The 72,089-nt window shown below is 34.7% G+C and overlaps 2 protein-coding genes across 2 annotated transcripts; one reads left to right on the top strand and one right to left on the bottom strand.

Annotated features, from left to right (window-relative positions):
• Positions 1–28,255: 28,255 nt before the first annotated feature.
• Positions 28,256–29,475, top strand: LOC133299558 (uncharacterized). The gene is made up of 2 exons (XM_061499026.1): positions 28,256–28,467; positions 29,058–29,475. Exons 1-2 carry the CDS (start codon positions 28,256–28,258, stop codon positions 29,473–29,475), a joined length of 630 nt encoding a protein of 209 aa, XP_061355010.1.
• Positions 29,476–32,165: 2,690 nt separating this feature from the next.
• On the bottom strand, positions 32,166–67,052 carry LOC133299559 (alpha-glucan water dikinase, chloroplastic). Its single transcript, XM_061499027.1, has 34 exons — positions 66,920–67,052; positions 66,445–66,727; positions 66,074–66,115; positions 65,865–65,974; positions 65,647–65,725; positions 65,429–65,520; positions 65,178–65,331; positions 60,035–60,271; positions 59,571–59,909; positions 59,353–59,463; positions 59,130–59,228; positions 58,892–59,032; positions 58,701–58,789; positions 56,610–56,744; positions 56,202–56,364; positions 56,007–56,096; positions 55,739–55,924; positions 55,163–55,225; positions 55,004–55,066; positions 54,854–54,913; positions 51,980–52,132; positions 51,723–51,806; positions 49,231–49,407; positions 49,053–49,159; positions 48,716–48,929; positions 47,768–47,871; positions 47,431–47,569; positions 47,143–47,268; positions 46,101–46,211; positions 44,369–44,467; positions 40,242–40,415; positions 39,838–39,930; positions 39,537–39,652; positions 32,166–32,641 (listed from the first exon to the last, which is right to left on the bottom strand). The coding sequence occupies exons 2-34, from the start codon at positions 66,703–66,705 to the stop codon at positions 32,437–32,439; spliced, it is 4,416 nt and encodes a 1,471-aa protein (XP_061355011.1). The 5' UTR covers positions 66,706–66,727; positions 66,920–67,052; the 3' UTR covers positions 32,166–32,436.
• Between the last annotated feature and the right edge of the window lie 5,037 nt (positions 67,053–72,089).

Here is a 72,089-nt window from a genome sequence, read left to right as displayed (position 1 = left end):
TTGTTGAGTGAGGCTTAACACATCTAGAAATGCATGATTAGGTGTTTAAAATCGGTAAAAGGGAACCTTTTAGGGATATCTTCACGAAAATGCAGAAACTGCATTCTGTCGTGAGATATCCGGATATCTGTCGAACTGATATCCGGATATTGGATATCCGAATACGTGGTTTTGGGATATCCGGATATTGGATATCCGGATATGTGAATCTGTATATCCGGATATTGCATATCCAGATATGGACAATGAGATATCCGGATATTCTGGGATTTCGCAGAACAGCAGCTGTGCTGTGTGTACAGTAGGCTATTGTGGGTTTGTGGACCCTAGTTTGATGAAGTTGAACTTCTGTATTTAATGGATTAAGCCAGAATCATGGGATTTAAGGCTTGTGGCTTTGTTAGAAGCTTTAAGACTTGAAAACGTAATGAAAATGCGTTGTCTTTAATTTGTATGCATGTGGTACATGTTATTGATTTATGTTTGGTCCATATCAGATTGTGATCTGCTGTGATTGGACTTTAAGCTTGTGGTATTGGATAGTTAGCTTTGAGGTAAGCTTTCGTGTCCTCGGTTTAGCCATGTTGTGGTTCCACCATGTTCCATGGAGGTATGGTTATATGCATGCTGTGTTACATGCTTTTGATGTTTTGGAAATGCTGTTGAGCTATTGTATGTTAGTGCCTTGTTGATATGCATCGAGGTGTTCCACTTATACGGTAAGCCTGAGTATGTAGAACATACAAGAGGGTGAGGCTGTGGGTGAGGTGCAAGCGGTGTTCCTTGTACTACATGTAGGGAATAGACGTATTCCTACATTTCTCTGGCCAGTAGAATAGTGATAACACACATGACATGAATATCTGTTGCACTACATAGTTTTTGGAACTGATAATGATATAAATGCTTTTGAACTTATATTGCACATGTAAGTGAGCTTGGGGTGGAAGATCCTTGAGGACCCCTTGTCTTACTGAGATTTCTAGTTTAGAGATCTCACCCCACGTTTGGGGAATGCTTATTTCAGGGTCAGGTAATGTTGAGACCTTAGGCGGCAGGAGGCCGGAGCTGAGTTAGATTGCTGATATATTATGCTACCTTGATTGGATGCTGGATTTGCATGCTGCTTATGCTTATAGCTTTTGTTTATGTTTATGGAGTTTTATGTTGAGACTTGTTGTTTACTATGTTTATTGGTGAGCATGGAGATTGTCCATGACACAGTATTATTATGTCTTGTTATGTCTTGAGTCTTTTGGAGTTGTAATAATGTATCAGGATGTTGTCCGGATTACTTGATGTAATGCCGTGATTTAGATACACACTTTATCTATATATTGAGGTATTTCAGTAGATGTCTTAATGTAATTTACATACAGGCGTTATTTTATGAAATTGATTAAGTAATCAAGTTGGTAATTGATAATGACGTCATAATTGAAAAGAAAAAGAATATTCCTTTTTTTTTAATTAAGCACCGCTTAATACGATGTAATGTTAATATTCCGGGTATACACGGGGTGTTACAGAACCACTATGGTCACTTCATCTGAATCAAATAGTTGAACATCGTTTTGTCAAAATTAAAAGAATTAAAAATACCTTCTACCCGATTTTGTGCTCTTAAGCTTGATCAATCTTGAAAACTTAGATAAATTGACTTAAAATTATCATACAATTGTGTGTTTTTTTAAAATAAAATAAAAAATAAGTGGTTTGTATAATAACCCTAATGTTATAATTTTGAAATTAGAGGATTATTATGAAGACATTAGGGTCATAAATGGAATGAGGGTGAAATTCTAAGAAGTTTGATATCCATATTGATAGTATTTTATATAGGTAGATCTTTATCTGTTATTTTTGCACTCTGACGCATTAACAGTCAGTAGAATAGCTCCAATTAAGCAAATGAGAATTAGAGAGCTATTTTAATGATATGATTAGCATAGATGAGATTAGTATATAATTTTATGAATTTTGATACCCATATTGGGGTATTTTGGAAAAGTCACTTCTGTTGGATATTTTGTACTGCTGTAAGAGCAGCCGGTAGAATCCCGAAATGAAAAAAAGATGAGAAAATAGAAAGAAAGACTAATATATGCCTAACAATTCATAATTAAACCAATAATGTTAAAGTTAAGAAGATTATGAAATTCGGGTACAGTTAAGAACACCGGTAAAGACTATAGTGCAATTAAACAACTGTAAGTGGATCTGTGATCTACTAATCAAATTTTTAAGTTATGATCATGATAATTAAAAAAAATTAATATTAATTACTTAAAGTTAGAGTCTTCAGTGTTTCCAGGTAGAAATTTAATAACAGTTCAGTTAAAAATTACACAAGGTGTCACTAAATGACAGAAAGTCACTTAAGTGACTAGTCAAAACCCTAGAATGACTAGGACACCTCCCATTCAGCCCCATCAGCAGCCCAACACCTTCTCTCTCTACCCTTTGGATATTCAAAAAATTTTCTCCTTCTCTCTAGATTTTCACCTCCAAAACCCCATCAAATCACCAAACACTTTTCACAAAACTTGTTCCCCTAATCCTCCTATTCAAGAACAAACCATTTTTGTTCTTGAAAGCCAAAATTTCGTGGTGCTTACCCTCCATACATCAGCGTTTTCATGGCTTCTTCAAGCCATGTTGTTGGTGCTTTGAGTTCTCTTTGAAGAACCCCATTTTGGTGCCTATTTCCCTATGTTCTAGTGTAAGTTTTCTTGAATCTTCTTCTTGAAAATCCTATCTTTGTGTTGTGTTCTTGAGCTCTAACCTTGGGTTTTTGTTAAAAGGTGTTCTTTGTGGAAAAGATGCTTCTTTGTTGAAAAGAATTGGAAGCTTGAAGCCTTGGTGCTCACTTGAAGAAGTAAGCATGAAACCTTGGTGAAATGGTGACCAAAACACCTCCACACCCACTTGCACAATTCAGCAATCATGGGTTCTTCATGGGGTTGATGTTCTAAAGGGTTAAAAATGGGTTCTTGATGTTGGAAAGTGTGGAAAATGATGGGTGGAACCAAGAGAAATGCTAAAAATGCAACCTTTAAGCTTAAGAACACTAATTGTGATTAAGGAATGGATTTGAACCATAATAATACCACTTAATCAAATCTTCCCTAATGAGTATAATTAGGATTTTATGTTTAAAATTTAATTAAATGATGGATTAGTGGACTAAATAAGTGTAGGACTTAATTAACTAATGAAATGGTAAAGTTAACAAGTTAAAAACTTAGTTTTAATAACCTAAACAATTCGGCCACCTAAGAACCAATTAGGGTTAGGATGTTAAAAATTGGTTTAAGACCTAATTAGGATACTAATCTAAGGTTTAAGTGAGGTGGACCATGCATAATGGATTAATTAATTATAAAAACCCTAAAATGGACCTAATGAGGGTTTAGAAGCACTAATTATGTAATTAGTGAACCTAATGAACTAAGACCTAATGTGACTATGTGGGAATGCATAAGTGATCAATAATAGAAAAATCATAAAATTAAAATGACTTAGAGTTTCTAACCAAAGATAATTAGGATTTGCTAATTAAACACTCTTGGGTTAAATGACCAGTTTTTAGGCTAACTTTGAGAGAGTATATCTCCCTCCACAGAGATCCAATAGAGATGTGCCATACATCATTTTGAAGCTTGAGATGTCAGCTATGTTTTTTCAGAAGTTGGTACCATTTGAAGATGTTTACCATTCTGTAGGTCTGATTGAGTGTAGACTGCCCATGGAGGCTATGTGCAGGGGCTGAACGTGTTTTCATCTTCCACGAATTTTTTCTTCCTCATTTCTTACTCAAATTAGGCTCATGATATATAAAATTAAATCTGAATGTGTCTAGTTTTCTATATAAAAATTGGAGAGCAATTGGTTTAGTAGATTTTCCATAATCGCAGTAATGGTGAGGGATGTTTGGGGCTCTGTTTGGAGTTGGCAGATAGTTTTGCTTGTCCAACTTCAAACGATGATAACCGGAGCTAGAGAACTCCAAATGAGACATGTGACACCTTGTTGGAAAGGTAATTGAGTATACATTAACATACTAAAAGATGAGATTGTTATAACAATTGGGTTGCGCACAGTAACTAGAAAATAGAAGCGTGTACAGTTATTGGAAAACTGTAAAAGTGAGATTTAGGCTAAGTGGATTTATGGGAACCCTTAGTAACTTATAATAATTAATGTTCAAGGTTATGAATGACATATATTGATGATAAATGTCTTGATTAGTTTTAAGTTAAGTTAAAAATGTCTTATTCTAAGAGAGTTTATTAATGGACTAAGTGTGTAATGAGTTATTGTGGACTTAGTGAACAATTCCTTATGTACTAAAAACATGGAATTAAGTAATAAATGGTCTAGACTTGTAATGAGCATATTATTGGCATATAAATATGGAAAGTGGAATCATTAAATGGTTAAGTCTTGTATATGACTTGATTAATTACTATGTAATTAATGATGTGAATGATTCCTATTCTAGGTGTTCCTAGAGAACCTTGCACTTGATGATTGTATTGGAGCATACGTATTATATTGGAGTGTGGGCTTGTGCTATGCTCTTTGAGGTAAGCTCCTGATTTTGGTTGCTCTTCTCTCTTGTGGCCCCACCATGATGATGGGCATTATGGTTGAATTGTATAAAAGTATGTGATGTGTATATGTGCGTTCATTCACATTCATATAGATATTATATGATTATTGATATTATGATGATGCACTGATGATGTATGGTATGAGGTTCCTGACCAGTGAATTTGTATGTAGGCTGCCTATGGCTTGACCTTGAGAGTTATTTCATACTACAATTGTGTTGACTGTCTATGGCTTGACCCTGGAAGTCACACTAGGCATGTGGGACATGTCAGTTAGCTATTCTTGGGGAGAGCCCTTGAATAGTTAATCAGAGGATGATGTATGATGCTATGTTTATGTTGTATGTTTGTTATATTTGCTTTATATCTGACTTGTCATGTAGGAAGTGAGCTCAGGGGATTAGAGGATCCTCTAAAAACATTGAGCTTATTGAGATGTTATTATCTTACCCTTCTTTGGGGACATTATTTTAGATACCCAGGTTAGCAGTGTGCAGTCTAAGGGCAAGGGCCCAACTATGGATTAGTGGATTGAGGCTGCTGTTTATTTTATGCTGTTATGTTGTTATGTGGCATGTGTAATGATTTGACATGCCTAGTTAGTTTATTTTGAGACTATGTTGCTGTATGTAATAATGCTTATGATTATTATTAATTGAGCTTCTGGATTATGGTTGTAGTTGTTACAAGTTATGTTAGATGCATGTGATGAAGATATGTAGACATGATGTATGGATTTGTTAATTTGGGCACGGAGCCAATATGTATGTACTGACCCATTGAGGGGATCATAGTCCGTATGGAAATAGTGAGCCGTCTGTTTATAAATTATGTCTATCAAGATTCTATTATGGAGTGAGATTCTTATCTCTCAGTTATCCGTTAAACATCCGTTATGTTGTCCGTGACACTCTGGCAGGAATGACACTTGTTGTCATATCCGGTTAGTCAATGGCCACTAATACTAGCTAATGAGATTAATTAGTATAGTTGTATGTTTTAGATTTACGCTTATGCAATATCTCATGTGAACGATTTTGGAAATATTTTTAGAAAACATTTTGGAAAAAGTTAACTCATATTTTTAAGAGACGATTTTACATTTAATAAAATAAAGTCTTCCGCTGTGTACGCTAAATATCATGTATGTTAACAACCGGAGTACTATGGGGTGTTACATTTTGCATAATAGAGAGCAAAAGTACAAAAAGGAGATTGGGGGAACTAGGTATCCTCTTGAACAGAGAAACTAAAGAAAATATCGAGCCAAAGAGGCTAATAAGTTATAATAACATCATAGTTGTTAAATCTCTGCATATAAGAAATAAAGACTTTTCTAAAATCATATTAAAAACAAAATCTCTAATCTATCATAATAAAAGGAAAATAATATATATTGATAATGATTTATCATTACCAAATTTCATTTTGCTAGAGCTGGATTAGATTGATGCTTATACGTTGACTAAGGTTTGATCCTAAGGAGATGGTTGAATCCTTCAAAAAAGTGACTAATTTTGTTTTTTAAGCCAACCAATGTATCTCAGGTAAATGCTTGTATCTACCATTGGAATCTACATCAAAAAGTCAACTTCAATTTAATTTTTTCTTTACACTTGGATCAGAGGTTCCTCTTCTGGTTAAATAATTATTCTTTTCCTTTCTTTTATCATCCTTTTGGGATGAGATTAATCATGTTTATGCCAAGAACTCCTAAATAACTGGATCACAAGCTTCCTATTGCCACGGGCTTACGCTTTTCCTATAAGTAACACACAAACTAATTATTAAATAGGTAGAATAATCTTTCCTGCATCATGTTGGTTGGTTTAATTTTTACATGCTTGCTTTTGTTTTCTACAAAGAATTAATTTTTTTACTATTTTTCTTTTAGGGATGTTAAGACTCATTGTGGAGATACTTCAAGCTGCTAAGCCTCAAGTTGATTAATCACTCAACAGATCAAAGATGAACACATTCAAGTACTACTTGTAGGCTATTGAATTTTCCTCTCGGCCTAAGACGAAATATTATGCATCTAGATCTAGTCATTTAATTAGATTATGAATTTTGGAGAATATTGATAGGTCTAATATCACAAGTTGTCCATGATGGTGGATGCCACATATTAAGGTAATTCACTACTTCTAACTGCTTTTCTTTCTCTGTCTCTCTCTTTCTCTATGTGCGTGTGTGTGTATGCCACGTATTAAGGTAATTCACCGCTTCTAGCTACTTTCCTCCCTCTCTGTGTGTGTGTGACTGAGAGGTTTTCATAAGATTTTTTAATTAACTTTTTTTAATATCTTATTAGAAAAGAATTGAAAGACGCTAGTAATATTCCAATGATATATAAGAAAATTAATTTAAAAAATAAATATTTTTATTTTTTAAAAAATGTCACATGTTTTAGTTTTTTCTTTTTAAATTTGTTTTAGAAATAGCTATGGTTGCAATGTAGCTATGTTTTAAAAATATAGAATAGATGTTATCAAAAAAAATAAAAAAAAATAGAAGTTATTCCCACGGTTTTCCAAAACTGACTTTGAATCATACTACGGGTTTAGAAGTGCCATTTTCGGTGGCAGTTTGATAAATAGACGTCTTATATTTTACTATAGCCGCAGAACAGGAAAATAACTGCCGCTAAAACTCAAATTTGTTGTAGTGGAGAAACAGCAAAAAAATTAATTTAATGTTTTTTAATAAAATAATTACGCATTTATTACAATTTTGGAAATAATTATAGATCTATTGCACAATGTGATGCCCCTTTTAGGCGTCACATGTGACGCCCCATTGAGGCATCTCACCCTAACTCATCAGGTGTTGACACATGTCATTTTTTTTTCAAAAAAATAAATTAATTTAATCATAAAACTTTTGAAGGCCATAACTTTTGACTCGGGTATCCAAATCAGGTAATTCTTTTTTTGATTCCACATAACTTTTCGAGATCTACACAATGAAATCTTATTTGATATATTTTAGTTCTCACAAAAATAATTTAAATTTAAATCAGGTAATACTTCTTCCTTAGAGATTTAGAATATTTATTTAATTATTTTCTTTATTAATACAATTTTTTAAATTGATTTTTGAGTTTTAATCACAAATCAAATCTTTATTTTGTTTTCCTTATTAATAATAATTGTTACTTTTAATTTAAATCACAAACTAAATTTTTTTTATAATAAAATTAAAAAAAATATTTTTTTAATTTAAATCACATATCAAATCTTGATTTATTTTTTATATTAAATCACAAACGCAGAACTCAGAGGCTTTTGAGTTTAAAAATATGACACGTGTCAATACCTGACACGTCACAAATCACGTCTAAATTGGGTTTCGATCAAGATGCAATCACGCCTAATTTAGCTAATTTTATTTTTGAAAAACATTCATAAGCCATCATTAATTTCAGACCACGAATAATAGCTCAGAAGCTTATAGCATTAATCATTAATTTCAAAAATAATATCCTTCTTCCTTAGAGATTTAGAATATTTATTTAATTATTTTCTTTATTTTTACAGATTTTTCAAATTGATTTTTTAGTTTAAATCACAAATCAAAACTTTATTTTGTTTTTCTTATTAATAATAATTTTTATTTTTATTTTTAATCACAAACCAAATTTTTGTTATAATAAAAAAATGATAAAAAAATTTAAATCACAAATCAAAATTTTATTTATTTTTTATATTAAATGACAAACTCAGAACTCAGAGGCTTCTGGGTTTAACCGCTCTTATAATACCATTCTTGCAAATTAAAATTATGTTTGTGAGAAATAGAATATATCAAATGAGATGTCATTGCGTAGATCTCGTAAAGTTATGTGGAATCAAAAAAAGAATTACCAGATTTGGATACCCGAGTCAAAAGTTATGGCCTTCAAAAGTTTTCTGATTAAATTAATTTTTTTTTTGAAAAAAAATGACACATGTCAACACCTGATGCGTGACGCCCCATTGGGACGTCTCCCATTAGGATGAGACGCCTCAATGGGGCATCACATTATGTAATAAATATGTAATTATTTCTAAAACTGTAATAAATGCGTAATTATTTTATTAAAAAACATTAAACTAATTTTTTGCCGTGGAGAAACGTCCAGTGTTTAAAAACCCGGCCCGACCATCGACCCGACCGAGGTCAGAGGTCATAGGGTCACGGGGTCACTACGCTGACCCGGTTTTATATATTAAAAAATAGATATAAATATCCTATATGAAAATATTAAAAAATAAATCACCAATTATCAAAGATTCAAAATATACCTAACATAATTCACCAATTACAACCACAAGTTAATGGGATCACTACGCTGATCCGGTTCTGTCTCTTTTGAGAAGGTCTCTAACAAAAGAAAATTTAAAGGAAGTTGTTGTAAAATAACATGCAGAAACCAAAAAGATTGGGAAGAAAGAAAAAAAGTGACACGCAAGATTTACTTGTTCAGAAACTTGTTTTACCAAGTTTCCTACATCAAGGGTCAATTAGGGATTAAAATCCCTGGTACTTGCACTATAACAGAATAAGAGTTTGAACAATATACACAACCAATCAAGAAACAACTGATTGCAAAGAGCCCAAATAAACCCCCAAATAACAGAGTACAGATCAGAAACCCTAACCAACAAGTATCAAAGATACAACAGAAAACTCAATAGAGAAGAACAACCACAAACATGTAACTCAGTTGTGGTACCAGAACCTCCTCCAAGATCCAAGCTTTCAGTTCACTTCTTGATGACTTCTAGAAGCCACCACCGAGATCCTCTTGTTCGTGAATCAGCACCAAGTTCCAATGCTGAACCTGCACTCACATAAGAGAACCAGAACCAAGAAGAAAACTCGAAGGAAATGGGTTAGCAGATCAGATTTCTGGTTTCAGGAGAAACCCTAACAGAGCTCAACACAGAGGAAATCTTGCAATTGAATATCGGGAGAGAGATAGCAAATATCAGAATGAATGAGAAAATGCAAAAGGCTGATATCATATAGTAGTCAAAACGCATAGCTTCACTCATGCAATTAAAAAGACAAGTATACCCCTACTTATAATATGCATAACATGTTCAACAATAAGGCTACTTATGGAAATATACCTATATGAATATAACAAACTCCACCTTATTTTCATAAGGCAGCAAGTGCAGTACCAGATTAATGGAATTTAATCCCATGACCAATATCATTTTCAACAAGATTGACCCAAAACCTTCAACAAGCTCAAGGCATCCTTGAACTTATTGACAGGAACTGGCTTGGTGAAAATGTCAGCAGGGTTACAAGAGGTTGAGATCTTCTCCACCTCCACCTGCTTATTAGAGATGATTTCTCTAATAAAGTGCAACCTAATATCTATGTGTTTTGTCCTTTCATGAAAGGCACTATTTTTGGATAAGTGTATGGAACTTTGTGAATCACAATATACCTTTGGAATACCTTCACCTAGTCCCAATTCAGAGACTATACCCTTGAGCCACAAGGCTTCCTTAATGGCTTCTGTTAAGGCCATGTACTCAGATTCAGTGGTGGAGAGTGCTACCACATGCTGGAGGTTAGACTTCCAGCTGACCATGTTTCCACCCACCGTGAACACATACCCTGTTAGAGATCTCCTCTTATCAAGATCTGCAGCAAAATCTGCATCACAGTATCCCTTAACAGAAAATTCATTAGATTCATCAGCAGTAAAATTTAAACAGTTATTACAGCATCCATTTAGATATCTAAAAATCCATTTTACTGCATTCCAATGTTCCTTATTTGGATTTTACATGAATCTACTCACAACACTAACACTATAAGCGATATCAGGTCTAGTGCCTATCATAGCATACATAAGACTTCCTATAGCATTAGAATATGGCACCTTATGCATATAATCAGCTTCATCACCACTTAAAACACCATGTAATGGTCTTAATCTAAAATGTGCAGCTAATGGAGTGTTGACAGGTTTAGATTGGTGCATGGCAAACAAATTCAGCACCTTTTTCACATAATGAGATTGAGACAGTGAGAGGACTCTTGCCTTTCTGTCTCTAAAAATGTCCATGCCTAGAATTCTTCTAGCAGGACCTAAAATTTTCATATCAAACTCACCCTTTAACATCTCCTTTAACCCATTGATTTTATCTATGTCATGAGAGATTATTAACATATCATCAACATAGATAAGCAGATATACATAACTATTTTCACAAGTATTCATGAAATACACACAGTGATCATAGCTACATCTATTAAAACCATGAGATGTTACAAAGTCATCAAATCTCTTGTACCATTGCCTAGGTGATTGCTTTAGGCCATACAAGGATTTCTTTAAGAAACAGACTTTGTTTTCAGAGCCTTTCTTTATAAAACCCTCAAGTTGTTCCATAAAAATTTGCTCTTCTAAGTTTCCATGCAAAAAGGCTGTTTTTACATCCAATTGTTCTAATTCAAGATTAAAAATTGCTACAGCAGATAAAAACAGTCTAATAGAAGTATGCTTGACTACAGGGGAGAAAATTTCATTATAATCCACCCCTTCCACTTGGGCATAGCCTTTGGCTACTACCCTAGCTTTATACCTTGGCCCTTCAACACTAGGGATAGAGGGTTTTCTCTTGAAAACCCACTTGCATCCTATTACCTTTTTATTTTGAGGTCTGTTCACTAGGACCCACGTCTGGTTCTTTTCAAGTGAACACATTTCTTCCTCCATTGCTCCATGCCACTGTTTCCAAGTACTTGATTCCATTGCTGCCTTGTAGGTTACTGATTCCTCTTGCTCCATAAATTCTCCAACCTGTAAGGCAAAGGCAATTATATCAGCATGAGCAAATCTGCTAGGAGGTCTTATCACCCTCCTAGCTCTATCCCTAGTTAACAGATAATCAGTAGGAGGTTGCTCCTGTTGATTATCATTCCCCCTTTGTTCCCTAGGGGAATCCGATAAGTGATCATGATTTTCTTCATGATCTGAAGGGTCCTCATCCTCAAAAGGATAGAAATTATTTGCAATCTGCCTAGAAGGTCCAGACTGCTCCACCTCCAGCTGGACTGTACTGGGGGAGTTTTCTTGTTGCTTATTCTGCAAAACATTCTTGTAGAAAGTTAATTCATCAAAAATAACATCTCTACTGATTATACATTTTCTCTCACTAATCAACCACAACTTAAAGCCCTTTGTGCCAGAAGGATACCCTATAAAAACAGATTTGAGGGCCCTTACACCAAGCTTGTCTTGCTTGACATGAACATAAGCTAGGCACCCAAAGGGTTTTAAGTAGTTTAGATTAGGAGGTTTGTTGTTCCACAGTTCCATAGGAGTTTTAAAGGCTAATGCAGATGATGGAGACCTATTTATAACATGGCAAGCTGTTGAAACAGCCTCTTCCCAGAATGATTTACCCAAACCAGATTCAATTAACATGCATCTGACTTTATCCAGAATAGTTCTATTCATTCTTTCTGCAACACCATTCTGTTGATGTGTTTCAACACATGTTCTATGTCTAGCTATGCCATGTTGTTTGCAAAAGTCAGAAAACTGACTATTACAAAACTCAAGACCATTATCAGTCCTAAGTACCTTAACCTTTTTACCTTTCTCAGTCTCAACAGCCACTTTCCATTCCTTGAAGCAATCAAAAGCTTGATCCTTTTGCTTCAAGAAAAAGGCCCACACTTTCCTTGAATAAGAGTCTATGATAGAGAGGAAGTAATGACAGCCTAAAAGAGAACTAGGGATATTGGGTGAACCCCAAAGATCAGAGTGTATGTATTCAAGTGATTCTTTAGCTTGATTTTTGGCTGCTGTGAAAGTTTGTCTATGGGATTTCCCTAAGACACAATTTTCACAGAAGTCAATTGGTAAAAGATTTTTAGATGGCAGAACCCCTTGTTTACATAAATCTTGCAACCCTTGGTTGCTTATGTGTCCCAATCTCTTATGCCAGAGAAGAGACAACTCAGAATTCTTCAAGGCTACACAGGATTCCGGTCCTACTGCCTCACCATTCAGAATGTACAAACCATTCACTAAATTTCCTTTCATAGCCACCATAGATCCTTTTACAACCTTAAGAGTTTCTTTCTCACTCTTAAAGATGTAACCATCCAAGTCCAACATCCCTAAGGATATTAGATTCCTCCTTAGTGTGGGGACCAGCCTTACATCCCTAAGGATCTTGACTGTCCCATCACCCATCTTGAAAGTGACCCTGCCAATTCCTGTTACTTGGCAAGTATTGTCATTTCCCATCAAAACCTTACCACCCTCAAGTGACTTAAAGTTACTCAACCACTCTCTCCTGGGTGTCATGTGGAATGAACACCCAGAGTCCATCACCCACTCTCTGTCATGGCTGTCCTTGGTCATAACCAAGAGTTCACCATTTTCATAGTCACTTAACAGATTTGCATAATCTGTTTTGTGGCTATTCGAGGATGCAGATTGGGATTTACCCTTCTCAGGACAATTTTTCTTTAAATGTCCTTCTTTATGACAGAGCCAGCAGGTTAGCTTTCCCTTATCCTGTGTTTTATTTTTATTTTTGTCATTATCAAAATTCTTATTCTTCTTCCTTTTATTATTAAATTGGGATTTCTTTCCAGATTTCCCTTTGACACTCAGCCCCTCCACTGGGGCCTTTTTATTGGAGTTCATCTCCAATTCCTTAGACCTAAGAGCTGCCATCACATCCTCAAGGGACAAAGATTCCCTACCATATTTTATAGCTGATTTTACATCCTTGAAAGTTTCAGGTAAGGAATTTAGGAGTATTATGGCTTGATTTTCATCTGAGATCTTCTCATCTACATTAGCTAAGCTAATAGTTATTCTTTTAAATTCATATAAATTTTCATCTAGAGTCCTATTAGAATCCATTCTAAACCCAAACAATTTTTCTTTCAGAAAGATCTTATTTGACAGTGATTTAGTCATGAACAAGGACTCTAGCTTAAGCCAAACACTAGCAGCTGTAGACTCTTCATCTACTTGTCTAAGAACATTGTCAGTTAGGTGTAAAATCAACAGACTATAAGCTGTTTCTAACATCTCTTCTTTCTCAGCAGAAGACATAGTTAGTGGAAGATCCTTCACTCCACCCAAAGCCTTGGAACACTTTTGGTGAACCAAGATTGCTTTCATCTTCTTCCTCCACATGTTAAAATCCCCCTTGCCGTCATATTTCTCTACCTCCACGCGAGCAGACCCCATCTTGTACAACCGTAAGATCCAAGAAAAAGGGAAAAACAGAAGCGAGGAGAAAGCGGAATAATAGAGAAATATAATAGTGACAATTAATATGCACTTCAAGAAACAGATATTAAGAGTGCTAAGTAAAACAGAGGAGTAGCGCAACATATGCTAATCAATTTAACAGAGATCAAGAAAGATATAATGAGAAATTGTAGCATCCAATTCTTAGTAGCAAGAATCAAACGATTAGCAGGCAGAAGCATATAAAGAACACACGGCAAGAATTCAAAGAACCTAAGCTCTGATACCAATTGTTGTAAAATAACATGCAGAAACCAAAAAGATTGGGAAGAAAGAAAAAAAGTGACACGCAAGATTTACTTGTTCAGAAACTTGTTTTACCAAGTTTCCTACATCAAGGGTCAATTAGGGATTAAAATCCCTGGTACTTGCACTATAACAGAATAAGAGTTTGAACAATATACACAACCAATCAAGAAACAACTGATTGCAAAGAGCCCAAATAAACCCCCAAATAACAGAGTACAGATCAGAAACCCTAACCAACAAGTATCAAAGATACAACAGAAAACTCAATAGAGAAGAACAACCACAAACATGTAACTCAGTTGTGGTACCAGAACCTCCTCCAAGATCCAAGCTTTCAGTTCACTTCTTGATGACTTCAAGAAGCCACCACCGAGATCCTCTTGTTCGTGAATCAGCACCAAGTTCCAATGTTGAACCTGCACTCACATAAGAGAACCAGAACCAAGAAGAAAACTCGAAGGAAAGGGGTTAGCAGATCAGATTTCTAGTTTCAGGAGAAACCCTAACAGAGCTCAACACAGAGGAAATCTTGCAATTGAATATCGGGAGAGAGATAACAAATATCAGAATGAATGAGAAAATGCAAAAGGCTGATATCATATAGTAGTCAAAACGCATAGCTTCAGTCATGCAATTAAAAAGACAAGTATACCCCTACTTATAATATGCATAACATGTTCAACAGTAAGGCTACTTATGGAAATATACCTATATGAATATAACAGAAGTAAGAATGAGTTTTTGTTTTTCATCGACGACCATAAAGATTTCATTTGAATGGGTAAATTTTTACCTTTTCTAGAAGATTTATGGCAACGAGGTGAAGATTGAAGACGTCTAGGTCGCTGGGAGAGAAGAGAACAACGATAAGATTTAGGTTTGCAAGCATTTTTATTTTATTTTTTTAATAAAACGATGTTGTATCATGGAATTTAAAAAAAGAAAAAAGAAAACATGCAATAACCTCCTTCGACCCCCCTGACCCGGGAGTCACTGAAACTCGGCTGGGTTTTGGGAGGTCAGAGGGATCGATGTGCATATAGGGTCCAACTTGTGACCCCAACCCTCAGAAGGGAGGAGTCAGGATTGACTCGAGTCAACCCGAGAGTAGAGTGGAATTTTAAAACAGTGGAAACGTTTGTAAATGAAAAACCACAAAAGAGTATCTTCAGAATTCTTTGTCTGCAGTGATCCGACCCTTGTGACCACTTTGTTTAATTGATGATTCTATCAGCTTGACATGTGTTACATGGATGCATATTTGACTGAGACCAATTCAATTTGTTATTATACTTATATGAACCAATAACTCAAAAAAAATAATAATAATAATATGAATGAGCTTTTCAGTAAGGGTGGCAATACGGGTCAACCCGACACGACACGTTTTCGACCTGTACACTATTTGACACAACCCTGACACGACCCGTTTTGTAAACAGGTCACAAAACACGAACCCTGACACGATCCGTTGCGGGTCACGGGTCGACACGACACGACCCGCAAAATTTAAAATTTAAAAAAAAGTGAGATTTTTTGAAAAATAAATAAATTAAAAACAATAAAAAATAAAAAATAAAATAAAAAAGATTAGCTTCTGTTTCTTGAGATTTTTAGTTCCTTGTATTCTTTTCTATACTAAACAATGACTATATATATCAATATATAAATGAATAAAAATAATAATAAAATAAAATATTTCATTGAAAATTAAAAAAATGATACTGTGCGGGTTGACACGCGAACCCGCGGGTTGATACGTGACCCGACACGAAAAAAAATGGATCACATTTACACAACCCTGACATGACCCGCCCTGACTCGCAGGTTGACACGACACGTGATTTGACGGATCGGGTCACGGGTCAACCCGCGGGTCAATACCTGTATTGCCACCCCTATTTTTCAGGGTTGAATTCCTGGAAACCTGCTAAAAGGAGTGGCGAATAATTATGTGAAACGGGAAGGTAATTTTAAAAGAATTTTCAAAAAGTACTTACGTTATTAGTTTAAGAATAGTTCACCAATTTTTTTTTTGGTGGATGGGACACCAATTTTCTAATTTCATTAACCATCGGTTTTCATTATATCCAAAAAGTTAGTTTGACTGTCTGACTCTCATTTTTCTGTAATTTTTTCACCAACCCTTTTTTGCTGCTTGTGGATTTTCATTCACATCTGAAAAAGAAATTTAAGCGTCTGTTATATATATGATGATATGGCTGTAATATTCCTTGACTTATAAAATTAGAAAAATTATATACCGGTGACTTTGGTGCGTTTCAATTATTTTATTTTTTTAAAAAAGTACTTGATAATATAATTTTCTTAAAAAATATAATACAACTTTTTTGAAATAATATTCTCTCAACTTATGAGAAAAGCTATAAAACTTTTCTTTTTATTTTAATTCTTTGAAGAAATTTTCTAATTGTTTTTTTAAAAAATTAGACTTAATTTTCAATTATTATTTTTTTTCATAGAAAATATAAACGAACAAGAATCTTTTCTACTTATATAAATGTGTTATTTACCAATATTAAAGTCCATATTAAGTTGCTTGCTATGCTCACCGTTTTTTTTTTTTTTTTTAGTAATAAGCTATGCTCACCTTAACTTCCGCATTCTTCTTCTGCTTAATTATATCTGGTCCCACTTAAAATAGAAAATGTCTTAATTAAGGATATATTATATGGGTTTATCATCTATCATTTAACATGACCACAAAAAATTTCCTACAAACACAACATTTTGTGGGGCCCGCAGCAAAAAAAAAAAAAAAAACTTCGGCACACAAAACGAATCTCTATAACATAACACAATCACTTTTCCTACAACATAACTCTTATAAAACCCATATTATATAGGTTAAGAGAATAAGATTTTTGAATAACGTACATAGATTTCAATGAATTTTTTTCTTCAAACCTTTACTTGCCCGTCAAGATTATGACAATAATCAGCTCCTTAATGAGTTAGCTTTTTAATTGAAAAGTGGTATAATGATAGGCAAGGAATTTCAGCATTAATTTTCCTCCTTAATTTGATCTAAGCTAATTATAAATCATGAAGCCCACATGTCTTAGGATAGAATAGAAGTAACTCCAGATTCGATTCTATGTCCCCTCATCTCTTCCCCAGTGAATTATATTCTATGCTGGGATAGAAACATAGCATGAGGGCACCTTACTTTGACAAAAAAAAAATTCTGTTTAAAAGGTGGAATAATAATAAAGTAGCCATATGAAAAGAATAGAATAGAATCATGAGAAAGAATGGTAGGTGCTTTGGGTGAAATGGTGAACATAAAACAGGAGTAACCTTTTCTAGTTTGGTTCATTAGTTTACCCAGAAGCAATTATATTGTCTGTAAGAATTGACACACACATATCCACTCCCTCAGCTTCCTCTTAAATAAGGTCAATTCGATACCATATCTTCTAAATGTATGTGTATAGTATAATATTCTAATGGCAAAAGGTTCTTGTAAGGGGGCAAATAGACATATATTAAAGTTTTCCAAGCATGAAACAATGATGTCAGACAATAATTTTGTCTAAGAGGCCTAAGAAGAATGACCTGCTTTCCAAGTTCAAAATGTGAATACAAATAAATCCTAAACGGGTTTGCAAAGAGACATAACGATTGAAATATGCTGCCAACCATCTCATAGGTTCAAAAGAGTGTTTTCATAAACCATAATTTGTGAGAGTGGGATTGTTGGAAAAGAATGTTTCGCTGCTCATTTCTTCACTTATGGTGCACTGCATGCTAGCATCATCTCTTGGGCCACTACTCTTATATACATCATCATATGTTACTCCAACTTTATATATATATATATATATATATATATATATATATAGAGTCAGGATTCTTTGACACTGATGTCAAATTTGAAGTTTGACATTTCATTTGAGAGCCGTTAGATCAAAAAAGATCAACGACTCTGATTTGTAAGCATGTGACACTATTGATCTTTTTTGATCTAACGGCTTTCAAATAATAAATTTGACACTGGTGTCAAAGTATAATAACTCTATATATATATATATATATATATATATATATATATATATATATATATATATTGCTGGTTATGTGGACAAATGATGATGATCAATCATGTGATTCAACCATCACTTCACATTTGCATGGTTGTATAACTGCTCCTCCCACAAAAGGCTCTTCCAATATGGTTGAGATACAAGGAAACAGATTGAGAAAGGTGCAAAAATATGCCTACTTACAAAAGTCAACTTTATGAACATATTTCTATGGTTATGCCATTTTTCATACTACTTTGATAACGGTGAACAACACATAAATAACTGATGGAGAACATACATTATGTGGTAAACGAAAATATGAATTGATTATCAACATTGTTTACCAGTGTAAAAATAGTGCACAAAAATAGTGTAAGCATATTAATGTTTTATTTAAATACTTAGATATAGAGGTTGCTGATGTGCAACCTTGACTTTTCCAATGTCCAAAACAAATAATAGGTATAAAAAATAATAAAGTATTTAAACAATAATTTGCTGGCAATTGTTACTCGAATACTAATATTCTTTTTTTTTCTTAACGTACAAAAAAAAAATATTTCTTAACCTGAGTATGCTGATTTATTAAAAAAGATTCCTTAAATCTGGTTTAAAGAATTGAATTCAAGTAGTTTATAGGACTCTAGCATCTTAAATGTTAGGTAGGAATATTTGGATAAACCTAATTTCTAAATTATTAGAATTTTTTTTATACAATGATAGATTTGAACTTTTAACCTCTTACAAACAATTTAAATTCCTCGATCAATTCTAAAGGCTACACTTTGAGAACGAAAAATAATGTTCTAATGTAAACGATGTCCGCTGCTGCTAGCTACACTTTGATATGGCCCATACGTTTTATCAAAGCTTTGCTCTATAACCCAATTTAGCAGGACAGGACAGGACAGTAAAAGTGAGGATAACTAAGGCCCATTACCATGGACCATATGATCTACACGTACTGTGAATTTCATAACTTTTTAGCCTAATACACAACAACCTACGGGCCATCAATGCAAATGAACTCTTGCTTTATGAAGGGGATGTTAAACAAGTCCAACTACACCCTAAAAAATAAACACAATTGACAAGACGGAGTTAAGACCAATCAATTTTGACAACGGTGTCTTAAAAATATATGTAGTTTAGTTGATGTATAAAAGTGAAGTATTAGAAAGGAAAGAGTTTTAATTTGATCCCCAAATATCATTTTTAGAAGGGGTTTAAAATCTTTATCCCTAATTCATTCCGCACTTCAGATTAATCTTATAACTGGTTTAAAGAATCGAAGCTTATGAAGATACTGAGAGAGCTTACTCGCCTCAAAGAAATAAGGGAAAACTTCATTTTTACCTATTGTGGTTTTGTGATTTATCATTTGACCCACGTAGTTTTAAACTTATCACTTAGACCCACTGTGCTGAAATAATTTATTATTTAACCCCCTATGGTTTCAAATTTTTACTTAGACCCCTTGTGGTTACAAATTTTTTCACTTAAACCCCTTGTGGTTTAAAAAATAAACATTTTAAAAACATATTTAAAATAAATTTTCTCTCTTTTTTATTTTATATCCTCATGTAATGCATTTAGGGTTTGAAATATATTTTAAGTTATTTATTCTGAAATTAATTTATAAATTATCTTAATTTTTTATTTTAAAAATATATTTGAAAATAAAAATATTATTTAAGATGAAATTAAAAAAATATTATTTATGATAAATTAAATATTTACTATCAAAATATGATATTTACTTTCTTTAAATAGATAAAATAAAAATATTTGATTTGAATTTATTTTCTTGATAAAAATAAGTGAATTTTCTTAGAATTTATTTTTAGGTTTTAAACCTTAAATGCTTTAGGTGAGGATATAAAATAAAAAAGAGGGAAAATTTATTTTCCTCTTATTTATTTTTTAAAATTTTTATTTTTAAACCATAAGGGTCTAAGTGAAAATATTTTTAACCACAAGGAGTCTAAGTGAAAATATGAAATCATAGGGGGTTAAATGATAAATTATTTAAGCACAATGGGTCTAAGTGATAAGTTTAAAACCACGGAAAGTCAAATGATAAATCACAAAACCACAATGGGTGAAAATGAAGTTTTTCCAAGAAATAATTAGGATATATTTTCAAAAGAAAAATATATCATCATGTTAAAATATATGGGAATTAAATTTTATATCTATTTCTTTTTTGTTAATGATAATTGAATCATATATATTTAATGCACGTGAAGAAAAAAATAAATATAAAAACATATGAATAAATTTTTAACATGTGAGGATTTACTCTCAAAATATATATAGTTGCCGGAGATTCTTTTAGATACTTGATAAGTAGAGACAACTAGAAATAATTACTTTTTTAATCTTTTAAAAAAATTGATCAAACTTTTTTAACTCCAAAATAAATTAATCCAAATAAGCATTAGTTTTAGTTTTTCCTCAGACTAATATATTAATTGATTATCAAATATTTATTAGCGGCTAATTATATACAAGGAATTCTAAACATTTATTGTTAAAATCCAAATAAGGACAGCACTGCGAAACACACATATAAGAGATAGGATCGTTTCACGTTGGTATTGAACTAAAAAAATTGACATTAAATCTTAACAATTGATTTAAATTAATTTAACGGTTATAATTTATTAAAAATTAATAATTAATTAATCAGTATGACATAATAAATTATAACCGTTAGATTAATAAAATCAACAATTAAGATTTGGTGTTAAAAGATTCTGCCTCTATATATATATATATATATATATATATATATATATATATATATTTTTTATTGCTCCCACCTTATATATGTTCTATTGGATCGTATAGACGGATGACAATAGCAAACAAAACTTTATTTTGTGGTGTCCAATTGTGGGATTTGAAGCAACCAAGTGATTAATCTGTCAATTTTACCGCTTAATTAAGGATAATGCTTCTAATCATAAGCTAACACGATGCCTGGTATCCCACTTTTCTGTTGTCTATCATCAAGCTAGTACTTTACTTCTTTTGTGTTTATTAACGTCATTTACTCGTTTGCCTTTTTCTTTCCTTTTCTTTTTAAATAAAGGTCGTTTGCTTTATTCAATTATCTTTACATATTTAATTAGAATTTAATAAAAGTAGTTAGATCTCTTAGTGTACTCTTTCTTAAAAGACGACACATGTCATTCTTAATTTGTTTAATTTTAAATTTTATGGATATCTTCTTTATAATTTTTACTTTTATATTATATCTAAGTTAATTACATACATTTTGTTTTTAAATTTTAATTTTAATTTTTTTTTCTTAATTATACTTTTTAATATTTTACCTAAATTTAAAAATAACCACATAATGTATGGAACTTTAGCTAATTAATATTTATTTTAATATGGCTAACTCATCTTTTGGATGTAAACCTATCCTGTGTTAACAACTTGGCTTAATCTATTTCTTGGCCATATATACGGTACTTTTACACTAGATAAATTTCTCAGAATGGCGAACCAGGGAAGGGTTAGGATGAGCAATTGCCTCTTTCAAATTCGTACAAACATTTATTTTATACCTCATTTTGATGTAAGAGAAAGGAAGAGTAACAAAAATTGATCCTCCCAAGCTCAATTTCTTAACTTTCTTCGCTATTATTCCTTATTTACGAATAAAACTTACCACATTTTAATTATGTAAATTCGTCTTTGCCCCTTTCACAAAATTTTCTAGCTCTGATTTGATTTGCTAATTTAGCCACAAGTCATGATTATTTGCCTTTGTTTTACTTCTATTGGGTAAAAAAAATCCTGGTATACACGTGTATGTGAATTCTGTATTATAGCCTGTTGAGATATATAGTCTCACATTGGTTGTATGTGCAACTAATGTAGAGTTTATAAGGTCTTGGGTACTCTCACCCTTTGAGTTAGCTTTTGAGGTGATGTATCCCAAGGTTCTTTACATGATATCAGAGCCTCGCCGCCCCCCACTTTCTCGTGTGGCGTTTCTTAGCATAGGTAGGCTGGGCTTGTTGCACTGTCCACTCTTCTAGCCCAATGGGCTCTCGTGTGAGGGGGCGTGTTGAGATATATAGTCTCACATAATGTGGAGTTTATAAGGTCTTGGACACTCCTATTAGAAGGTAAAAGAGAGTAAAGAGAAAATATTGATTTCATTGATTGTGGTGAATTGATTTGTACAATGAGTGAGCTCTTATATAGAAGAGCATAACAGAAAAGAGAGATCTAGAATATCATTAAAATACTAAACTACCCTTATACCTAATATCTAATACTCCCCCTCAAGATGGAGAGTGAACAAAGAGAACTTCCATCTTGAACAAGAAAAATCAAGAAAACATAAAAACCAAATAACATGATCATCAGCTAATAAAGAGACAGTGCTGGAATGGACATCAGCTATAATGTGCTGGGATGGACATTAGCAAAGGAAGGAAAGGCTGGGATGGACATCAGTAAAGGAAAGAGAGGGCTGGGATAGACATCAGCCACAAAATACCAAACGGTGCCGGGATGGACATCGGCAAAATCAAATGTGCTGAAATAAACATCAGCAACATGAACAATGCTCCCCCTGAATAGGAAGTCAAAATAAAGCCAAAACAATGGCAAAAATAAACCAAATACAAGCCAAATCAGACTTGAAGAACACCACAAACATATGTGGGAATAAAATCAAATTGGCCAAATACAAGCCTAACATCAACAGAACGTCCAAAATAGGAATGGCAGCATAAGCAAATTCAGAAAACAAATACATAACCCAAAAATGAATTCTGAACAAAATTGCAGAAACTAAAGCGTAATGGCTTAGTGACACAAAGCAGCAAATAGTTAGTGTGCAACAAAAAACTCAACATCCCAGCCATGGAATCAAGGCCAAATAGAAGCCACTCAGTAGCAAAGAAATATATCTCCAGAAAAGGCCATTAATCGGAGAGTCCATAATAGGAGAGACATAAGAAAAACACATATAAAAAATGGAAAGAAAAAAAATAGATGAGAAAAAAAATTATAGATCTGATGAAAAATCCAACACCAACAAGGACGCGAATGGTGAACCATGCGAGCAAGAGAAATATCAGAGAAGGAGAAGGAAAAAAAATGAGATGGATGATATCTGAAACGATCTACAGAAACGGTGGGAGAAGAAAAAAAAAATGCAGATCTGAAATGTGAACGATCTGGAACAAGGTCGGCGGGATGATGATGCGGCCGGAAAATGAGACGCGGTCGAAGATGATGACCCGAAAATAAGAAGACGCAGCCGAAAATTCGACGGTGACTGGCCGAAAAAGAACAGAACGACGGAGATTCGAACAGGTTCTGACTACGAACCAGAACTGAAAGCGGACGACGGCAGTTGCACTGTGGGACTGCAACAGCGAACCTGATGGTGTGACTCGCCGGAGAGGAAGTCTTCGGAGGAGAGAGTTGAAAGCATCATCTCTGATGTTGAAATCAACCGATAGATTATAAGATGCATGAGAAAAAGAAAAGAAAATTCACAAATCAGGATCAGATCTGGAAGAAAAGAGGAGAAAAAAAGCTGATGCAAAACAGATCTGGAAGAAAAGGAGTGAAAAGATACAGATGCAGAGGATATCTGGACGAAGAGATTTTAAAAAAAAAAAAAAATGTTGGCAGCGGAACCTCCATTCAGGGAGGATAAAAATGCTCTGATACCATATTAGAAGGTAAGAGAGAGTAAAGAGAAAATATTGATTTCATTGATTGTGGTGAATTGATTTGTACAATGAGTGAGCTCTTATATAGAAGAGCATAACATAAAAGAGAGATCTAGAATATCATTAAAATACTAAACTACCCTTATACCTAATATCTAATAACTCCTACCCTTTGAACTAGCTTTTGGAGTGGTGTATCCCAAAGTTCTTTACATGTCGAATTAACATTAAAAAATTATATTATCTCACGCAATCGTAATGATAATGTACACAAGAATCTCTTCAGCATGCAATGCTTTCTAGTCCATTCTGTAGTGCATTCCTTTTTTCCTTTTTATTTGTTTCGATTTGTTCCATGTTTCATTTAAGGCTATTTTGTTATTATCTCATGCCAGAACCGTAAATCTTGGCCACACAAAGCGAATCTGGAAAGTCTTTACCAGTCCAAGCTCCATAAACTTTTACAACATACCAAAGCACTTGAGAATTTGATCACATTAATTAATTAATTCTCTACCAATGGTGTTCGCTTTTATTGGATCTTTGACTTGTCAACATTCTTTTGTCTGTAACTTGGGAAGATAATGCAGAAAACATAAAGTGAGCCATGATTAGGCTTGGACTGTACCCAATAAGATCGATCAAGATACATCAGATATAGGTATTCCCGGTGGTGGAGTCCCTCAGGTTCATCAAACCTTTGTCCTAGACTGTATTTAACTTAAAAGAAAGGTTTTCATCTATGTAGCACCGATACTTATACGGGACATGAAACACTCTGACCCGACACTCCGACACGTTAATTCTAAAAAATGTTAGATTTTGACACGTTAGGATACGTTTTGATATTGAATAATATTTTTAATTTATGTTGTGTATATTACATTTAATATTTAATAATTTAACAAAAAAATAAAGCTAAACTTATAATACTCATTGATTTTGCAAAGAAACATAAGATATCACAAATATTTATATTAAATTCAATAAAATGGTAATAGTAATCTAACTAATCTAATAGTTAGAACTAAAAATGCAACGCAACGCAACCTTTGAATTTTTTTTAAGTTTTTACAACACGTGTTGAAGTGTCGGGGAGTGTCGGAGTGTCTAAGAGTGTCGGACACAACACGTCGAGGTTTTTGAAATGTGGTGCTTCATAACTGTTCATTGTGTACAAAGAAAACTTACAAAATTAATTCTTGTAACCTGATTACGTGTCGATCAACTACTCTGTTTTATGTCCTAATTTAATGTGAATTTTGAATTCTTGACCTCCTATCACAAAATTTTCTTGCTCTACTATTCGTATTGCCCCACTTATATATGATTCGGTTTCTGGTGGTACGATGAATGCTAATGGGCTTACTATCTTTGGTTTTGATGATGAATAGTGGTAGACAACAAAATCAGTTTGTGAAGGAATAAAATCACTTACGAATATATAATCCTTGAAGTGCTATTGCTTTACGTTTAATTATTTATGCAGAGGACCAAATATAGTTAGCTCAATTCAAAACCTATCAACTTCAGCACTTTATACTAGCACATTAGGGTACGTGTTCGGTAGTAAAATCCAAAGATTAGAATCACTCTCTAGGGAGCGGTTGATTTAGTCTCTTTTTATTTTCTATTCTTATTTCTTGAATGTGTACACTATTAAACTTTAAACTAATTTTTTTTTTATAAACTTGGTTAATATTCAGAACTGATTAATAACAATGATAAAAGGATGAACACAAATGTGGAGTATCTAGGATTCTTGAATCATGGGTGTTCCAGAAACTATGCATTCTTGCATTTTTGCAGTGCTATGACACTTTAATCTCATAATTCGACTCACTAATGCTATTTCACTAGAATTTTCCAATTCCAGTTCAGTTCCTCAAAAGCTTCCTTTCTCAAGATCTTCTGAATCTCTAAGAATTATATCAAATACCTCCTTGGATTATCCCTAACCTCAAGGGTTTAATTAGCAAAAGAACACAACCCGATTTCCCAATCACAATGCTAAATTGATCCAAGATCCTGTTGGAAACTCGGTTCCCTTAACTCGGCTCAGAAGCCTTTTACGGAAGTCAGTCAACAAGATTCTGGATCTCGGATCTCGGCAATATTATCTCGGCCTGAACTTCACCAGGTCGTGCACCGCAGCGAAAAAAACAAAAAAACACAAAGGAGAGAGAGAGAACACAAACAGATTTTAACGTGGGAAAACCTTCTCCAATGAAGAAGTACCCGCGGGACCTAGTCCAGTTCAAACATCCACTATGAAAATAATGGGTACAAAGAATCAAGATTCACCAATGTGGTGGTTAACTCAACCTCTCCAACAATGGTGATAATCAAACTTCCCTAGAGTTGTTTCACTCAAACTCTCTCTAGAGGTCTCTCAAATGCAAAGCTCAAAACTTTGCTCACAAATCTCTCAATAATTTTTTCTCATTCTAACTTAGTCTCCACCCACAACTAATGAATATATAGAGGAGGTGAGATCTAGGATTTAGGGTTTTTAGGAAACCCTTCAATTGACTTGGGCTTAGCATTGAAGGAGGAAGCCCAACAAATCCATTCCCATGGTTCTCTTGGACTTAAAATTGAAGAATTGCTAATAAATGAGACTAAAGAAAGCATCACAGTATTCATAAAAATAGGGATATCATCCAATCATCTTGAATCCCAGAAAAAGAACTTAGAATTCCATATTAACAAGAAACAAAATTAGAGAGTCTGAATTACAAACAACATGCATTACCAAATATCAAGAAAAGAGATCTTAGAGTGAAAATTTCCAGACTAGTATTTAAGCAAAACAAAATTCCTAAACTAGAGCTAGGAAGAAGTAGAGAAATCAGCTTGCATGAGGGTACTTGCTCTCTCCCTTGAAGATACTCTCTCCCTTGAAGATGTGTTGTCAATGCTCTTCATTGTCAAGAACTTGATCACATTTTCATCAAGCTTACACAGTTTCAAGACTCTCAAAAGAAACCAAAAACTCTTCACAGAAAATTAAAGAAAAACTAAAAACTATTCAGTCTAGTTGTTACAACCCACAAAACATCTATTAACAAATCTTCTTTAAACATTTGCTGCCCTTTGATCTTTTTGTCCATCCAAGGATTCAAAATTGTTCTAACCTTACATCTCATTAACGTGACCTTCTTTTTTTCTTATCTGAAAACAGTGAGGTAAAATTTTGTAAGTAAAAATACAATTACCTTTTCCTTAAATGAGCCATATTGGTTCTCTTTAGGCCCAATTACCTGTATTTTCAACACTCCACAGTCAAAATAAAATAGAAATCAGTCCATTAAAATAAGAACAATTTATTGCTAATAGTACGCGGCAAAAGAAGCTAATTTTCTGCATCTTCTTCTTAATTATTATTTGCTATACTACCTCAGAAAGAAAATAATAAAAGAAGCATTCATTTAACTTAGGGTTCATCGGATGTCATCTTGGAGGATAATAAATTTTTCCAGCAATCCCCTTGTAACTTTGTACTCCGAGGTATATAATTATAATATTAAAGTTGATTTTTTTCTTTCTCACCACGTCAATCGACAAGTTCTGAAAAGTGACTGGAAAGAGAGCAAAAAAAGAATTTTAATGTTATAACTATATACTTTCTGAAATATATTGTTATAATAATGTTGTAGGACAAAATATCATTCCTGCAACATTATTCTTATATTTTCCTCTAACTTATTAATAAGAATTTATATACAATCCACCCAAGTTAGTTATTATATAAGAATTGAGGCTCAACATAAATTATGTTAGAGAAATATAAAACCATTAATATAATCCTATTCAATAGCTTAAATTTTTGGGTTGAAATAATTCTTTACATAATACTAAGTCAACATGATTAAGTGGTCATAAGTTCGATCTTCACAGTTCTCATTCTCTTAATAAAAAATAATTAAATATTATGAAATTTTTTAGCACATGTAAGTTGAACCTGATGCATCATTCACTTTTCAAGTCTAATAAATTCTTGTGTGACGAGAAGTGTTAAAAAAATATGAAACCATTAATGTAAGTTTTTAGATTGAAATGATTCTTTACAAATTATTTTTAAAAAGTCTAATGGTAAATAGTGTTTTTATAACTTAATGCGGCAATAGCTAAATATTCTAGGTTCAAAAGCATTTTATGATATTCTTGAAAAAAAAAAATAAAGCATCATTTATTAAGACCTTATACAAATAATGTGGTTAGTGACGAAAACCCCACTTATATGAGTGTTTACTCTGCCTATTTAAAACCCCACTTATCTGAATATCTGATAAAATTTAACAGGCTCATAGTTTAGAAAGACGAGGCAAGCAGAAGATGGAAACAACACTAGTGTTCTTTCTTTACTATTTGTCCATAGCAATGTGTTGCTGCTGTGGCAACCTAGTGAGCGCTATTGAATCACCAAAGTACACAGTGATATTGTCTGAATCAGATTTTCAGATCAGACTCTACAATGAATCCTCATGGATGTCAGCTCCTGTTTCAGGAACTTCCTTCGAAAAGTCCACCAAAAGTGGATTTCACAGGTTTTTTTAATTTCTCATTTCGAATGATGTATGAGAACACAAGACAAAATGTTATATTATACCATACCGGATTCTTCTCAAACATCATCACATAATACTAACCCTGCATCTTATAATTTTATTTTGGAATTTTTTGTAAATATATGAGATATTATAAAAGATGGCAGTATGAAGTTATGGTAAAACTGCTACTTTGTTATTAAAAAGTGGGATAAAGTTATATTTATAAATTTTTTATTTACAAACTACACTATGTCTTACCAATAAGACACTCTTGGTAAAGTCTTACTCGTAAGACATAGTGTAATTTGTAAAAAAAAAATTTTTTTGTCAATATAACCTTTCACTTAATTGAAGACAGGAAATAGTTTTTATGCAAATTTACAATAGTAGAACTGGTTACAAAGATTGTTTTCACCTTATGGGTTTAATAGGGAGTGATTTATACGTGAGATATATAAATTTTTTGATAAATTCTAGTCTAAATAATTTTCTTTTTCCTCTTCTACAGATTATTATCTTCATATAGTTTAATTTTCTAAGTAGCATATAATTCTTTTGCTTATATCTTATTCTTAATCATGCACCAGGTTGTATCAATATATGCATGGAGCCAATTTGAATTCTTCAAAACTTGCATTTACTTCTCCGGTCATAACGAGCATCCCCTCATCACCCTCTGGGGATGGCTACAGTGTAAGATTGTATGTATCTGCTTACTTTCAGGGGAAACCTCCGCAGCCCAATCCTGAACTGAAGTTGCAGGTAGAGAAATGGAACACTCAATGCATAGCAGTTTGGAAATTCAGTGGGTTTGCTAAGGATGGTAACATTAACAAAGAAATTGAAGCTTTTTTAAGCACCCTAAACAAGCACTTAAATGGAAGTTCAGCAAGGATACAAGATACGAGTTCCTATACTATTGCTCAGTACAATGCTTCCTCTCGTGAAACTGAGCGCTTAAATGAAGTGTGGATAAAAGTGTCGGGGCTTAGGACTGATTGCTGAAGATTTGTTGTCTACCTTCTCATAATAGTTTCGTGTCATCTCATGTCATATATAAGGTCATATGTTAGAGGATTTCAGCCGTTTAGATACAAATCAACCGTAAAGAGAGAATAATCTAAGGAAAAAGGATTGAAAAGAATTCTATTGTGGAAAAAAGTGCAGCAAACATATTTACACTAGGACACGGAGTCGAATCCTGGAATAAAAAAAGAATTTCCAGAATACGGATCCGGATCCTAGTAGAAATAAGTTTTACTGCAAATTTTCTAATTTGCAGCAGCAGCAGAGCTATTAAAGCTTTGAAAAGAATTAGCGTAATTTGTATTTGGACGACTAAAATCTTCTTGCATGACTTCATATCATCTGAGAAGATCAATTAGAGAGTATCATGCCTCAGTGTCATTGTGTTTCAAGTGTTTAGTTTCAGTGTGTAATTGTGAGTCCAAGGTAAATAATGCACATACTCGAAATATGCCTCTTTTTAAAATTTCGAGAGTGCATGCTGTGGGGTAATCCTGATCTAAAGCTGCAACTTGTAAGTTCTTTGTGTAAGAAACTTGACAAACTATCATTTCTTATTTTGCGTTACTTGTCAAAACGAAAACTAAATTAGCCATTAATATATGGCTTTTTCTTAGTCCACCGTTGAAAAGATAGTGCTTTAGTCACTTAAAATATTTGTTAAAGATGAAAAAAAATTACTTTTATATATGTTTCGATTGGAACTGTTGTAATTTTTATTAAAAGTATGTTATTTGATTGTTACTTGCAAAGTTAGTAGTTTTTATATATTAAAATTATGAATTTGATCTTTTCTGGAAAAGGCATAAGTTACATACTTTTGATAAAAAAAACTTACAAAAATTTTCCTCAATACAAAAAGACTTCGTAACTTATTTGATAAAATTAATAAAGAACCCATCACTACTGAATTGTTTCAATAATCTACCTTCTTAACCCCTTATATATATGCGCATTTAATGAGAGAGCAAAGTTTATAAGTACGATTGGACTGAACTACAGGATGACAAGTTGCCCTGCATCTACCCAATGTAATGAACTAAACATCAGTTCTATTTTAAAAAATGGATACTATTTATCCGCATGTGAAAATTTCATCTTACTCACCAGTGAGTTTTGCTAGAGTTATCACCCATTTCCATCTACTTTCCATGTCGTCAGGTGAGTAGCAATTAATACTGAAAAGAGTGAAACCTTTCAAAAAGTACAAGTGATTAAAAAGAATTTCACTCAGATTAGATAATTTGAAGTGCTAAGTTAGCCTATTTTTCAGTTGTCAAAAGGTATTTGTAAGAATGTTCTTCAACGTTCAATTATGAACTGCATATCACTATGCAGTCAACCTTTTACGTTTCGCCATACTGTATCAAGTACAAGCTCTTAAAGGAATAATTATCATACAGTTATATGATTGCTGAGCTCTAGAACTCGCCTTGATCAGCATTGGCTGAAAATGTAAACTAAAGGTAAAAACAGCAGTAGCAGATTGGATGCCTCGCAGTTGTAAAGAAAAATGCACTACGTTTACTGTATTTATATCACCTTCCTTTCTTGTTTTTTAGTTAGCAGAGCTCTTGGTTCACCGTTGTATTCTCATACGTCCCCACATTTCCCGCAAGAGAAATAGCAAGGAGTGTGTTAACAAAGAATATTCTAGAGCAGGCTAAACAGAAAGCAGCAAGGGACTTGAGCATTGGCAGAAATCTGACAGTATAAGTAGGAGTATGAACGAAAAAATCTAGATATCTGACATCTGAATTGAGTCATGAGATTTGAGAGAGATTAGAGAGCCTCTAATTTCTCTACACTAATTTTTTTTTGATATAATTTTGCTTGTAATTTTCTGTCATTATTGTTCAATCTGATTTTCCTTGTATTAATTGTTTCGACTTGCTGTACTGTTGATTTGCTTCAATTTCTTGAACTGCTGAGACTAATGCCAATAATACAAGGCTTTGTTTTCATTCAACTACCCAATTGAGTTCTGTTCTCTGTTGTTATCTGCTAGGATCTTATCTTATTTCCTTTTCAATCGAACTACTCATTGGCTACTGTCTTTGTCACCTATTGCTGTTTCTTTCTTCGTTTCCAGTTATATCCCGGAAGGAAACATCGAATACTAAATAACTATAGTAAACCATCTTAATTCTAAAGGACTCATGATTTAGTAGCTTAAATATGTTCATAGTTTCTACTCTTTTTCCGGTTGCTGCTGTTGTCATAAAATTTCACCACTACTATTAAAGGAGAGCAAACTTGGATCACAACGTTGATCAAGAGAGCTAACATCAAATTCAATGAAACCATTGAATAAAGCAGGAGACTAATGATTTTAACTTATATACATTTTTTTGTTTGTTTAAGAACCCCAATATCCAGAAACCACTTTGAACCCGGACTAATTCAACCAAACTGAGTAAACACACTTAGGAAGACAAAGCTCCTTTAATGCCCATTTTTTTCATTCACAGACTTGAATTAAGACTTTGGTTAAGGAGAACAGAACTCCATGTCACTCACACCACCCTGCATTGATTAACTTAAGCACGATTTAAAAAGGTTCTCTGAATAAAAAAATTGAAATAACAAATTCAATCACATATTATGAAACCTAACCATGATCCATCGATCTCAAGTAAAAATTCAATCTTGATTAGGAAGAGGAAATTTCAGATATAATATATACGAGGGGAAAAAAAGGACCATATAAACTTTTCTTAATTTATTATTACATTACACTTATAAATTATTCTTTATTTATTTATTTTTGGTAAATAATTATTCTTTATTTTAATAACACTTACATTAAATCTATAAGCCAAATCTGTAATCCGCATGTTTACTCTCAAACTCGCAGAAGCTACCTCACCTTTGAAGCGCCATTTGCACGGGGATGAACATAGTTGAGGTCGGTGACTTAGGTGATATGGGTGTAGAGGCCTACATTTGTGGTCTTGTCTGGACAACATAGACTTTTCCATCCCTGATGACACCTTCAATGTCCTGAGGAGAGCCATACAACTCTTCAATTGCACTTCCTGCACGGGCAATGCTTGACAAGATTGACTTGCGAAAACTACCATCAATGATCAGTTGGTCTGATGAGTAATCAAGGACCACTTTTTCCTCTTCATCCATTGGCACACTGCTCAGAAAGGAAAATCAGTTAACCAATGTCAGAGAGCCTTCAATAGAATTGCAAAACAATTAATTGAAAGAGTTCACAGGACAAAATAATCCTCAATGCACATATCACGGACAGACTGAAACTTTACACAACAACTGACAACAATTAGCAACATAAATAGGCTTTTATAACTTGAGAGGTTATAAGCTTTCATGAGTAGAATGCATTTATAATTGCAAGTTTAAAACAAAATATTGAAAAGAAGTTTTTGTATATTGATATTGAATAAATTACATGAGTGAGTATTTATACAAGAAAGAATCGCTAAGAATGACTAAGCGATGACTAATCAATCCTATCACAATCCTAATCACAATCAATTCTAATCAATCACAATTAATCCTAATCAATCATAATCAATCCTAATCAATCCTAATTAATAGGAAATAAAAACGGAAACATGTTTGAATTCTAATTTTCTACACTCCCCCTCAAGTTGGGAGGTAAATATTGATCATTCCCAACTTGCCAATCAAGTCTTCGAATGCTGGACGGTGTAGGCCCTTGGTAAGGACATCTGTCGTTTGCTCTTTGGTTGGAACATATATCAAATGCACACTTCCATCATCTAATTTTTCTTTGATGAAGTGACGATCAACTTCCACGTGCTTTGTTCGATCATGATGCACAGGATTTTGAGCAATGCTAACAGCTGCCTTGTTGTCACAATATAGTTTTATTGGTAGGGAATATGAAATCTTCAACTCTTGAAGAAGTCTTCTCAACCAGATTCCTTCACAAACTCCATGAGCTAAAGCTTGAAATTCTGCTTCAGCACTACTTCTTGCAACCACTGTTTGCTTTTTGCTTCTCCAAGTAACAAGATTTCCCCACACATAGGTGCAATAGCCTGAGGTAGATCTTCTGTCTACTGATGAGCCTGCCCAATCTGCATCAGTGTAGATTTCAATTGTCCTTTTATACCCCTTTTTAAAGAATAATCCTCTTCCTGGAGTATTCTTGAGGTATCTAAGCACCCTATAGACTGCACTAAGATGCTTCTCCTTGGGTGAGTGCATGAATTGACTAATCATACTCACCGCAAAGGCAATGTCAGGACGCGTATGAGATAAGTAGATTAGTTTACCAACCAATCGCTGATATTGTTCTTTATCCACCTCATTCCCATCTTCAATACCTAACTTGGTATTAGGTTCCACAGGTGTCTCAGCAGGTTTACACCCTAACATTCCTGTTTCCAACAAAAGATCTAGAACATATTTCTTTTGTGTTAGAGTGATGCCTGTTTTGCTCCTAGCAACTTCCATACCAAGGAAATATTTGAGAGTGCCAAGGTCTTTGAGTTCAAATTGAGCTGCTAGAAATTTCTTCAAGGTGTTCAATTCCTCAATATCATCACCTGTAAGAATTATATCATCTACATATACAATAAGAATAGCAATTTTACCATCCTTAGAGTGTTTGTGGAAGAGAGTATGATCAGTCTGTGCTTGAATGAAGCCTCTTCTTTTGACTGCTTGTGTGAATTTGTCGAACCATTCTCTGGGAGACTGTTTTAATCCATATAGAGACTTTTTTAGTTTACACACTGATCCATTTCCCTTTTCAAAACCAGGTGGAGGATCCATATAGACTTCTTCATGTAAGTCACCATTTAGGAATGCATTCTTCACATCTAACTGTTGCAGAGGCCAATCTAGATTGGCAGCAAGAGATAAGAGAACTCGGATGGTATTGACTTTAGCAACCGGAGCAAAAGTCTCATGATAATCTATCCCATGAGTCTGAGTGAAACCCTTTGCAACCAATCTTGCCTTGTATCTGTTGATGCTATTATCTGCATTGAATTTTATTGTAAACACCCATTTGCATCCTACTGCCTTTTTTCCTTTGGGTAGGGTCACTATCTCCCAAGTTCCATTTCTTTCTAAAGCATTCATTTCTTCAAAGACAGCATCCCTCCATTTTTTATCATTGAGAGCCCCATGTATATTTCTCGGTATCTTTGTACTATCCAACATAGTATTGAAAGCACGAAACCCTGGGGACAACTTTCCATATGAAATATGATTAGAAATAGGATGAGTAGTACAAGATCGAGTACCTTTTCTGAGAGCAATGGGCAAGTGTAGATCATTTTCACCATGACACTCAAGTATTGGGGTGCTGGAACTAGAACATGGTTCAGAATCCTGGCAGTGTAGAGGCTCTGGGTTATTCACACTTTGAGGAGGCTTTCGCCTGCTATAAACTTGTCCCCATTTTGAGGAGGCTCCTGATGGTGAGGATTCTGTAGCTCCCCCTGTTTCCAAAAGTAGAGGTAATATTGTGGCATTAATAGGTTCCCATGACTGATCTTCATCTACTCCTATAGACTCCCCCTGAAGAGAAGTCGAGGGGAAGAAAGGGTCATTCTCAGAAAAAGTGACATCCATAGAGACAAAGACCTTACGAAGAGAGGGTGAATAACACTTATAGCCACGTTGAGTAGGAGAATAACCAATAAAGACACACTGGAGAGACTTAGGATCAAGCTTAGACCGTTGATGGGAGGGAATATGGACAAATACAACACAACCAAATAACTTGAGAGGTAAGGAGGAGACACCTCGGAAGGAAGGGAAGATACGAACAAGACTAGAAAGAGGAGACTGAAATTTCAGAATGCGAGATGGCATTCGATTTATCAGATACGAGGCAGTGAGAACTGCCTCTCCCCAAAGATATTTAGGAACACTCGTGGTAAACATAAGAGCCCGAGCAACTTCAAGGAGATGTCGGTTTTTTCTTTCCGCAACTCCGTTTTGTTGGGGGGTGTCAGGACACGAGCTTTGGTGAAGGATGCCATGTTGGGAAAGATATTCTCCAAGAATAGAGTTAAAATACTCTTTGCCATTATCTGTACGAAGAATTTGTATAGCAACTTGGAATTGGGTTTGAACCATGGCATGAAATTTTTTAAACACGGATGCAGCATCGGACTTATCCTTTAGAAGATACACCCAACAAACTCGAGAATGGTCATCAATGAAGGTAATGAACCATCGAGTACCTGAAATATTTTTAACACGGGCTGGACCCCATATGTCGCTATGAATTAAGGAAAATGGGGAAGAGTCATGGTGAACTTTAGAAGGATAATGAGCACGAGTATGCTTGGCAAGTTGACAAATATCACAAGAAAACAAACTTGGACTTTTATTAATAAATAAGTTTGGCAACAACTTCTGAAGATAAATAAAATTTGGATGGCCTAGCCTACGATGCCACAGCATAACATCATTACATGAATCAAAAGGAAACATAGAGTTTTTTTCTACGAAAACAGCTTCATGAGTCACATCCTCCTCAAAGTAGTAAAGTCCACCATCCTCTCTAGCACTGCCAATCATCCTCTCCGAGTCCTGTTCCTGAAAAACACAACCATGTGGAAAGAATTTAGCAAAGCAATGCAACTCAGAGGTGAGCTTGCTAATGGAAATGAGATTACAAGTCAGAGAAGGAACATAAAGAACTGATGTCAAAGTAATCAACTCAGAAAGTTTAATGGTTCCGTGTCCCGCAATCTGGGAAAAACTGCCATCGGCGATCTTGACCCGAGAAGGTTCAGAATATGGAGTGTATGAACAAAACAAGCCAAGATTACCTGTCATATGATCAGAGGCTCCAGAATCAAGGATCCAATGATTTTGACTATCAACATGGAAAGTTGTACCTTGCTGGACCACATGACTAGTGGCCTTAAGGTTGCTCGTGGTAATAAAAAGAGTGTTTTAAGGAAGCCATGAATAAAAAGAGAAGGGTTGACCGTTGATGAAAAATCAAGTTTTGTAAACTTTTGATCTGACCTCTGGAACAGGAAGGGGAGAAGCCGGCGAGAAGGTCTGTGCAAGTCGCGACGGAAAAAAAACGTCTGGAAGGCGGCGCGTGGTGGCGCGTGCAGCGGCTGACGGCGATGGGTCCAGCGGCGGTCGACTCGTCGGATCCTTCTGAGTCGAATGGTCACCTCACTTTTTTGATCGGAGGTCAGTAAACTAGGTTTCTGTGTTGGACAGATTCAAGGCGGTGTTTAGGAGGTGTTTGACGGTGATGGAAGTGTTTGGATGGTTATTTCAGATTTGAATTAGGGTAGGAACGAACCCGCTCTGATACCATATTGAAAAGAAGTTTTTGTATATTGATATTGAATAAATTACATGAGTGAGTATTTATACAAGAAAGAATCGCTAAGAATGACTAAGCGATGACTAATCAATCCTATCACAATCCTAATCACAATCAATTCTAATCAATCACAATTAATCCTAATCAATCATAATCAATCCTAATCAATCCTAATTAATAGGAAATAAAAACGGAAACATGTTTGAATTCTAATTTTCTACACAAAATGAATAGAAATGCCAATGCCAAAGAGGATTTGTTCAATTGTTAGGATCAAACTGCATTGGCTAAAAAGTATTGGGTTTGATTCATTGGTAGGTCATTGTTGATGTTAAGTAACACTATTAAACTTAATTAAGCTTGTGATATACCTAATATTGGAATGGGGTAAGCCTCCCCTCCCTAAATATTGTCATAAAAAAAGAACAGAAATGCCAATTTTCCAATAAGCCAATGCCAAAAGAAGAATTTTAAGGCCCCATTTATTTTAGAAGAATTACTAACAACGAAATCCTAATAAATCCCTTAAGATTTTTCTATGATAATCATTAATATATCTAGAAAATATCTTATAATATCATTATTGTATCTTAGATATTAGAGATGGTTTTTATATTTCATAATTTGTTTCCTTATAGGATTATGGGGCTATCTTAGGAGAAGAACCCCAATTAGGAAAGTCTAAGTTAAAGCAGCCAGAATCAGTTAAAGTAGATAGAATATTGATAGCAGTTGGACCTTTAACTGAATAGTCAGGGGCAGTGTAATATCCCGGTGGCTGACGAGGGCGGGGAGTGATCGCCGGTGAAAAGAGGCACAAACAAGGAGCAGTTCCTGGCAGGCTTCCAGCCAAGGGATACATAAATGAATCGAGTCAACACTCAAACGAGAGGGATTCCAGAGACTATCTAGATAGGGGGACTGTACAGTTGGAGATAGCTTATAAGAATTAATTAGTACTACCTATACTAACAAGATGCATCTACTTTTTGGTAGCCCCGAATATAAGAACTCCATAGTTAAGCGTGCTTAACTTCGAGCAATTCTAGGATAGGTGATCTCATGGAAAGTTTTTCCAGGAAGTGTGTGCGTGAGAACAAAGCACGCTGAAAAGTTTCGTATTAGTTTGTGGGGACAATCATAGATCCTTGAAGTGGCCGGACATTACAGGCAGGTTGCAAGGAGACAGAGAGGATACATTAGTGTTAGTTTTAGGAAACAGTTAGTTTTAGAGGGAGAGAATAACACATTGTACATCATTCTTTCTCTTCTTGAATTTGGATTCTTCATTGATCCGGATTAGAGAAGATACTCCTAATAAAATTCTGTTTTGTTTCCTCCCTTTTCTTTCTCAATTTCTTAACCAGTTATATTAACTGGTATCAGAGCTCCTTGATCCAGGGAGTTGTTCATGGGACATATGTGAAAGGAGGAAAGAATAGAATTCTTGGAGAGAAGCTTCGAATCTTGGATGAAGCAGATGGTGGAGGACTGGCAACAAGGAGAGATAGGGAGCTCTAAGAAGCTTGACTCGAGTGCTGGAAGGACTAATTTGAGCAGACCCAAAAGAGAGGAACCTGAAGAGTTTATCCAGATGAAGCAACGCTACTGGAATTGGATACGAGGAAGGATATGGGTCGGGTAATGGGCAGAGACCAAGGTCAATATTGGACTCTGAAGACAGATGGTGGAGGAAGTAGGATATTCTTCTGTTCTCTATAGAAGATGCCCATCGATGGGTCAACTGGGTGAAGCTTTACTTTGAGTATAAAGGGTTTCAGAGTAGGAAAGATTACAAGCTGCCATGGTAGCCATGTAGGACCGAGCCCTACATGGCATCAGTGGTGGCCCATGTAGGTATTAATAAATCTATGCATTATATTTTACTTATATGACAATCACTTAGTCCATTTACACTCTTTCACACTTAATTCCCACAACTCCGATGTCCTTTAAGGTGCATTCTAGAAGCAATGTAAATTCAAATCAAAGGAAAAAGAACAAGAGAAAACAACATAACATGAAATTGCAACTTTTTCTATGAAGAAGCAAATTCTAAAACTCATAATAGTCATAAATGGCACTTTAACCGGATTTTCCATGACCAACTTTCTCAAAAGCACAATAGCACTTCACCCAAGCTGAGCTCATAAAGAGGATCACAAGAAGGAATAGAAAAAAAAAGAAAATCAGATATTTATCAAAAATAAAATGTCTATATCTGTTGATTCATTATGAGTTCACTCCTTATGCTCTCCCACTTTTGTTCTCACCTATATGAAGTCAAAAAGGTGCTTCAAAAAGTGGAGGGAAAATAAGAAAGAAAATAAATTCAAAACAGGGGGGAGAGAGAGAGAATACGACAAAAACCAAAAACAGGAGATGAAGAAACCTTAATGTTAGGAAAAAATAAAGACCAAAGAGTGAGATACACTTGCTCAATGTAATATGCATGGAGATATAAGACTATACTCTTATCCTTGCACAAAACATTGTTAAGCTAAAGACAAGTTATACTACACAGATTTCATGTTCTATTTGTTTGGAGTATGAAATCTGAATCTTTGGTCTAATTTTCGCCTCAATTTCATATTGTTTACATGGGTGAAACAGTTAAATGATAGCCACTTCACTAAATAAAATAGAACAAGTGGAAACTACTTGTTCCCCAAATTTCTATTAGTTCTATGAAAGATGCTCATTCAGGAAGAGATGTCAAAAAGTATACCTGTCATAAAGGCCGGCACCAGCATAACCTTCTAGATCTTCACCGTTGGAATCAGATCTAAAAATAATTGACCGTCTTATATATAGGCCGACAGGTTTGCTAGGATAACCCAAGACCTAAAGAAGTGCAAAACCATTAGCAACATAATGGAAAATTCATAGAATAGATGCAGTATGGTCAAAGGTAATTTCATATGTGCACAATGATGTTCTTATATTTAACAGAATCATAAAAAAAATAATAACTAAGACACAAAGCATACTCAATAATATGGGGAAAAAAAATAATATAACAAAATTACCTGAGGGGAGTTCAAATCATGTTTTTTGCAGATAAAACTCATAGCACGACCAGGATAAGCTCCAACCAGTGTTTCACCAAGTCCCTTTACCACCTACGTCACAAGAGTATCAAACTCAAATGTCATTGCTTCTTTCAATTCTCTATTCATATGTTGCATAAGTTTTGTAACTTCCCAAATCAGTTACATTTGTAATCATTGTAATTTATTTTGTTACTAGGATAGGTCATTAGTTACTGTAGATTGAGCCTTATTCTAGGAAAGTAATTTAGTTTAGCCTGTATGATGTAATGTACTGTACAGTTTCTTATGCATTCAGAAATAATATTCAGCTTTCACATTCAAGTATATGCTTCTTCAAATGTGTGGAAGCATAGGCAAAAACATGACATCATTAATTATACCTCAGCATATATTTCCGATGAGTCTCCTGAGGACGGATTCGTTGTGTGGATGACAAAAGCATAGTCAGCGTTTATCACTTCCTGAACAAGGACAGCCATGGAAAGATAATCGTGGTCGAGTTTCACTTTTCTTGTGCTAAAGTATGCTCTTTCATTCCACTTTGAGCCCCACACCTTTTTGTTAATCAAACAAATCAATGACATCGATACATGAGCACTAAAATAAGATTGTACAAGAGTACGGCAACCATTTTTTTAACTAAAATTTGAAGATAAAAATAAACTACACATGAAAAATGCTATTTTGCAAGACATATTTGTTTAACGGCACATTGCTAACATGTCTATTGCAACAAGTGAGGAAAATTCAAAAAAATTAACAAGGAAGAAGGAAAATCAGTGGAGAGTAGATTGCGCATAAAATTGCATGCCAAAAGAAATTCATTCTTAGAAACTTAATTTAAATTAAACTTCTAGGAATTAACCCATTCCACGTGTTAAAGTAAGAATGAAATGGGTCAACCCACTAGGGGAGTGCAAAAGAAGGGAGACAATTGATGGGCCTAAAAGTGAGTTAGTTATTCTAGAATATTTGCAAATAGGATAAAAGGTAACTAGTGTTGGGAGGGTGGGAAAGATGTATTCAATATTGGTTAGTGGGGAAAATTGGGGATCTCTGGGAGTTGAGGTTCTGGGATTTATTTTCAACATTTTATCTTTGTATTAGTATATGTAAAAAAAGGGCTATGCCTCCATTGTTAATGAATTCAGTATTGTATTTTTCTGGGTTCCATCAATTTGGTAACAGAGCACTTCCGATCTAGGGGTGTTTTTGATTCAGATCTGGAAGAAAAAAAAAATGATTCCACAATTTTATGGAGACGAAAATGGAATTAAAGCTTGAGGATGGTTGCTCGAGCTTGAACAACATTTTCAAGCACATCAAATTCAAGAAGTTGATATGCTGAATGAAGCTGTGAAGGGGCTGAGAGGTCGTGCGCTCAACTGGTACAAATTTTGGAGTGGACTCAGTCTCCATGTAAGCTGGTGGAGCTTTGATAGAGCATTTATAGGGAGATATATACCTGAGATCTATTTGGTAGAGAAGGAAGTGATATCGAACAACCTAGGAAAAAGAGAGGAAAAAAGAAAAAAGAAAAAGAGATCGAAGTACAGACAGAAGAAGCAGATCGAAGCACAGAAGAAGATGATATCGTAGAAGGAAAAAAATATAATAAAAGTGCAGAGAAAGAAGATGCAGCAGCGAAAGAAAAAGAAGAAGAAGACGAGGTACAAGAGCAACGACAACAAAAACCAAAAGAAGATGAAGAAGAACAAGATCCTGTAGTAGAAAAGCAAATCAATGAAGAAAAAGACAAGGAAACAGTGCCATACGAAGAAGTAGTAGAGGTTGAAGATGAAGAACACCAAGAAGAGGTTAAGGAAGAGCATAAGCAAGAGGATCGTGGACCACAAAAATTGAATGTCTGCAAGGAGAAAGGGTTGAGGAGGGCTGAAGCACCTGATTTTTTCGGTGTAGATCTGGATGGCAGGATTTCCAGGATGGGGCGATACTGTAGTCTCAATCGAATCCCAATTCATGCGTTAGGGGAAGCATCCTCTGTGTGTCCCGAAAACAAAGTTCTCAATTGGGCCTCCACTAACTTTAAATTACGGCCCAATATTACTGGTAATGGTGGTGGAAATATGATGGGCTCTACAAGTGAAGGACGCACTGGCCCCAATACCATAGGTCCAAGGGAGGCAAATAGGATCGAGGGGCAAGGTTCGATATCAGCTCTAGTGACCGACGGCGGCAGTGAGGACAGACATGGTGGGATATACCGACAGCTGACGGCAGAGGAAATGGCTGACCGCCGACGATGCACCCGATGCACCCTCTGTTTTGTAAAAGCGAAGGCTGCTGCGAAAATGGAGGCCCAAGAGCCGGCGACGCCACCGCCACCGGAGAAGGTGGCCTTTCCCCCACCATTACCTGACCCACCGAACTTGAAAGGTACATTGGGTGCTGTCAGAAATGTCGCTTTGGCAGACACATTGATACAAATTGCTTTTCGAGCACTTCCTTTCAGAAAATGGAGAGAAAGGGAAGTTATGGCTGCTGCTGGTCTAGATGGATATGGTTGCTCCAGGTTAGAGAACTTGGGCCCGTTTGCTGATTTAATAGGTCAGGCCTAGTTAGGTGTTAATGTTGAACTGTGTTGGTTTACTCACAATATTGAGAAAATGTGTTTATTGTATATGTGGTCTATTTTCCCTTTGGTGTTGCACCTACTGATGTTCCCATCTACAAAAGGTGCCATTGGGCATTCACCCTATTTCTTGTTCATCATTTTTTTTGAGGTAGATGGAATAGCAGATCAAACTCCAAATTTGCCACGTCTGTTGCCTTCAAAGGAAGCTTTTACTGTCGCAATTTCTTTTTTAGCATACAAAATAAAGATGACTTGGCTGTTTATGATGGCAAAGGAATAATTAGTGCTGCTCAAGTTTGGTGGAAATTTCGAGTGTTTGGCCATGATAGAATTTGGGTATTTGATGGTGACTTGCCAAGATGGTGTACATCTGGTTATGATGTTGAATCTAGTGCTTCGGGTGATGCTATTCTGAAAGTCAAGGCAGGGAGTGAGGCAAAAGAGAAAGTATCTCAAGGACAAGCAGTTGGCCCAATCATATTTCAGACTAAATTTCAGCCACATCTTGTTCCGACCATGCATGCAAGTGAAACTAATTTGAGGGGAATGAATGGGGAATATACTGCAGGTGAGGTTCATGAAATGAAAACGTTGCAATTGCTAATTGGGTCCATATGCTTCAAACAGTGGGATCCTGATGGATGTTTTCTCACATCACATACTCTTTTCCTCACCTTGAGGACAAGGTGAATTTTGGAGGGGGAGTATTGATGGGCCTAAAAGTGAGTGGGCCAGTTAGTTAGTTATTCTAGAATATTCTGCAAATAGGATAAAAGGTAGCTAGTGTGAGGAGGGTGGGTAGGATGTATTCAATATTGGTTAGTGGGGAAAATTGGGGATCTCTGGGAGTTGAGGTTCTGGGATTTATTTTCAGCATTTTATCTTTGTATTAGTGTACGTAAAAAAAAGGTTATGCCTCCATTGTTAATGAATTCAGTATTGTATTTTGCTGGGTTCCATCCAACTAACAATGAGCTAAAGTAAGAAACCCAAACCACAATACGTGGACTCAATTCCACATCTTAACCCAAAAAATTAAGACATTTGATTTATGAGTCCTCCATTTATATTGTCCTTACTTAGTCCATTCCTAACCAATGTGAGACTTAATTACTCAATAATCACACTTGAATTTCCAACAATCTCCCTCTCAAGTGTGAGACTCAATATTAGTATTCTCCCCTTCGACGAGTATTAATGAGGTAACCAAACTAAGAATGCACATGTCTTGGTTCCACAACATGGGTTTGGCCTCCATACACAAACCGCCATCTCTAAATACTCAACTCAACCAAACTAGTCTCGAATACCATTTGTTATGATAGATAGGGGGAGCGCATAACAAGGGAGACCTCTAGTGGGAAACCCAAATCACAACAAGTGGACATGACACCACATCTCAACCCAAAACCTTCAGGCATTAAAGTCTTTTCACTTATATGCACCCTACTTAGTCCATTCCTAACCAATGTGGGACTTTATTACTCATCTCTCACACTTGTATTTCTAACACCATGTATCATATTAAGGGTTGCTACATTCTTGATTGTTATGGAACAACCAATAAATTCATAATTGCAAAAAAAGGTATCCATGAAAAAAATATATAAAAGGGTGATTCAGGGCAATAATATCAGGGAATATGTGACCTCTGGAACACACATTATTCGTACAAAGAGTATTTAACATGAAGAAAATGGAAAAAAAAATAGCATGTAAAGATTGGCCTCTAATAGCACCTCATAAAAATTTTCCAAATTTATGTTGACCCTGTTAAAAATGTATAGGCAGTGGAGCATGATCCAAATATACAAGAAAAGAAAACTCTTTCTTTTTGGAGCAAGATATAAGCTTTAATGAAATAGGCATCAAATCTAGCTTATCAATATACTTTAAATAGAGAGGTCTTACCTTTTTTATAGCCTTCCATGCTTGTTCCCAGCGTTGTTCACCTTCATCACCCGGCCAAGGCATTCCAGAACTCTTCATCTTAGTTTTCAACTCCTCTACCTGAAAATAATTAATTCATTGACTTCATCTGTAAGACTCTACATCACTTTGCATGGAGTTTTTTAAAAACTTTATCAAAATAGCAGAAAAACATTGGACTAGATATTAACTTTTGGTCCATTAGAAGGAAAAAAATACGCAAAAGTACCTAGTCATGCAAGAAACAAAACTAAAGGGCAGCTTCTTCTCTAAAAAATTAAAAAATAAAGAAGACATATTTGAAAGGGAAGGAAAGGGGTTTTTGGGGTGTCAAAACTAGCAATAGAAATGTAGAAAACATATTTAAAATGTGACACATATTAATTAGAATGATTGTTGGAATCCCAATTAAAGTTGAGTGATTAGAGAGTGATGTCAAAATCAAGATGTTGAGATATATAATCCCACATTAGTTGTATGTGCAACTAATGTGGAGTTTATAAGGCCTTAGGCATTCCCACCCTTTGAGCTAGCTTTTGGGGTGGTGTATCCCAAGGTTCTTTACATGGTATCAGAGCCTCGCCGTCCCCCACTTCCTCTTGCGGAGTTTCTTAGCACAGGTAGGCTAGGCCTGTTGCATTGTCCACGCTTCAAGCCCAAAGGGCTCTCGTGTGAAGGGGCGTGTTGAGATATATAGTCCCACATTGGTTGTATGTGCAACTAATGTGGAGTTTATAAGGCCTTGGGCACTCCCACCCTTTGAGCTAGCTTTTGGGGTGGTGTATCCCAAGGTTCTTTACACAAAAACATGTTTAAAATGTGAGACACGTTTTAATTAGAATGATTGTGATAGGATACACCAACCTTCACCATGCTAAGTGTGCATAATAAACGAAGGGATTCTATTTTGGGTGGATTCAATATTAATTATGTGTATCAATCATGGTGATTATGTATTTGTGGGGTTAATTTATGGGTGATTAATTATGTAGTTATGGGTAATTGATTTTGCAGTTATGGGTTGATTTATGAGTGATTGACAATGTAATTACCGGAGATTGATTCCATAATTAAGGGTGATTGATCCTATATTTTTATGGGAAATATGTGATAAATAGGGGAGAAATGAGAGGTGATGGGAGACTATTGAGTGGTTAGAAATTGGAAATTGGAAGAGACCAAGTGGCTCTCGAAAGCCCCGGAACATTGTTTTTTTATCAATAATTAAATATTATATTTTGGTTCTATTTTTATAATTTCCTTTCCTGTTGAATCATATCAAATTGATGGAAAGTAGAGTGATTAGAGAGGGATTCTTTATACCCTATTTAAGCTGTTTCCTTTTGGTAGTTTTTTCAGGCTGATTAGCAACATTGTTTTTCGGAGATTTCTTTCCTTTATTATTCTTAATAGTGTAGAATAAATAGAGACCAAGAGCTTGTTTAGTTTAATATACAAGAAATACAGAAAAAATTCTGATTATGGGAAAACCTTGAATATCTAAATTATATTCAACAACCGATCTTTATCCCATTAGTTGGGATTGGCTACATAAATCAAATGATGTCACTGAGCTCTATTAAAAACCAAAGTTTCAATAAATCCATTTAGAGTAATGCCTTTTTTAATTTCATATGCAATTATAAGAATCAAAAGAAAGAAATATGCTTGTCATATCATGTCAATGATAAGTCTATCACTAAAAAGAACATACCAACTGGGATGGTGCATTCAACTGTAAAACTGTTTCACGAATCTCCTTGAGAGCACTGAAGTCTCCCTCGGTTAATTTCTTTTTCAAAATATTGACCTTGTCAGCCACTGCCTGTTGGTTAATATTTAGTCCAAGATTTCATTAAACCACAGAAAAGACTTGCATAAACTAAACAAAAAAATAGGTAACGTAATAGATGTCACACATAGATTTACACAATCTTTAAGATTGAATCCTAATGACTATGTTATGCATAGCAATCTAGGAAGGGAGAAGCCTACTGTCAGGAATGTATATTCCCCTAGGAATATGCTCAAAATAGTATTCTTAGATGGCAGGTTAGTTAGTAGGTAGTTAGTTTGTTGGGAGTCTAGCGGGAAACAGGTCTAAGTGTATATAAGGAGTCTATCTCCATTAGGGAGGCATCTTGGGTGTATTGTAGATTGACTGAGAAATCCCCGAGTGAAGGGGAGTGCCCCTTGAGAAGAGCTTACTCTTGTAATTTGTCCTTGTATTCTTTCTTGTTAATCAAATAACCATTGTTCTTTCTTTCATTTCCTACTTGTTCATTTTGGCATCTTGCCTAGTAAATTCTTCAATCCCGAACCCAGAACCGTAATAGACTACTTAGCTTTAATATTAGAGTTCGCCTCTGCCGTAACCTCATCTTATACTCCCTGACTATTACGACACTTGAAATACATTAAGAAAAAGTTCACTTATCACGAAAGTTGTTATGAGAATTGGATTTAGCACCTTAAAGTTCAAATTCAAACTTATACTCCAATGAAAAGTTACTAATCTCTTTGTATTCAAATTAACACCTTCCCTAAATCAAATACAATCGGTTAGCAATTTAATAGCAAGAATCAGAAGACAATTTGTGCGAGCATCATTAAATCACTACTCCCATCAAACAAAAACAAGAAATCTAACTAATTGACATACATGGGAAATCCAAACAAAAGATAACTGCAGAATATGAGCTTCACAAATAATTATTCAACATGATAACATATAGAAATTAAGAGGTGCGTAGAACCTGATTTGATTTATAAGAAAGAACATGTTCAAAAACTCCAAATGGTATGGCAACCGAGGTAGGAATCCCAACCCAAGAAGGCACTTTTCCTTTTAAATAAGAGATATTACGAGATTTAGCTCCAACCTGGGAAAACACAACCTTACACAAGTTATGCTGAAGAACACTGTGTCACGAAAGTGTACTTAACACATTTCTGGTGTTCGGCCAAACACTGGCTAGAAAGACAGACACAAGTAAAATCAACTATAGCAGCTTAAAATCAATGCGGCATTTTGAAAATCTGACCATTTCACCAGTGAATTCTTCAGATGAGACAGCATATCTACCACTAAACTGCTTTCTGACCAAAGATAAGGGTGACATAGAACCAACATCTTCTAGGTGACTTGATTTGTTATCAATAAGCTCACCCTCCTTGACCTCACTGTAAGAAATCCCAAAAAATAAAGAAAAATAGATTAAGAAAGAAAATAAAACTTAACAATTTAGGTTGTATAGCAGCAGGAGGTGAAGTGAATGTTTTATCAAAAAGGCATTTTATCTTCACATAATGGGATATGGGCACATTAAGTACAAAGCTATAAAACATCTTTAAGACTTGAAGCTAAAGCAGATACGCTACCTATAAACTACATCTGCAGATGTAGGCTTCAAACGCAAGAGCTTTCCTTTATTTGCTTGAAGGTTAGCCAGGATATTGGGATCGAAGCATGTAGCAAAACATACCTGGAAAACTTGAAACTTTAGTATTCAACATTCAATGCATATGAAAATCTTGTTAGCAACAAATATCTTGATCTTTATCATGCTCACAAAATTTACATTATTTGCGTTATGCTCTATTGATATATCATCAGACATACAAATTTTCTTTGAGCATAATAAAATATCACCTATTTTGTTACATATTGTTATCCAATTTTTCTAAAGTTGGCATACAAGATCAATATGATAATTATTTTATAATTTATTGGTTGGATTGATGAAAATCACATTCTATAACAGGTTAGCGAATGGTGCAAGCGTGTCAAGTATTACAACATTGTTAATTGGTTAAGTTTAAATTTGAACATCATATCAATTCACGGAGTATCGCTGGTTGGATATTGAATTTAACGATAATCAAGTTCCTAATCAGCAGAAAATGAAGCTAAATTTTTTTTAACATAACTACAAAAAAATTCTTTTAAGATATAGGTGACGAAGTGTGTTAATTTACAGTTTGAGCTTACACTAAAGTATACATAGACTGATCAAGCGCAAAATAATCATGAAACACACAGGAACACCATTCAATGATAAGGGCAACAATAATTTTCGTTTATCATGAGTAAGGATATCATCGCTGACATAATAACCTCTATACGAAATGCTGACATGAATAAAAAAGGAACGGTTCAAATAGCATTTACTAACATTACCGAAAACACTGTGAAAATACTTTTAGGGGAGGGTTTTGTTGAAAACGTCAGAAAACATAGGGAGAGCAACAAATATTTTTTAGTTTTAACTCTATGATATAGAAGCCTTAAGTATAAGCAAAAAATCCTGGCTATCCAAAGCCTGATACCTTACTATTTCTTGCTCGAACAGAAACATGAGATAGGACATCTGGCATATCAGGTGTCAGGACAGCAACTGTACCATCTGGGATTTCTTCCTCTCCTTTCACACTCTTGACTACCAAAATTGTGGGTCGGTCATATGTTTTGTTTTGAACAGAAAGCAGCTCATCCACAACCTCAACATATCCCACGGTTTCAACTGGGCTAATAACCTGCCAGCTGTTCCAGGCCATTAGAATTGCATTAGAAAGTTATTACTGTCAAAACAACTGAATAAAGCTTAGACAGTCTAACATGCTAACTAAGTTATATTGAGAGTGGAACAAGCATGATCAATTCTACCTGCCAAGATTAGCTGTCTTCCGGAGTACAGGATCCAGTCGATTTAGAAGAGTAGACAAAGAAGCAGCAGATCCAGCACGGATAATTTCTTCGGTAAATATTTCCACCTGCAAGAGAAGATTTTCAGTAGAGCAAAAAAAAGGGAAAATAGAAAACAAAATAATATAAAGAGACATACAGCCCATCTGTCCACGCCAAGTAGTGACCCTAGGTATTCTGCCGATGGTTGCAGAATTTGCTGGTATGACTCCGCCTTGTTTGTGAGTGCAAGGCGTGTTCTGTCAAGGACTGATTTTGCATACAATGCCCAATGAGTGTCTTTACTCTTGCACATGCTTAAGGCAAGATCCCATCCCTTCACACAAACAAAAAAGAAATATTAAAGTATGGTGGATATTTTCCGTTGTCAAGACCAACTTGAAATGACTAAACATTATTATTTCACAAGTTGTCATGTACAAAGGGTTATAGTACATATAGAGACCAATGGGCCAAATGGCAATAAGCTTAAATCCTATAATAAGGAAACACTAATTTAACTATCAAAGGAAATACAATAATCATATTAAGGAATAGATATTTATCATTCTTAACTTGTTAGGTAATTCTTGAAATCTATCGGAGGGAAGCCCCTTAGTCAAGACATCAGTTAATTGACCAGAAGAAATATATGGAATAGTGATCACTCTATTATCTAATTTCTATTAAGACTTACATTTGACATGGGACTTGTAGAAATATTCCCAATGGAATAGACAAGGCCGGGGTAGTTAGTAATTGTTGTATATGGCTAGGTAGATAGGTTAGTTAGGTAGTTAGTTCAGGCTTATGTGAGAAGTCTAGAAAGTTGTCTAAAAGGGAGACACCCTCGATCAAGAGATATCTTTGGGGGAAAATGTTTGAATTAGGATAAGAGTGCTCAATTGAAAGGGAGAGCCCGTTCAAAAGAGATTTCATCTCTTGTATGTTTGTTTGCTTTCCATCAATAAAGTTCATTCCTTTCAACCCTTTTCTCTATTGTCTCTACTCCATTACTGCACATTCATACTTCTAGGCTTCCAAAGTCATAACATTTTCTCTTTGATGAAGTCACGGTCGATCTCAATATATTTTGTCCGGTCATGTTAGACAGAATTGTGTGTGATATAGATGGTTGACTTATTATCACAAAGTAGTATTATACGTCCCTCACATCTCACTTTGAGATCATCTAGAATAACTTTTAGCCATAACAATTCACAAAACCTTGGGTCATAGCTTGAAATTGTGCCTCTGTATTGGACATAGCAACCACGATTTGCTTCTTACTTCTCCATGCTACAAGGTTTGAATATGGAAACATGCAATAGCCCGAGAATGACTGTCGAACCACCACAAATTCGGCACAGTCATTATTTGTATACACCTTTAAGGATGGGTTTCCCCCTTTCCGGAATAATAATACGTTGCCTAGAGTAGTCTTAAGGTGCTGGAGAATCCTATCCAGTATTTTTTCCTTGGGTTGTGCATTAACTGACCGACAATACTAATCGCATAAGCTAAATTAGGTCTAATATGATCGACATATATCAATCTTTCCATCAACCGTTGATATTATCCTTTGTCAACTGGATGGCTTTCCTCTTCACTTCTCAATCTATGATTTTGCTCAATTGGAATACTAGTAGATTTACACCAAAGTTTTCCAACTTCCTTAAGGAGCTCAAGGACATACTTCCTTTGACAAATAAAAATACCTTGCTTTGAATAGCCTACCTCTCAACATCAACATCAACAAAATCTTTAACCCAAATTGATTGGGGTCGGTGGAAGATGAACCCAAATAAAAAGCATGAAAAAAAAAAAGATAAAAATAAAATTTTTAAATAATATATATATATAACATTATCCATAAAAAAATAGCAGTAAATAATTAAAAGAAAAAATAAATTAAAATAAAAGGAAAGTAAAGATATATAAGAGAACAAAAAAGAATAAGAAAGTAAAAATAAAAAAAGAAATAGAGGGAAAAAAAGAAAGAGAGAGAGAGAGAGTAAAATAAAGAAAAAGAAAAAGAAATAAATAAGAGAAAAAAAGATTGAAAGGAAAAAGGAAATAGAAGAAAAGAGGGAAAGAAATTTGTTAGAGATATATAAAACCATTAATGTAGCCTCACCCAACAACTTAAGCTTTTGGGTTGAATGGGTTCTTTATATGGTATCAAAGCTACGGTGTCACGGGTTCAATTCTCACCGACCCCCACTTTCTTTTGTGAAATTTCTTAGTACAGGTAGGTGGTTCTGTACATTATCCACTCTTCATGATCAGCGGGCTCTTGTGTGAGGAGACATGTTAGAGAAGTATATAAACCATTTATAGGCCTTTACTTAATAGCTTAAGCTTTTAAGTTGAATTGTTTCTTTACAAAATTTATACCAAAAAAATAAAAGAAGAAGAGAGAGATATTTTTAAATTTATGTATACTAAAAATCCGGTTGCTACTTTGCCACCACCAATTAAATTTAGCTTGCATCTAAAACAAACAATTTTATTAAAGCAGTGGTCAATTCAACTATTTGCTGCTAGTTGAAATGTTTTCCGATGATATATAGACTTTATATGCCTGAGTCTTCATCTTGAAATGATGACAGGACTGATGGGTATGAAATAAAGATGGATATATCACTGTACCTTCCAACAATAGATAAGATCTTCATTGTCATCTGATGAAAGTGCAAGATTTTCAAGCACCATGCTGATGAAGTACATTATTTTCTGCATGATCCATACATCAGCATATCAGATTTTATAACTACGTATATTTTAAGTTCTATTAAAAAGACTGAACCAAAATATATATATATATATATATATATATATATATATCAATGTAAATAAATTCAGTGAGCATAATTTAAGAGAAATTAGGCCCTAAAAACAGGAATCACCTCAGGTCCAGAATTGTTTAATTCTTCGTATCCCCTTTCAACTGCTGTTCTAACCGTAGAATCAAGGGCAACATCCAAAAATAAAAGATCTTTCAGACGACTTTGGGACTTAATGAGAGATGGTCGGAGGTCCTGACGAGCCTCTAGCAAACCCTATAGCAAAAACATGAAAAGGAAATATACATATCAATCAGTATTGGAAAGTCTAGGTATATATGTATAATCAGAGTATGGACAATATATTCCATATCTTAATTTTATTCAAACGACCAGTGTACAATATATAACCAAACCGAAAGCTAAAAATATATATATATATATATATATATTGGACAATCCCTAGAATAATCTGGGAGATCCCTCGAGACTAGGAATAGAAACAAAACAGGAAAAAATTGATCACAATCATAATTTTCATATGTTGTATATCTCGTAATATTCAAGATTGCTTTCCAACACTCTCCCTTCAAGCTGGGTATTTCCAGCTTGCCAACATTAGAGTTAAAGAATCAAAGTCTGATCTCAACAAGGCCTTTGTAAGAATGTTTGCTTCCTGCATTTTAGTTGGGATATAGTGTAATGTGAATATCCTATTTTCAATTTCTGACTTGATAAAGTTTCTGATCCCATCATGTTGAACTGGGTTAAGAACTGGACAGATGGTGGATTTGCTGTCATTTACTGTCATTTAATAGCTTTATAGGTTCTTGTAGCGGAATAAATAAATCTCGTAGTAACCTGTTTATAAAGATCAATTCACAAACCCCGAGCAATTTATTTCTTGCAACAAACATGTACTTCTTGCTCCTCCAAGTCATCACATTCCCTACACTTTTATACAATACCAGGTAGTGGACTTTATAGTTTCCACTAATCCCGCCCAATAAATATCTGCAAAACACACCTCTGTTTATTTTTTGTGAACACTAAATCCCTCTCCAAAAGTGCTTTTGAGATAGCGAAGAATTAGGTTTACAACATCAAGATGTCTTTTCTTTTGAGAGTTCATGAATTGACTTACTATACTAACATTGCAGACAATGTTCGGTCTGGTAAGAGATAACTAAATTAGCTTTTCTACAAACAGATATTTGTCTCTTTCAACAGGAGTGTCATAATTGATAAACTTGTACTTGGATTTCCCGCTGGTCTGCATCCTAGTTTCCTTAACTTTTTTAGAAAATCAAGAGTGTACTTTGTTTAGGAGATGAAGTGCCTTTCTTGCTTTTAGCAATTTCCATTCCAAGAAAGTATTGTAGCCGCCCAAGGTCTTAGACCTTGAATTTTATCAGTAAATAATTTTTTCAAGTCGTAAATTTCTTGAGTGCCATCACCAGTGATCACCATGTCATCCATATACACTTTAAGAATAACTTTTCTACCATCCCTAGATTATTTCACAAAAAAGTTGTGGTCGGCCTAACTTTATGTATAGCTGTTGTTTCATATGGTGTTAAACTTGTGAACCAAGCTCTTGGGGATTGCTTTAATACATACAAGGACTTGTTCAACTTAAATACTGTATCACTATTGTCTCCCGAACCCATGAGGCAGCTTCATGTAAAGGTCCTCTTCCAACTTCCCATTCAAGAAGACATTATTTACATCCATTTGATGTAGTTCCAATTCCTTCCAGATTTGAAGCAATAGAAATAAGAATTCTAATTGCATCGATCTTGGCAACAGGTGCAAAAGTTTCCTTGTAATCTATATCATTAGTTTGGGCATAGCCTTGTGCAACTAGTGTTTCCTTGTATCTATCTTTTTTGGCACCCATCTTTGTCGTAAAGGTCCATTTTCACCCCACAACTTTCTTTCCCTCATGAGGAGTGACAATTTCCCAAGTTTTGTTTTCATTTAACACAACCATTTTCTCTAGAACTACTACTCTCCATTTTTGTCCTCTAGGGCTTCATAGATATTGTTAGGAGTCTGCACATGGTCCAGTTCAGCAAAAAAAACTCTTTACATTGGGGAAAGGTTAGAAAATGATTAATATGGGTCATGGGATGACGCTTGCATGACCTAACTCACTTTCTAGGGGAATGGGCAAGTCAAGATCATCAACTACATTATTAACTGCATCAAGCTCATCAATTGATGGACAGTGGCTCCACTGGGTAGGCACGAACTAGGATTGCCTCTAGTTAGGCTCAAACACAAAGCTAAGGGAAACGAAACAAGAGGCATTCAGTGAAATATGTGTGTTGAGCTTCAATATAAAATCAAAGACGTTGCACCACCTTCCAATCGGCCAACCATCATAGACCTTTCACATGTTTTCTTCTAGTTTGAGGCTTCCAAATGTTGTTCTTAAACTTGGAGAAGAAGTTCTAATTTTTTACTGTGTATAATTGCTTGCCAAGAAATTTTTGGGTCTCTTTCCTTGGTCATGTAATATTCTAACAAGATTTTTAGACCGATGATCATCCAACCATTATGCTGAGTTATCTTCTAGTAATGTTCAATTCTTTGACGTCTTCAACATCCCAGAATTGATTTTTAAGCCATGTTTTATGGAGCCCGCTATTATTATTTAAGTCTTCATATGTAACAAGCTTAAAACTTTCTAAATTTTAGCTTCGGAAGAATTCATAGAATATCTAGAAAATATCTCATAATATCTTTTATGGTAGCTTAAAATATTAGTATCTCATACAATCTTCTACAAAGTGGTTTCCGTATTTCATGATTCGTTTTCTTATTTTATTAAGAATAGGAGTTTAGTATTAGTATAATTTCCTATCACATCAAATCAATATCAATTTTAGGTTATTCATTATCTCATTCTCTCTTTTCTGTCTTCCTTACCTAAATTCTACAACTTCAACACAAACAAAAAATTATTATTGACTATATTAAAGCAGCATAAACCTCAAGGAGCGGTTCAACATTCTTATCTTCAATATGTTCCATGACAAACTGAAGTAATTCCTGCTTGAGACAGATAAAACAAACAACTTTCAGAATTCAGAAGACATAACAGCATCAAAAACTAATTCATAAAAAGTTAGATAACATTACAGGAAAACCAGATGGCAAACCAGACACTGAATTTATCTTCACCCCAACCATGAAGCCCTCACCCTGAGGAACAATAAAGTATAAATTAATAACATGAAGATCACTCAAAATATAAGAACAAGTTGCTCTGGGAAACAAAAGTCTTAATAGTCTTGTTACCTCAGATTTGTAACCCATACAATTAGCAATAGCAGATTCAAGATCTGCACCTGAATGAACTGCCTGCATATGATGTAATCAAACCAAAATCATCACATGGCAAAATATAACCCGCAAGGTGAGCAAAATATGTCAAGGGTACCAGGGTAGGCAACACAGGATTGGACAAAAATTTTCTTAGAAGACCACCAAAAAAAGGAACGGCACATGAAACAAATATTTAAATAATCTGTAGCAGTAATGGGTGCCTATATAATGCAACCTCCCCCTCCCCCCATGCAGCTTATGGTTGGTAACAACAATCTTTATCTGAAACAATTTGAACTTCAATTGGTTGACTTTCTAATGCTACGAGGCATAGATAGTGGCGCATTCCGCCACATTTTTCTCATGATCATATTCCAATGTATACACATCCATATTAGCACAACAATAAAAACCATCACAAAATGAAAAAATATTGAATAGAAGCCAAGAGCATTTACAACTAATGTGAAATAACTAGCTGAAAAAGCAGAAAAAATAATAAGAAAGAAAATTAGATCACAGAATTAAGGCTACATATATGAATCCAACCTTCAAAGTCTTCATGTAGTGTCCCAGATCTCGTAAAAGACCCTCCTTCTGATCACTACTAAATTTTGGTTCAGAATGGATGGCACGGTCATAGCTCAGAAGACGTTCTTTTGTTATTCCGTTGTCATTCAATGTTTTCCAGTAAACACCAATATCAAAGTCACTATTTATATAATCAATTAGTGCCTGGAGAGATTTACCAAAATATCAAAGATGAGGATGATGAGGCAAACCATAAGAATTCCAAAGAGATGAACAACTACATTACCTGACAGATTACAACATCATCAGGACTAGTATTATTGTGTAACTTCTGGTGCCATTCCTCCATTATTCCACCCTTGCAATTATTTTTTCTCTGCAAGTCAAATAGAAATTTTGCATCTAATTTAAGATCAATATATGCGGACAGGAAGGAATATGCAGACACTAAGGAAAAGACAAAAAAAAAAATCATATCTACCTGGATCACAAGGATTTCATCTCGAATCCGCTGTCCCACATCACCTTCACCTCCACGACCAACAGTAGACATGATCATCCTCACAAGTTCCCTATACTGTGGATAACTCATATAAACATTCTCGAGCAAGTCTGTAAGCCTATCCTGTGCTTTACTTATCTCACTGCTCCAATCAGTTACCAATACTCGTCATCAGAACATTATCAAGCACAGACAGAAAGACATATTCATAAAATATATAGCAAATGAATTAGCTTGATCACAAAAGAGAGACAACAAACTAGCCAAATTTAAAGCAGAAATTTAGATATTGTGATTCATAATCTATATTTTCCAGAAGGGTCAAAAATCTTTTTTGTCCAGAAGTGCATAAACCAAGTGATAATAAACATTTTATACGAAGCCTACCGTGGCTTCACATTGTAATTTTTGTTCCATATGAGCTGCCTTGTAGCCATGAATCTCATCCACACCAAAATCCCAGCAAGACCCAATTGACCAGCATTTTTGGCTTGATCTAACAAATCCGATGCAATGTTAAATCTGAGAAAAAAGTGTATGAGTGACCAACCCAGATCCAACTGAACAAAGTAAGATCCCCAATAAATGTTTTTGTGAGCTCATTAAATCATGAATGAAGCTATGTAATATGTTGGTGAAGTTAAATTTTCAACTACCACATCCTGGATTGATTGTAAACAAAATAACAACACACCAAGGAATCCTCAAACATGTGGCATTTTGTTCAGCCAAATGCGTCATGGTTGTTTTTACAGTTCAAAAGGGAAATTAAAAACAAATGTAATTGCCTATTACTTTAATGAGCAATCATGCTAAAAAAACCACCAACAGAGAGCTAGCACTTGATAGGGAACTTACAGTATGATCAGTCTACAAATGAAATTCCCACACACACGGACACTCTTTTTTAATGAGCAATCATGCTAAAAAACCATCAACAGAGAGCAAGCACTTGATAGGGAACTTACAGTATGATCAGACAACAAATGAAATTCCCACACAAACACAAGGGGGGATGAAAATCAAGCTACACACACAGATAGAGAGAGAGAGAGAGAGAGAGAAGGGGGGGGGGGGAATGAAAATCAAGCTCTGTTCAAATTTAATAAAATAACTTAGGTAACTTCCTTTGTTTAGAAAATGCCTGATTATTTCTTTTTATGCATTTCATTCATATCTTCAGGAGGAGAATTATTTATATCTTTGTTCATAAGTTAGAAGCAGGAAGAAAATAGTTAAAGGTAGTAGGTAAAGCTGGCAATTATAGTGAACTGGCTGTACATAGCAGATCCAAAAGACCGTATTGGTGAACCCACAGCAAGCAGTCAGTGAATAGAAGGTGTCCTTTATAGAACAGAAAATCAAATTTAACCAAGCAGTAGGTTAAATATTTCTTTGAGGATATCAATAAAATTAATCATCAGGATAATTTATCATCTCGTAAATATCAATTTCTCCCATGTATTTATGGCCCCAGGAAAAATTGCAGTTTTGGACTATACTGCCACCACTACTCTCATATAACAAAATGGTAAAGTTCCTTCCGTTTAACTAATTCATCCCTTTGGTATTGGCTAACTGATCTTTTACATAGCACACCCAAATCAAGAGCTGATAATTCTAATTAGTAGCTGCACTCAGAAATCTATGACTCTAAAAAAGTATAGAAAAGAACCCACATTCAAAAGCAAACGTCATGATAAGATGAACCAATTATACATTCTATTGGCTAGCAAAATATAAAATTTACAAAAGCTATCAACAAATTAGGTGACCTACTCCTCCATGAAAATTTCATTAGATATCAAAAATTTCATATTAGAAATGATATATCAAAAGTTTAGCTTCAGCAACAAATGCAAGAAGTTTTACATGTTTTATACCAAAAGAATCAGATAACTTACTAGTTCTTCAATCGATTTGTACAAGCATCTACCATTTGACACAATTACTTGGAAACCAAAATCAACAAAATCCAATCACAATCAAGTTATTTCACTTAAACCTCATGAACTTCCGCCTTTTGCAGTTTGATATATGTCTCCAATTTCCAACATCGTGATTCTATAATGATTCCCAAGAAGATAGACCTAAGAGTAATTCCTTCATGGATACCAAAAATAAAATAAAAATGATAATTTCTATTACTTTGGTGATAAATATTTTCAACAAGCCAAGAACAATTTGGTACCTGGGCAGAATGATTAAAGACAGCTCAACTAAACGTTTGATATATACATGCACATAACAAAAAGACATAGAATTTGCAATTCGGCATAGGAGGCTGGTGGCCCAGGAAATTCAATTTGCCTACAACTTTCTGTTGGAGACCCTGGGCCAGTCTGTAAGCACATGTTTTGCCACAAAAGTAATAGCAAATCAACTTTTCTTAGGATCCTGTACGAAAACCTTATTACTAGCATTTGATGACAGATAATAATTAAATAAAGCAGTAAAAGCTTTTGAGGGATTACTCACCGATGCATAAAGGACTTTTGTGCCTCACCTTCCATTTCTGCTATTTTATCCAACAAAAACTTGGCTGTACCTTTGCCATCACCAATATCCTTTCAATGGAAAAAAAATCTTGTCTATTAAAATAACAAGGTGATATAGACCAATATAAGTTGATTAAGAGGAATCACTAGTACAATTTCCGGATGTGTAACCTTTTGTATCTTCTTCTTCCCACCAAATTCAATATAAAAATTTGATCCGTTATTCTTTATCCATTTTTCGCCTGACAAAATGACAAAAGGTATTCCTTTAAAAGTATCATCATCGTCAACCTCTATATCTAAGGACTGGACCTGAAAATTTTATTGACCAATTATTAGATTTTTTAACTAAGATCTCAAAAGGACTGAGAGCATAAAAAATACAACTTCAGATTAATTTTGTAGACACCTCATTAGATGGATGAGATGAAGAACCAACTTGAAACGGTGTTTCAGCAGCCTCCTTCACAGGAACAGATCCAGGGGGCAGAGTGCTTGCAGGTGGTACCTAGGATTGCCATTGTGTTTCGTGTAAATAAAATAGCCACATAGATATACTAGAAACAGAGACATCAATTTTAACATCCAAGGTCTTCATGTCAGTTTTAGAGTTAACAAACAGATACACTCACCAACCACTCTCCTTGTGCTGTTCTAGATAAGGCCCAGTGAAGTGTAACAGGCATTTTAGAGTCTGTAGCCAGGTGAACCTTAATCTTACCAGCATCCTTGGTAACGAGGACCTTAAAGACATTAAAGACTATCAAAATTAGGATCATCACCTAAAGAAGACCCGCTAGCAGAAAGATATGGAAAGGGAAGTAAACATCAATTGATGTAATTGTCTCACCAGAAGATCATTATCAGCAAGCTTGTAAATTGCCTTATTCAAAACAAGACCCTGATCTTGTTCTTCCCTTGCTTTGGCATATTGTTCAATAACTGTCAAGGCCTTTGGAGAATCTATAAATTGTTCAACTATATTTTCAGCAACATTTCTGTTGATAAGTTGTGTCAAATCTCTCTTTTTCCTCTGTATTCTTTCAACGCGAAAGTATTTTTTGGTTTTCAATTGCTTGGCAACTTTTGTTTGTATCTCTCCTTTGGTAATCTTCCTGCGTATCTCGTCCAGAGAAACACCCTTCTCAAGCTCAGCTAACAATTCTTTTCTTGCTTCCTCAAATTCCATCTAAGTTAATCAAGCAATGAGGGCAGAAAAGTCTCATTAGATAGAATGAGTATCTTAATTTTGACAATCTAACAAATTAATACTCAACAGAAAAGGGAAAATTAGAAAGGATATTATAATATTACAAGTTGTTGTTCTGGAGAGTAGTTAGGCTTCCCAGCTTTTTCCCAGCGTATAAAAGCTTGAATCTGTACAAGTTCTTCAGGGATGGTTTTTGTTTCAGAAACAGAAGCCTCCTTTACTACAGCCTCCTTTACATCAGCAGCATTTGTTTTGTTAGTTAACCTTGCACGGAGGTCCGGCACAGAAGTACCCCTAGCTACTTCGTCCAATAGTTCACGTCGAGCAGCTTCATATTCCTCCTAACATAATAAAGGGAAATAGCATCGGTTTGAAGGATTCAAATCAAGAATCGTGCAATTTCTATAATATGGGTTTAAATAAACTCTTTTGCTGATAGGAAAGATTTTTAGAACAAACAAAGTGGGAAATAAGATATCTAGTACTAGACCTTTTTTCTTTTCTCAAGGCAATGGACAAGTCATTGGGATCAGTCTCACAATTATGTAAAGGATTATTCAAATTATTAGAGTCGAGAATATGAGGAGCAGTAATTGCAGTACCTACAGTAGGTTCAAATGATTGAAGTTGCTAATAGACCGATTCGAGTTTTTTCCTCTATGATTTACTAGTTGTGGTGGACCATCCTTGGCCTTAGCTGGTACAAGAGACGACTAAGGTGAGTCACCAGAGAAGATACTAGTTCTTGCACATTATTAGAGTCAGACGAAACTCAACTTCAACTGTGGAAGACACATTTGACAACCCAAGGATCAAATTTGCTACGGTGTTGTGGGTAAACATGGACAAAGGGCATACAGCCAAAGGATTGTAGACTCTACATAACAGGAACAAAAGGAAAGGAGGAATTCACAAGGTGAACAAAACTAACATTACCATGTACTTGAGCTGGAAGTCGATTGATCAAGTAAGTAGTTGTTAAGACAACTTCTTCCCAATATGAATTAGTAACAGACATTTCAAGTAAATGTTGATTCTTTCTTTCAGCAACATTATTTTATTGTGGAGTATCCACACATGAATAATTCCATGTATCTTCAAGAAGGAATAGAAAGGATGGCTGACATACTCTCCACCATGATCAGAGTGCACATGTTTAATAGACTTTACAAACTATGTTTGAACCATACAATAAAGAACAAATAATTGATATACTTTCAATTTATCTTTCATTAGGAAAGACAAAATTACTTGAGTACTCCATCAATAAATAATACAAACCTTTTTTAACTAGAGCTATTAGAAATGGAGGTAAGGCCCAAACATCATAATGAATAAATGCAAAAGGTCCAACACTTATATGAGAGTTTGGAGAAAAGATAACCCAATGATGTTTCGCTAGTTCACATGCATCACTTTGAAAACACTCAACAGACTCTCTTGAAAATAAAGATGAAAACATAGACATTAGCAAAGAAAAAGCAGGGTTGACAAGGCGCATGTTGAAACCAAATTTGTAAATAGCAAAACTGAAATGGTGACAAGTAACTAGTAGCTTTTGACTATGAGTTCCTTCATCAGAGCTATTGAGGATATAACACAACCCTCCTTGCTCTTCCCGTAGTAAAATCCTAAAAAATACAATGAAAGTAAGAGAAAATTACTACACATCTGTTAGAGATATATAAAACCATTAAGGTAGCCTCAACCAACAGCTTAAGCATTTGGGTTGAATTGGTTCTTTATATAGTATCAGAGCCTCAGTGTCATGGGTTCAATCATTAACGCCCCCACTTTCTCTTGTGGAATTTCTTAGCATAAGTAGATGGACTTGTGCATTGTCCACCCTTCAAGCCAGTGGGCTCTTGTGTGAGGGGGCGTGTTAGAGATATATAAAATCATTAAGGTAGTTTCACCCAATAGCTTAAGCTTTTGGGTTGAATTTGTTCTTTATAACATCTTAGGCCTTTGGTAATTTTATGAATGGAGATCAGGTGATTCAAAAGTTTGGGAACATGGAATATATTTTTCAAGTGTAGGAAAGGTTGGATATTGAGAGTACCACAACCAACAACTGAAGTATGTGAACCATCCATCACGATTATAGTATGCTTATTAGAACATGGTTGATAAGACAAAGAAATGTAGAAAATGAAAGACCATATAGTCAGTAGCACGAGAGTCAAAAACTCATGAATCTTCAAATGTATGGCTAGAGAACAAGAGCCAAAGGATTTACTAGGGAGTCAATAAGAGTTCATAGGCATGCCAACTCATCCTTGCTAAGGGCTAGTACCGCATCCGCCATCTTTGTGACCTCGCTTACGGAATCAGACGCGATGGTATGAGGAGTGCTGGATTTCTCATGGGTGATAGAGTGATAGGTCATTGTTTCCTACATATAGGTAGTGGATATTGACTAGAAGGAATGGGATAGAAAGTGTCGGCTCAGGGTTTAGAGTGGTTAAAGTGTGTTGAATTTGGGAGGAGAACCTACAGATGATGTCAATTCGACAAGGCCAAATATAAATAAAGGAGACAGAGACTATTAGAACAACACCAACGGCGGGCAGATGAATCATTACTCATTGCTAAAAGAGAAGGCCTTAGGTTCACGAACATGTAGATGTATTGGCGCATGGAAAGGAGATTGGAGTTGTGTTTCCGATTTATGGACAAACAGTAGACTATGCTCCTTTTGGTGGGGTCAATGGTCGGAAGGAGGTGGTGGATGGCGATGGCAACAACAATCTGAGTTGCCAAGAAGGATATATGCACAATAAATTGGCCACAAGGAAGGCATCAATTGCAATAGAGGCAGACTAAGATTTTTTGCACAAGGAGAATTTCCGAAAGAGAGCTTTGATGCCAAGTAGAAATCTAAAATACTGAATATTTTGATTATTCATGCACAAAGTGTTACAACATATAGATGGACGTGAGCAATTACTTTCCTAATAAAGCTAATTCTAGGTAAACAAATAATAGACAAACCTACCCTATAATCTATCCTAAATCTGTCTTATCAAATCTATCTGTAAAAAGGGAAAAAAGGGGGGAAAATATATAATAATCACATAATTTTTTCATTTATATTTAGAACATCAACCAAGTCACAATACAAGAAGCTTATAGGTTTAGAAAAGCCTTTTTGAAGTCAGAATTTGATTCGAATATCAGCAAGTTGGAATGATTATGTTACGATCCCATTTGCAAGGTATGGAACTTGAAGTCCCACATTGATTATATGGACAACTAATGTGGGATTTATAAGACTTTGGGCACTTTCACCCTTTGAGCTAGCTTTTGGGGTGATGCATCCCAAGGTTCTTATCAGATTAACTTATTAGTATCTTGGTCATCACTTTTAGACCAAAGATCTTGGTAAACTTCAATACTACTTAAGAATAGAAGTAGCACAATACAAGGCCAATATTGTAATTTCACAAAGGAGATATGCTATGGACATTATTGAAGAAACCAGTCTATTGAATGCACAATAAATGGATACTCCTATGAATCCAAATACTAAACTCCTATTAAATCCGGGGGAGCCACTTTTGGATCCAGGAAGATACAAAAGGTTAGTAAAGAAACTGAACTATCTCACAATTACTTTCGTGATTCATATCTTAAAATATATCAAAGGTGCTCTAGAAAGAAGGCCTTATCTATGAAGACAAAGGTCACACTCAAATCGTTGGATACTCTTATGTTGATTGGGTAGGTTCCCTTGCTAATCAAAAGTCCACTTCTTGATACTGCATATTTATAGAACATTTTAAACCACTCCCCGTTAAATCTGACTAGCGAGTGTGGGGTGGAGCCAATCCTTGTACGCATCCTTATCCTTGCATAATTGCAAAGAGGTTGTTTCCTGGATTCGAACCCATGACCTTTCAATCATGAAAAAACAGTTTTATCACTGCTCCGGTCCGCCCCCTTAGCATATTTATCGGGCATAATAGAACATTTTTTAAAAGTAAAATGTGGTGGCGAGATCATGTCCCGAGGAAAAGTATCAAGTCATTGCATCAGCCACTTGCAAACTTATTTGACTAAAACAACTGCTTAGAAAGCTATAGTTTGGAGAGGTTATGCAAATAACACTAGTTTGTGATAACAATGCTACATTGCACATTAGATCCAATCTAGTGTTTTCATTAGAGAGAAAATATTATCCGAAGACATCTCCACTAGCTTTGTTCACTCAAATGATCAACTAGCAGATGTTTTTCACTAAGTCGTTGAAAGGTCCTTGAATAAGTTACATATGCAACAAGCTTGATGCATATGATCTATATGTTCCAGCTTGAGGAGGAGTTTTGAAAATTATAGGTAACTATGTAATAGTATCTTGCTCATTTTGTGAATAAGGTAGTCAGAATCATGTAATTATGATAATTACATGAATAGTGATATTTGTTTTTATTTTGTATTTATTAAGTTTGGCTATGTAATCCATACCTTGTTGTGTATTTGAGACCCGTATTTTACCAAATGCCTCTTGTTTTCTCCTTACTTAATAGGTGGTTTTTCGTTTATAGGCTGAAGTTAAGGAAGAGTTCTCCTTTTTAATACCTTTTTTCTCTCCCGACAGTTTGCTATTCTAGTTTATATATTGTGCAACCTTTCATTCTAAACGAAAATCACACAGAGAGTAATTTTTAGTGCCTCTATTTTCAGTGTCCATGCAAGAGGCATTTACAGGGAAAGTGCATATCGGACAGACACAAAAAATTATCTTCTTACTTATATCATGTTAGAGAAGAAAGAGATGCTGCTTTTGGTAGTTTTATTTTCAATCACAAGTGGAAGTCATACTCTTTCTTCTGACCAATATTTCATGGAAGCTAAAGACAAGAAAACAGATAGTGGGTCTTAAAACCCATTGCAAAGGATCCTAGAACCAACTTAAATAAGGATCAGCACTGGGAATAGAAGTAAAGCTAAAAAATACATATGCCTACATAAGAATAGCATTAATAGGAGACGGGGAAGACAAATCTTTTTCAGAATGCACAATCAAGGACATGTACCCTGGATACAATCCAAAAAAACAAATTTGATATATTCTTTAAAGGCAAAGCAGGGAATCAATGTAGCAATAAAATTGGAGAATAGAACAAATTAAATGGAAAAACAGGGAAATCATAAAAAGAATCATCTGAAAGAAAGAAAGTAGGAAGCCCACTTTAAAATTTACAGCTAAATGCAAGAAGACATGAACACCACTTGATTACTGACCTTCTCTTGCTCTGGGGTGTACATCTGCTTACCCTTTCGTTCCCACCTAATATATGCTTGAATCTGTACAAGGTCTTCAGGGACTGAAACTTGTTGAACTAGCTTATCTTTTACTGGTAACTTGATGTGAAAGTTCGCACCATTGTTTTTAAACCTGTACATAGAAAAAAGCGAAAAACCAAGTTGAATCTTACTATAAAACTGTGAATTGAACGAAGGGGAGAAAAGAAACAAGATTATGAAAAGCACACCACTTATTCTGAGCTTCATCAAGTATGAGGAACTCAATGGCTTGTGCAGCAGGATCATCAATTTCAATTTTAAGGAAGGATCCTGAGCCAGACTAATAACAGAAAAGTAAAAGGAAAAATAATCAAAAAATAATGAAACCTATATTTAAATCAGTCAAGCCAGTTTATTAATATTCCTCGAATCCTTTTTTCTTCTGCAGTAATTATTGGAAACTTACTTTCACAAAAGGAGTTCTAAGAGCTCTGTTCTTATAATTTTTGGTTCCATCTGGGCAACGAGAAGGGAGTACCCACTTCCTAGAAACAATAAATAAGTATAAGGGGAAAAATAAATCTCCTTCAAGTTACAATATAGATTACGGTTTATTCTAAGATAATTCAAATGCCTAAGACATTAGAGGAACATGGAAAGAACTTAAAATAGTACCGAACATACCCTTGGGTATCACGTACAACTCCCCAGTGTAAAAGCAGAGAACCACTACAATTTGAAACCTGAATATCTACTTGTACTGCAGCACCTGGTGCGGAAGAACTAACACCAACCTGCTCCATTGAATACTTGCATCCATTAGCTAATAGATTACTACAATCTCATATTTATCATTCACAAATACAATTCAATATTTTGGGCCAGCCGTATACCTGCAATTCAATATTTCCCTCGAGGTTGAACTTCCCCGAAAGCTACTCCATGGCAAAAAAAATGCAGTCAGTACAGCATTCAAATTCAAGTCAATAAAAATAAACAAGCAAAGACACACATTGAATAATTAATTAAAACTTACTTTTGCTTATATGCGTGCGTGTATCTTATGTAAAGAAACTATTGTAAAAAACTAGCGGTATGAAGCTATTATGAGCAAACCATAGTCACAAGATAAAATGTGCCCAAATAACTAGTAGATATTCAAGCAACAGTAATAATAATAAAATAAAAAAAATTAATCGATTCAAAAGAAACCAAAACGATGTAACGTAACCACGATCAACATGTACCATTGCTTGGAGCATACCTCAGAAGCCGTATTCGTGGTCAACACAGCGCGTGGAATAAACTCGGAATGGCGGTGCTTTCCCATGGCTAATTTCCGTTTCCTCACACACAACCTGTTCCCGCGAGAATTTGTAGAAAGCAAAAGCTTCTTTTCTTTGTTCACACTCACCGCTTGGAATAAAGTGTTGGCCGGTATGGCACAAGAACTAACCTTACTTTGATGCTCCGCAACCGCTTGAGTTTGACAAAGCAGAGTGTGGTTGAAGATGCTGTGGCTCATTTTGGTGGATCCACTTCTTATTCTGCACGAATCGAAGCCTCAGCATCAGCATGCGCTACTCTCAAATTCACGCACAATAAACAAAATATCGAGCTTTGAAGTAACTCAGAAAAAATAATCAAGGTTCCCAAAAATATTGCGATGCGAAAATGATATGCACAAGAAAAGGAAAAGTCAAATTGGTGAAATCGTTTTTGGAAACAGGGAGAGGAACCTTCTTGAATCGGTGAAAGCTGAAACTGGATTCAGTTGGAGCTCCAGAACAGTGTGAGATTGAAATCTCGCGAGAATGGCAATGAAAAAGGAAAAAGGAAAATCTAAGTTGATGAAGGAGAGAACTTCGAACTGTGTTTGTATGATAACGGTTGCTTCACTCATCACTCATGGAACTAATATCAACGTCGACGAATACGTGGCGCAATTTGATTGGAGAAGGCTCAGGCAAAAGAGATTGTCACATGCGTTATGGAATGCAAACCGGCTCGTGTGAGACATTCACGTGGGGTACGTGAGAGCCGATACGATATCTTGGTGATATAATGATATTTAAACCCCCTTCTTCCATAACCGCCCCTGCTTTTCGACTTAACTTCAAAACTACCCTTCATTTTATGATATTTAAATAAAAATACTCTAGTGCAAAAACAAATTATTCATTGAAAAATATTGACTGTTTATAAATATTTTGATAATTTTATGTAGAGATTTGCATTTATCATTTCATATGACAAGAAAATTTTCTACACATATAATATTTTGTGGGATCCATATTTTTTGAAGCAAAAAAAAAAAATTACGGCACGCAAAACGAATCTCTATAACATTAGATAATCATTTTTCCTACAACATAACTCTTATAAAATCATTTTATGTATCTAAAAAAATTATTTACTATTATTACTTACTTAACGAGAATAAGTACAAAATTCTAAGAACAAACAATAACGACTTGTAAATTTTTTACTTAATTAACTAGAGAATATATTTATGGGTTTTATGTTTGTTATGTTAGTTATATGATGTAAAATAATTTTTTTACACACACAATTTTAAGTGGGTCTCATCTTTTAATTTTTCTCTCCTTTCTTCTCTCTCCTCTCTCTTCTCAATTATGTGTGCAGGAAAATTATGTTACATCATGTAACATAGCAAACATAAAACTCTATATTTATCGTATTGTATGTGAGAAAATTTACTAAGAAAAGAGATAAAAAAAAAATTGATTTCATTCATTTTTTGTGTGTTATATGAGATCATGTAACATTTGAAACATATTTCTTACTTAATGTGTTTAATACATAATTTTATTTATAATTGTTCATTACTCATTGGAAATAAATAGTCAATAGTAGTCAATCACAAGTTTAATCTCGATACAGTATGAAACTACAACTATTAGTTATTTAGAATTTTATATCCTTAAAATTAAATATTCTTTTAATGTTAATATTTTCCTTTAAAAAAATAATGAAATAAGTGTGTGTCAATCCACAATTAGATAAGTAAACAATTAGGAGAATGTTAGGGATATATTACTTAATAGTTTTAAATAATTTTGTTAAGAGTTAAGCATCATAATATTGAGTTGTTTTATTTCTGTTTATTTGTTGTAGTGAGTGATTACGAATTTGAATTTGTATTTTATCTATTTAACCTTTCATTATGTGCTTGAGGCAATAGAGCTTAATTTCTAATCATTTGAAGAAGATATTCGACAATATTTTTCAATCATAAGAGTATTTTTTTTAAAGGGTTAAATATTTTTTATGTTCTAGGAGATAAAATTATCTACTATATCCACATAAAAATGTATGTATAATAACTTGTACTTTTTTTTTTTGGTAATCATAACTTGTACTTATATAATGAGTAATTAGGGATTTTGCATGATTATATGACATTAATTAGATAAAAAAAACCTAATTATTTGTAATTTAAGTCACTTTCAGATAAAAGTGCAATTACAGGAATTTTTGATAAAAATTACAGTAATTTAAAAGTTACCAAAAATTTGAGAATAAGTTAGTTAGAGACTATCATATGAGAATAGCTAACCTTAAAATCCATGATAGATGAATAAATTCATGGTTATGAGTTGAACACACACATTTGAGAAAAATGTTAAGTCATGGCTAGTATAAATAGAAAAGCGAATTAAATGAGTAAATTGTCATGTTTAGACTATTGAACAACTCAAGTGGACCCAAGACCACTTAAGTGAATTAGTTTCACTCAAGAAAAGACCCCAAAAAAACATCTTCTTCTCCTCCTTTCTTCTCCATTTTCGAGCTTCACCATTGTTGAAGAGGAGAGAAACTTCCAAAAACCCTTGAGTGAGCTATAGTTAATGAAATTGAGTAATTCCAAAGCCAAACTTGCTTAGAATCTCACCCTCTACAAAATATAATATCCCAAATCCAAGTATTTAGGAAATTGCATGTGATTAAATAATTAATCATGCATTATTGGGTTGAATTAAGTAAAATACCTAATTAAATGAATTAAGAGCATTTTTGAGGTAAAAAGTGCAGTCAGTAAAAATAAGTGGTAATAATGTGTGTAAGCAAAAGTATCCAAAATGGAAAAGTAAAAATAAAAATAGTTCTAGAAAAATATTACAGACTTTTCGGTAAAGTTTGGAAGTGAACGGAGTTAAATAGATAGATAAGCTTATACCCGGTGGAAGCAATTTAACTATGTTAAGTGTAAAGAAATCACAACACTCCTCCCATTTTTCTTCATCTTCTTCGACGGACAAGAGAGCAAGAGAGGAAGAGAGAAAAGCTCAAACCCTAGCTTCTCCATTTCTCAACCAAATTCATCCGTTCTAAAGTCAAAAACGTAGAGAATCTTCTCCTCATTCCAAATCCTAGCTTAGTTTTGAGTGGGAAGCTTTGTGTAGAGAGATTCTTCCTTCCCAAGAATTCGAAAATCTTGGTGATTTAAGGAGTTCAATGGCATTTTCTTCCATAGGAGCTTAGTAGACAACCATTCATTGGTTGTGTGATCCTTTGGTGTAAGTTTTCACTTGTCAAACCTTGTTTTCATAGAAATTGCATGAGGTTGAAGATGATGAATAGTGATTTTATGGGTTTTATGAGTTTGAGTAAGATTAAGGCTAAGTTCCTTTGGAAATATTGTTAGGAATGATAAATAAATGATAGAAATGAGTTTAGATTGTCATTTTAGTATACTTCGGTATTTGATGAAATCTATGCTTGAAATTAAGGATTTTCTTGCATTGAAAGCAATGGTTTGGTTGGATGATTGATTTGTCCATGTGATTGCTAGGATTGAGGCAAGCGGACCACCCTTGAGTGACCAATCATTGGAGGGAGTTATGGAACTTGAGTAGCTCATTTGGATTGGTAAGTTCATGCCTTAATTGTGGTGTGAATTTGATTATATGGTTTTTGAATATGTTGTATGTATGTTAAATTGATGGATTTCACACTCTTTAATAGAGAGTATTGGTGATTGGGAGAAATTACCAAGTTTAGATACCAAGAAGGGTTGGTATGGGTAAGTGAGCTAGAAGAAAGCTTGAAAAGAAGAGGAAACATCAAGAGATAAACCTTTGGATCTTGGAGGTTAATCCCTCTTGTTGTTCCACCATTGCTTTTATGGAAGTAATGGTTGATGAATGGATGATTGAGTGGTAATGTTAGTATTATGGTATGTTTGCATTCATATAGTATTGTTGTGTCATTGGAGAAAGGGCCAACGGAAAAGCACTAGGGGCAGGGTTGTATGCTTAGTGGAAAGGACTGAGATGCAACTGAAGCTTGTGTGATGATTTGATTGTTTAATTCTTTGGCCATTTAAAGGCATGAGTATGTTGCGATTAAATCATTACTGTTATTGCCTCTGGATATAGGATATAGTTCATGCCCTGTGAATACTAACCCTTCATGCAGGAAGTGAACCCTGGGGTTGGAGGAATTCTTCAAGAACCCTGGGTTTATTGAGTTTTATCTCACCCCGTTTGAGGAATGTTATTTCAGGTACTAGCATGGATGATACATGATGAAGCAAGAGGCCTGAGTAGATGGCACATGATAGCTTGTCATTTTGGGATTGCATATCATCTAGGATTGCTAGATATATATGTCATTTACATTATTATATGTTTGTGTGTTTTGAGACCATATGATGTATTTTTTGAGGACTTAGTGCATGATCATTGTAGTGGTAACTACCATGTTGTTTATGAGCAATGGCTTTGATCTTGTCTCTTTGATAGCTAAGTTCTTTGGCATGTATGTAATTTTGAGGAACATTAATGTAATACGATATTATGTCATTGATATTATAGATTGGTGCAAGGATTATATAAGGGATTAAAGATAAATGATGGGATGTAAGAGCCACAATATGTGTTGGATATTGTTGGTCATTCCTAGTCTATTAGGTGTTAAGAGAATGGTGAAAGGGGGGAGAAATTTCCTCAAGAAGTTATATGAAAACAGGGGAAGGCATGTGTTGCCCAGCTAGAGAGCGCTAAAGCGCTGACAAGGGCGGTAAAGCGTGACGTGTTCGTGAAATGGAGGAAAAAAATCTCTGCCCTTTGGCGTTTTAGTGTCCAAGTGGGCGCTAAAGCGTGCAAGTGAGCACTAAAGCACACAAGTAAGAGCTAAAGTGCGCTGAAAACTTGGAGAAGGCCAAATTATCTGCCTCTGGACGCTCAAGCACCCAGTTGAGCGCTAAAGCGCACTACCCGAAAATTTACCAAAAACGTAGTTTAGTAAAACAGGCATAACTCGAGTTACGGAGCTCCGATTTGATCGAGGTTTGAACCCACTCGAAGCTATCAAAGAGATCTATAACATAATAGGAGATGAGAACTATAAAGGAATTATAGAATTCATTTAATAATAAAATAGATGAATATATTTAACCACGCGTGGTCAAATGGAATAAGAATATGATGTTAAGTTAGTTTCATTTATTTCGCAATGTCATATATTTATGGTCACGCAATTGGTTATTTAAATTCGGCTTTGTTCAAAAAGAAAATTTATCTGAATTTCTAATTGAACTAATGTGATTGTAACTGCGCTTAACATCATAAAGCAATGTTAACAAACCGGTTCTAGAAACGGGGTGTTACACAAAACCCTACCCTTATTTCCGAGTAGGAACCAGTGTGGAGAGAGATCTTTCCCCTCAAAGATTTTGGGAGAGTTTGTGTCCATTGGAGCTTAATGGGAGTCTCCTCCTTTATTATTGGGCGCTTAATGGTAAGTAAATCCCTTCCCTTTATTGATTTCATGAAGATTTGAGATTTTGGAGTATTGGATGATTAATATTCTGAAAATTGGTTATTTGGGTGTGTTTTGATGGATGTTATTATGTTTGTGATGTTGTAGAGTTGTTCCTAATGA

The sequence above is a fragment of the Gastrolobium bilobum genome, unplaced genomic scaffold, assembly GCF_033153095.1.
Source record: "Gastrolobium bilobum isolate Gb01-03AN ecotype WA unplaced genomic scaffold, APGP_CSIRO_Gbil_v1 utg72547, whole genome shotgun sequence".
In the NCBI taxonomy this organism is placed as follows: Eukaryota; Viridiplantae; Streptophyta; class Magnoliopsida; order Fabales; family Fabaceae; genus Gastrolobium; species Gastrolobium bilobum.
Note: the sequence above shows the minus strand (reverse complement) of the source record. Positions and strands in the feature narration are given on the sequence as shown.

What these genes read in the sequence shown, in the direction of transcription:
- LOC133299558 (XM_061499026.1), top strand. Translation starts at nt 28,256, where the DNA reads ATGGAAACAACACTAGTGTTCTTTCTTTACTATTTGTCCATAGCAATG. An exon ending in ACCAAAAGTGGATTTCACAG is followed by an intron (nt 28,468 to 29,057) that starts GTTTTTTTAATT and finishes ATCATGCACCAG; the next exon opens with GTTGTATCAATATATGCATG.
- LOC133299559 (XM_061499027.1), bottom strand. Translation starts at nt 66,705, where the DNA reads ATGAGCCACAGCATCTTCAACCACACTCTGCTTTGTCAAACTCAAGCG. An exon ending in AATTACAATGTGAAGCCACG is followed by an intron (nt 56,365 to 56,609) that starts GTAGGCTTCGTA and finishes TGATTGGAGCAG; the next exon opens with TGAGATAAGTAAAGCACAGG. An exon ending in TTGGCGTGGACAGATGGGCT is followed by an intron (nt 49,160 to 49,230) that starts GTATGTCTCTTT and finishes CTTCTCTTGCAG; the next exon opens with GTGGAAATATTTACCGAAGA.